The sequence below is a fragment of the Podarcis filfolensis genome (assembly GCF_964270895.1).
Source record: "Podarcis filfolensis genome assembly, contig: HAP1_SCAFFOLD_106, whole genome shotgun sequence".
NCBI lineage: Eukaryota > Metazoa > Chordata > Lepidosauria > Squamata > Lacertidae > Podarcis > Podarcis filfolensis.
This window is the reverse complement of record NW_028149466.1, coordinates 825-69616: the sequence shown is the minus strand read 5'-3', so window position 1 is coordinate 69616 and position 68792 is coordinate 825. Positions and strand designations below refer to the sequence as shown.

Below are 68792 nucleotides of genomic sequence, written 5' to 3'. Positions count from 1 at the left end.
ACTGCCGCAGGTGCCTCCGCTGCCAGAGCCTCTACCGCCTGGGCCCTTGCCACTGGTGCTTCCGGCGCCAGAGTCTCTACTGCCTGGGCCTCTGCTGCTGCCATTGGTGCCTCCACAGCCCGAGCCTCTACCGCCTGGGCCTCTGCTACTGCCGCTGGTGCTTCAGCCGCCAAAATCTCTAACGCCTGGGCCCTCTGCTGCCAACGTGTGTGCCTCTGCCGGTGCCGCTCGTGCCTCTGCCACTTGTGTCTCTGCCGCTGCCGCTGGTGCCTCCAAAGCCTGAGACTCTACCGCCATGGCCACTACCGGTGCTGCTGGTGCCTCCGCCGCCAGAGCCTCTGCCACCTGGGAATATGTAGCTGCTGCTTTTGCCTCCGCCGTCAGAGCCCCTACCACATGGTCCTCTGGCACTGGTGCCTCCACTTACAGAGTCTCTATCGCCTGGGCCTCTATCGCCTCAGACAATGCCGCCTGCGACACTGCTGTTGCCGCTGGTGCCTCCGTTGCCCGAATCTGTACCATCTGAGCTTCTGCCGTTGCCGCTGGTGCCTCTGCCACCTGAGCCTCTTCCGTCTGGACGTCTGCTGCTGCCGCTGGTGCCTCCGCCGCCTAAGCCTCCTCCGCCTGGGCCTCTGCTGCTGCCGCTGGTGCCTCCGCTGCCAGAGCCTCTACTGCTTGGGCCCTTGCCGCTGCCACAGGTACTTCCGCCAGAGCCTCTACCGCCTGGGCCTTTGCTGCTGTCGCTGTTGCCTCCGCCTCCAGAGCCTCTGCCACCTGTGCCTCTGCCGTTGTTGCCTCCGCCGCCAGAGCCTCTGCCACCTGGGTCTCTGTCGCTGCTGCTGGTGCCGCCCCCGCCTGAGGCTCTACCTCCTGGGCCTCTGTTGCTGCCACTGGTGCCTCGGCAGCCTGAGCCTCTTATCTCCTGGGCCTATGCCGCCCTTGCTGGTTCGGCCGCCGTACAGGCTGCATCGCCTGGACCTCTGCAGCTGCCGGTGGTGCCGCCTCCACTGCCGGTGGTGCCTCCGCCGCCAGAGCCTCTACCGCCTGGGCCTCTGCCACTGCCGCTGGTGCCTCCGCTGCCAGAGCCTCTACCGGCTGGGCCTTTGCTGGTGCCCCCTGAGACTCTTCCGTCTGGACCTCTGCTGCTGCCACTGGTGCCTCCGTCGCCTGAGCCTCTTCCGCTTGTGCCTTTGCTGCTGCGGCTGTTGCCTCCGCCGACAGAGCCTCTGCCACCTGGGTCTCTGTCGCTGCTGCTGGTCCCGCCGCCGTCAGAGCCTCTACCGCCTGGTCCTCTGCTGCTGCGGCTGGTGCTTCCACCACCAGAGCATCTACTGCCTTGGCCTCTGCTGCTGCCGCTGGTGCCTCCGCTGCCAGAGCCTCTACCGGCTGGGCCTTTACTGGTGCCCCCTGAGACTCTTCCGTCTGGACCTCTGCTGCTGCCACTGGTGCCTCCACAGCCTGAGCCTCTACCGCCTGGCCTTTGCTGCTGGTGTTGTTGCCTCCGCCGCCAAAGCCTCCGCCACCTGGGTCTCTGTCGCTGCTGCTGGTCCCGCCGCCGTCAGAGCCTCTACCGCCTGGTCCTCTGCTGCTGCGGCTGGTGCTTCCACCACCAGAGCCTCTACTGCCTGGGCCTCTGCCGCTGCCGTTGCTGCTTCCGCCGCCAGAACCAATACTGCCTGGGTCTCAGCCGCTGCCGCTCGTGCTTCTGCAGCCCGAGCCTCTAACGCCTGGGCCGTTGCTGCTGCCGCTGCTGCTTCCGCCGCCAGAACCAATACTGCCTGGGTCTCTGCTGGTGCCGCTCGTGCCTCTGCCGCCCGAGCCTCTACCGCTTGGGCCATTGCTGCTGCCGCTGGTGCTTCCGCAGCCATAGCCTCTAACGCTTGGGCCTCTGCCGGTGCCGCTGGTGCCTCCGCAGCCTGAGCCGCTACCGCCTGGACCTCTGCCGGTGCCCCTGGTGCCTCCACAGCCGCCAGAGCCTCTACCGCCTGGGCCCTGGCCGCTGCCGCTGGTGCGTCCGCCGCCAGACGCTATAGTGTCTTGGCCTCTGCTGCTTCCGCTGGTGCCTCCGCAGCCCGAGCCTCTACTGCCTGGGCCTTTGCTGCTGCCGCTGGTGCCTCCGCATCCCGAGCCACTACCGCCTGGGCCTCTTCCGCCTCAGCCAACGCTGCCTGCGCCACTGCTGCCGCCGCTGGTGCCTCCGTTGCCCGAATCTGTACCACCTGAGCTTCTACCGGTGCCGCTGGTGCCTCCGCAGCCTGAGCCTCTACCGCCTGGGCCGTTGCTGCTTCCGCTGGTGCTTCCAACGCCAGAGCCTCTACCACCTGGGCCTCTGCCGGTGCCGCTGGTGCCTCCGCAGCCTGAGCCTCTACCGCCTAAGCCTCTGCCACTAACGCTGGTGCCTCTGACGTCACAGCCTCTACCGCCTGGGCACTTGCCGCTGCCGCTGGTGCTTCCGCCGCCAGACCCTATACTGCCTGGGCCTCTGCTGCTGCCACTGGTTCCTCCACAGCCTCAGCTTCTACTGCCTGGGCCTATGCCGCTGCCGCAGGAGCTTCCGCCGCCAGAGCCTCTACCGCCTGTTCCCTTACCGCTGCCACTGGTGCCTCTGCCGCCTGAGCCTCTTCCACCTGGGCCTCTGCTGGTGCCACTGGTGCCTCCGCCGCCAGAGCCTCTACCTACTGGGCGTCTGCCGCTGGTGCCTCAGCCTCCAGAGCCTCTACCGCCTGGGCCCTTGCCTCTGCCGCTGGTGCTTCGGCCGCCAGAACCAATACCGCCTGGGACTCTGCCGCTGCCACTCGTGACTCTGCAGCCTGAGCCTCTACTGCCTGGGCGTTTGCCGCTGCCGTTGTTGCCTCCACAGCCCGAGCCTCTACCGCCTGGGCCTCTGCCACGGCCGCTGGTGCCTCCGCCACCAGAACCTCTGCCACTGGGGTCTCTGTAGCTGCTGCTGGTGCCTCCGACGTCAAAGCCTCTACCGCCTGGGCCTCTACCACCTTAGCCAATGCGGCCTGCGCCACTACTGCTTCCACTTGTGCCTCCGTTGTCCGAATCTGTACCACCTCAGCTTCTGCCAATTCCGCTGATGCCTCCGCAGCCTGAGACTCTACCGCCTGGTCCTCTGCCCCTACCGGTGGTGCCTCCGCAGCCCGAGCCTCTACCGCCTGGGCCCTTGACACTGCCGCTTCTGCCGCCAGAGCCTCTACCGCCTGGGCCTCTGCCGCCCCAGCCAACGCTGCCTGCGCCGCTGCTGCTGCTGCTGGTGCCTCCGTTGCCCGAATCTGTACCACCTGAGCTTCTGCCGGTGCCGCTTGTGCCTCCGCAGCCAGCGCCTCTACCACCTGAGCCTCTGCCGGTGCTGCTGGTGCCTCCGCCGCCAGAGCCTCTGCCACCTGGGTCTCTGTAGCTGCTGCTTTTGCCTCCGCCGTCAGAGCCTCTACCGCCTGGTCCTCTGGCGCTGGTGCCTCCACTTACAGAGTCTCTGCCGCCTGGGCCTCTACCGCGTCAGACAATGCCGCCTGCGACACTGCTGTTGCCGCTGGTGCCTCCGTTGCCCGAATCTGTACCACCTGAGCTTCTGCCGCTGCCGCTGGGGCCTCTGCCACCTGAGCCTCTTCCGTCTGGACCTCTGCTGCTGCCACTGGTGCCTCCGCCGCCTGAGCCTCCTCCGCCTGGGCCTCTGCTGCTGCTGCTGCTGCCTCCGCTGCCAGAGCCTCTACCGCCTGAGCCTTTGCTGCTGCCTCTGTTGCCTCCGCCGCCAGAGCTTCTGCCACCTGGGTCTCTGTCGCTGCTGCTGGTGCCGCCGCCGCCAGAGGCTCTGGGCCTCTGTTGCTGCCACTGGCGCCTCGGCAGCCTCAGCCTCTACAGCCTGGGCCAATGCCGCCCTTGCTGGTTCTGCCGCCATACAGGCTGCATCGCCTGGAGCTCTGCAGCTGTCGGTGGTGCCTCCGCCGCTGGCGGTGGTGCCTCCGCCGCCAGAGCCTCTACCACCTGGGCCTCTGCCACTGCCGCTGCTGCCTCCACAACCAAAGCGTCTACCACCTGGGCCCTTGCCTCTGCCACTGGTGCTTCTGCCTCCAGAGCCTCTACTGTCTGGGCCTCTGCCGGTGCCGCTGGTGCTTCGCTGCCAGAGCCTCTACTGCCTGGGCCTCTGCCTGTCCCGCTGGTGCCTACGCAGCCCGAGCCTCTACCGCCTGTGTCTCTGGCCCTGGTGCCTCAACTTCCAGAGTCTCTACCCCCTGGGCCTCTGCCGCCTCAAACAATGCCGCCAGCGCCAATGCTGCTGCCGCTGGTGCCTCCGTTGCCCGAATCTGTACCACCTGAGCTTCTGCCGCTGCCGCTGGTGCCTCCGCCACCTGAGCCTCTTCCGTCTGGACCTCGGCCGCTGCCACTGGTGCCTCCGTCGCCTTAGCCTCTTCCGTTTGAGCCTTTGCTGCTGCGGCTGTTGCCTCTGCCGCCAGAGCCTATGCCACCTGGGTCTCAGTCGCTGCTGCTGGTGCCGCCGCCGTCAGAGCCTCTACCGCCTGTTCCCTTGCCGCTGCCGCTGGTGCCTCCGCAGCCCGAGCCTCTACCGCCTGGGCTCTGCCACTGCCGCTGGTGACTACGCCCCACAGCCTCTTCGGCCCAGACCTCTGCCGCTGGTGCCTCTGCTTCCAGAGTCTCTACCGCCTGGGCCTGTCCCACCTCAGCCAAAGGCGTCTGCCACACTGCCGCTGCCGCTGGTGCCTCCGCCATCTGAGCCCCTTCCGTCTAGATCTCTGCCGCTGCCGCTGGTGCTTCGGCCGCCAGAGCCTCAAGTGCCTGGGCCTCTGCCGCTGGCGCTGGTGCTTCCGCCGCCAGAGCCTCTGCCACCTGGGTCTCTGTCTCTGCTGCTGCTGCCTCTGCCGTCAGAGCCTCTACCGCCTGGGCCTCTGCCGCTGCCGCTGTTGCCTCCGCCACCAGAGCCTCTGCCACGTGGGTGTCTGTCGCTGCCGCAGGCGCCTCCGCCGCCTGAGCCTCTTTCCCCTGGGCCTCTGCCGCTGCCACTGGTGCCTCCGCCGCCTGAGCCTCTTCCGCCTGGGCCTATGCCACTGCCACTGGTTTTCCACAGCCTGAGTCTCTACCGCCTGGGCCTCTGCCACTGCCGCTACTGCCTATGCCACCAGAGCCTCTACCGCCTGGGCCTCTGGCACTGCCGCTGCTGCCTCTGCCGCCAGAGCCTCTACCGCCTGGGCCTCTGCCACTGCCGCTGCTGCCTCCAAAGCCTGAGACTCTACCGCCTGGGCCTCTGCCGCAGCCGCTGCTGCCTCCGCAGCCTGAGCCTCTACCGCCTGGGCCTCCGCCGCTGCCGCTGGTGCTTTCACCGCCATAGCCTCTACCGCCTGGGCCTCTGCCGCTGTCGCTGGTGCCTCCGCAGCCTGAGCCTCTCACGACTGGTCCATTGCCGCTGCCGCTGCTGCCTCCACCGCCAGAGCCTCTACCACCTGGGCCTCTGCCGCTGCCGCAGCTGCCTCCGCCGCCAGAGCCTCTACTGCCTGGGCCTCTGCCACTGCCACCTCCGCCGCCAGAGCCTCTACCGCCTGGGACTCTGCCGCTCCCGCCTCCGCAGCCTGAGGCTCTACCGCCTTGGCTTCTACCGGTGCCGCTTGTGCCTCTGCAGCCAGTGCCTCTACCGCCTGGGCCTCTGCCGCTGCTGCTGGTGCCTCCACCTCCAGAGCCTCTGCCATGTGGGTTTCTGTAGCTGCTGATTTTGCCTCCGCCGTCAGAGCCTCTACCGCCTGTTCCTTTGGCGCTGGTGCCTCCACTTCCAGAGACTCTACCGCCTGGGCCACTACCACCTCAGCCAATGCCGCCTGCGACACTGCTGTCGCCGCTGGTGCCTCCGTTGCCCGAATCTGTATCACCTGAGCTTCTGCCGCTGACGCTGGTGCCTCTGCCACCTGAGCCTCTTCCGTCTGGACCTCTGCTGCTGCCGCTGGTGCCTCCGCCGCCTGAGCCTCTTCCACCTGGGCCTCTCCTGCTGCCGCTGCTGCCTCCGCCGCCAGAGCCTCTACTGCCTTGGCCCGTGCCGCTGCCACTGGTACTTCCACCGCCAGAGCCTGTACCGCCTGGGCCTTTGCTGCTGCCGCTGTTGCCTCTGCCGCCACAGCCTATGCCACCAGGGTCTCTGCCACTGCCGCTGGTGCCTCCTTAGCCCGAGCCTCTACCGCCTGTGCCTCTGCCGCTGCCGCCTCCGCAACCTGAGCCTCTACCGCCTGGGCCTCCGCCGCTGGTGCTTTCAAAGCCATAGCCTCTATTTTTTTTTTAATGATATTTTATTGGATTTTAACAAAACAGAAAAAAACAGAGCCTCTACCACCTGGGCCACTGCCGCTGCTGCCTCCGCCGCCAGAGCCTCTACCGCCTGGACCTCTGCCACTGCTGCCTCCGCAGCCAGCGCCTCTACCGCCTAGGCCTCTGCCGCTGCTGCTGGTGCCTCTGCAACCTGAGCCTCTACCGCCTGGGCCTCTGCCACTGCCGCTGGTGCCTCAGCCGCCAGAGCCTCTAACGCCTAGGCCCTCTACCGCCAACGCGGGTCCCTCCGCCGGTGCCGCTGGTGCCTCCCCAGCCTCTACTGCCTGGGCCTCTGCCACTGCCACCTCCGCCGCCAGAGCCTCTACCGCCTGAGACTCTGCCGCTCCCGCCTCCGCAGCCTGAGGCTCTACCGCCTTGGCTTCTACCGGTGCCGCTTGTGCCTCCACAGCCCGAGCCTCTACCGCCTGGGCCTCTGGCACTGCCGCTGGTGCCTCAGCCGCCAAAATCTCAACCGCTTGGGCCCTCTGCTGCCAATGCGGTTGCCTCTGCCGGTGCCGCTGGTGCCTCCGCAGCCTGAGCCTCTACTGCCTGTGCCGCTGCCACTGCTGCCTCCGCAGCCCGAGCCTCTACCGCGTGGGCCTCTACCGGTGCTGCTTGTGCCTCCACAGCCTGAGCCTCTACCGCCTGGGCCTCTGCCACTGCTGCCTCCGCAGCCTGAGCCTCTACCGCCTGGGCCTCTGTCGTTGCCGCTGGTGCCTCCGCACACTGAGCCTCTACCACCTGGGCCTCTGCCACTGCGGCTGGTGCCTCTGCCACCAGAGCCTCTGCCGCCTGAGTCTCTGTAGCTGCTACTGGTGCCTCCGTCAAAGCCTCTACCGTCTGGTCCTCTGGTGCCACTACTGCTTCCGCTGATGCCTCCGTCGTCCGAATCTGCTTTTGCCTCCGCTGTCAGAGTCTCTACTGCCTGGGCCTCTACCGCCTCAGCCGATGCCGCCTGCGACACTGCTGTTGCCGCTGGTGCCTCCATTGCCCGAATCTGTAGCACCTGAGCTTCTGCCGCTGCCGCTGGTGCCTCCGCCACCTGAGCCTCTTCACTCTGGACCTCTGCTGCTGCCGCTGGTGCCTCCGCCGCCTGAGCCTCTACTGCCTGGGCCTCTGCCGCTGGTGCCTCCGCCGCCAGAGCCTCTAATGCCTGGGCTCTTGCCGCTGCCACTGGTACTTCCACCGCCAGAGCCTCTACCGCCTAGGCCTTTGCTGCTGCCGCTGTTGCCTCCGTTGCCCGAATCTGTACCACCTGAGCTTCTGCCGCTGCCGCTGGTGCTTCTGCCACATTAGCCTCTACAGTCTGGGCCTCTGACACTGCCGCTGGTGCCTCCGCTGCCAGAGCCTCTACCGCCTGGGCCTCTGCCACTGCCGCTGGTGCCTCAGCCGCCAAAATCTCAACCGCCTGGGCCCTCTGCTGCCAACGCGGGTGCCTCTGCCGGTGCCGCTGGTGCCTCTGCCACTTGGGTCTCTGCCGCTGGTGCCTCGGCAGCCTGAAACTCTACAGCCTGGGCCTCTGCCGCTGCCGATCGTGCCTCCACAGCCCGAGCCTCTACCGCCTGGGCCTCTGGCACTGCCGCTGGTGCCTCAGCCGCCAAAATCTCAACCGCTTGGGCCCTCTGCTGCCAATGCGGTTGCCTCTGCCGGTGCCGCTGGTGCCTCCGCAGCCTGAGCCTCTACTGCCTGTGCCGCTGCCACTGCTGCCTCCGCAGCCCGAGCCTCTACCGCGTGGGCCTCTACCGGTGCTGCTTGTGCCTCCGCAGCCTGAGCCTCTACCGCCTGGGCCTCTGCCGGTGCTGCTGGTGCCTCCGCAGCCCGAGCCTCCACCGCCTGGGCGTCTGCCACTGCCGCTGGTACCTCAGATTTCAGAGCCTCTACCGCCTGGGCCCTTGCGGGTGCCGCTGGTGCCGGCACCACCAGAGCTTCTACTGCCTGGGCCCTTGCCACTGCCACTGGTACTTCCACCACCAGAGCCTCTACCGCCTGGGCCTTTCCTGCTGCTGCTTTGCCCTTCGCCGCCAAAGCCTCTGCCACCTGGGCCTCTGCCGCTGCTGCTGGTGCTTCCGCCGTCAGAGCCTCTACGGCCTGGGCCTCTGCCGCTGCCGCTGGTAACTCCGCAGCCTGAAACTCTACCGCCTGGGCCTCTGCCGGTGCCCCAATGCCTCCGCAGCCTGAGCCTCTACCGCCTGGGCCTCTGCCATTGCCACTGGTAACTACGCTGCCAGAGCCTCTACCGCCAGGGCCCTTGCCACTGCCGCTGGTGCTTCCGCCGCCAGAGTCTCTGCCACCGAGGTCTCTGTAGCTGCTGGTGGTGCCTCCGACGTCAAAGCCACTACCACCTGGTCCTCTGGTGCCTCAGCCAATGCCGCCTGCGCCACTGCTGCTGCCGCTGGTGCCTCCGTTGCCCGAATCTGTACCACCTGAGCTTCTGCCGGTGCCGCTGGTGCCTACGCCGCCAGAGCCTCTACCGACTGCACGTCTGCCGCTGGTGCCTCCAAAGCCTGAGACTCTTCCGCCTGGGCCTCTGCAACTTCCTTTGGTACCTCCGCTGCCAGAGCCTCTACCGCCTGGACCCTTGCCGCTGCCGCTGCCGCTTCTATCGCCAGACCCTATACTGCCTAGGTCTCTACCGCTGCCGCTGCCTCCGCAGCCCGAGCCTCTACCGCCTGGGTCTCTGACGGTTCCACTGGTGCCTTCACAGCCTGAGCCTCTACCGCCAGGGCCTCTGCCACTGCCACTGCTGCCTCTGCCACCAGAGCCTCTACCGCCTGGGCCCTTGCCGCTGCCGCTTTCACTACCGGAGCCTCTACCGCCTGGGCCTCTGCCGGTGCCTCCGCAGCCTGAGCCTCTACCGCATGGGCCTCTGCCACTACCGCTGGTACCTCTGCCGCCACAGCCTCTACCGTCTGGGCACTTGCCGCTGCCGCTTCCGCCGACAGACCCTATACTGCCTGGGTCTCTGCCGGTGCCGCTGGTGCCTCCACAGCCCCAGCTTCTACTGCCTGGGCCTCTGCCGCTGCCGCTGGTGCTTCCGCCGCCAGAGCCTCTACCGCCTGTTCCCTTGCCGCTGCCACTGGTGCCTCCGCAGCCTGAGTCTCTACGCCAGGGTCTCTGCCACTGCCGCTGGTTTTCCGCCGCCAGAGCCTCTACCGCCTTGTCCTCTGCCGCCTCCACCAATGCCGTCTCCGCCACTGCTGCTGCCGCTGGTGCCTCCGTTGCCCGAATCTGTAACACCTGAGCTTCTGTCACTGCCGCTGCTGCTTCCCCCGCCAGAAGCAATACTGCCTGGGCCTCTGCCGCTGCCGCTCATGCCTCTGCAGCCCGAACCTTTACCGCCTGGGCCGTTGCTGCTACGCCTGGTGCCTCCGCAGCCTGAGCCACTACCGCCTGGGCCTCTGCCGCTGATGCCTCCGCCGCCAGAGCCTTTACCACCTGGGCCTCTGCCGCCTCAGCGAATGCCGCCTGCGTCACTGAAGCTTCCGCTGGTGCCTCCGTTACCGGAATCTGTACCACCTGAGCTTCTGCCGCTGCCGCTGGTGCCTCCGCCGCCTGGTCCTCTGGCGCTGGTGCCTCTACTTCCAGAGTCTCTACTGCCTGGGCCTCTACCGCCTCAGCCAATGCCGCCTGCAACACTGCTGCCGCCGCTGGTGCCTCCATTGCCCGAATCTGTATCACCTGAGCTTCTGCCGCTGCCGCTGCCGCTGGTGCCTCCGGCACCTGAGCTTCTTCCGTCTGGACCTCTGCCGCTGCAGCTGGTGCCTCCGCCGCCTGAGCCTCTTCTGCCTGGGCCTCTGCCGCTGATGCCTCCGCAGCCAGAGCCTCTACCGCCTGGGCCTTTGCTGCTGTCGCTGTTGCCTCCGCCTCCAGAGCCTCTGCCACCTGTGCCTCTGCCGTTGTTGCCTCCGCCGTCACAGCCTCTGCCACCTGGATCTCTGTCGCTGCTGCTGGTGCCTCCGCCGTCAGAGCCTCTACCGTCTGGGCCTCTGCCGCTGCCGCTGGTGCCTCCGCCGTCAGAGCCTCTACTGCCTGGGCTTCTACCGGTGCCACTAGTGCCTCCGCAGCCGGAGTCTCTACCGCCTGGGTAGACCTCTGCCGCTGCCGATGGTGCCTCCGCCGCCTGAGCCACTTCTGCCTGGGCCTCTGCCACTGGTGCCTCCGCAACCAGAGCCTCTGTCACGTGTGCTTCTGCCGCTGCCGCTGTTGCCTCCGACCTCACAGCCTCTGCCACCTGGGTCTCTGTCGCTGCTGCTGGTGCCTCCGCCATCAGAGCCTCTATTGCCTGGGCCTCCGCCGGTGCCGCTGGTGCCTCCACAGCCTGAGCCCCCACCGACTGGGCCCTTGTCGCTGCCGCTTATACTGCCTGAGCCTCTACCACCTGGGCCTCTACCACTGCCGCTGGTGCCTCTGCTGCCAGAGCCTCTTTCGCTTGGGCCTCTGCCGCTGCCGCTGCCGCCTCTGCCGCCAGACCCTCTACCGCCTGGGCCTTTGCTGCTGCCGCTGTTGCCTCCGCCACCAGACCCTCTGCCACCTGAGTCTCTGTCGCTGCCGCTGCTGCCTCGGCAGCCTGAGCCTCTACTGACTGGGCCTCTGCCACCCTTGAGGGTTCCACCGCCGCCCAGGCTGCATCGCCTGGACTTCTACAGCTGGCGGTGGTGCCTCCGCCGCCAGAGCCTCTACCAGCTGGGTCTTTGCCACTGCAGCTGCTGCCTCCGCAGCCCAAGCCTCTACCGCCCGGGCCTCTGCTTGTGCCGCTGGTGCTTCCGCCGCCAGAGCCTCTGCCACCTGGCTCTCTGTAGCTGCTACTTGTGCCTCCGCCGTCAGAGCCTCTACCGCCTGGTCCTTTGGTGCTGGTGCCTCCACTTCCAGAGCCTCTACTGCCTGGGCCTCTACCGCCTCAGCCAATGCCGCCTGCAACACTGCTGCTGCCGCTGGTGCCTCCATTGCCCGAATCTGTATCACCTGAGCTTCTGCCGCTGCCGCTGGTGCCTCCGCCACCTGAGCCTCTTCTGCCTGGGCCTCTGCCGCTGATGCCTCCGCAGCCAGAGCCTCTACCGCCTGGGCCTTTGCTGCTGTCGCTGTTGCCTCCCCCTCCAGAGCCTCTGCCACCTGTGCCTCTGCCGTTGTTGCCTCCGCCGCCAGAGCCTCTGCCACCTGGTTCTCTGTCACTGCTGCTGGTGCCTCCGCCGTCAGAGCCTCTACCGTTTGGGCCTCTGCCGCTGCCGCTGGTGCCTTCGCCACCAGAGCCTCTACGGCGTGGGCACTTGCCGCTGGTACTTCCGCCGCCACAGCCTCTACCGCATGGGCCTCGGCCAGTGCCGCTGGTGCCTCTGCACCCTGAGCCTCCACCGCCTCGGTCCTTGCGGCTTCCGCTGGTGCTTCCGCCGCCAGAGCCTCTACTGCCTGGGCCTCTGCCGCTGGTGCCTCCGCTGCCAGAGCCTCTACCGCCTGGGCCTTTGCTGCTGTCGCTGCTGCCTCCGCCGCCAGAGCCTCTACCACCTGTTCCCTTGCCACTGCCGCTGGTGCTTCCGCCACCAGAGCCTCTACCGCCTGGGCCTCTGCCGGTGTCACTGGTGCCTCTGCAGCCTGAGCCTCTATCGCCTGGGCTTCAGCGGGTGCCGCTGGAGTGTCCACAGCCTGAGCCTCTACCGCCTGGGCCTCTGTCACTGCCACTGGTGCTTCCGCCGCCAGAGCCTCTGCCACCTGGCTCTCAGAAGCTGTTGCTGGTGCCTCCGCCGTCAGAGTCTCTACCGCCTGGTCCTGTGGCGCTGCTGCCTCCACTTCCAGAGTCTCTACGGCCTGGGCCACCTGAGCTTATGCCGGTGCCTCTGCAGCCTGAGTCTCTACTACCTGCGCCTCTGCCAGTGACGCTGGTGCCTCCCCAGCCTGAGCCTCTACCGACTGGGCCTCTACCGGTGCCTGGGCCTCTGCCGTTGCCGCTCGTGCCTCCACCAGAGCCTCTGCCACCGGGGTCTCTATAGCTGCTGCTGGTGCCTCAGCCGCCAGAGCCTCTACCGCCTGGGCCTTTGCCGCTGCTGCTTCTGTCGCCAAAACCAATACTGCCTGGGCCTCTGCCGCTGCCGCTGGTGCTTCGGCCGTCAGAGCCTCTGCCGCCTGGGCCTCTGCCGCTGGTGCTTCCGCCGCCAGAACCTCTACTGCGTGGGCCTCTGCCGCTGCCGCAGTTGCCTCCGCAGCCCGAGCCTCTACCGCCTGGGCCTCTGACGGTGAGCCTGGTGCCTCCGCAGCCTGAGCCTCTACCGCCTGGGACTCTGCCACTGCCTTTGGTGCCTCCGCAGCCTGAGCCTCAACCGCCTGGGCCTATGCAAGTGCCGCTGGTGCCTCCGCAGATTGAGCCTCTACCGCCTGGGCCTCTGCCGTCAGGTGCCTCCTCCGTCAGAGCCTCTACTGCCTGGTGCTCTGGCGCCTCAGCAATGCCGCCTGCGCCACTGCTGCAGCCGCTGGTGCCTCCGTTGCCCGAATCTGTACAACCTGAGCTTCTGCCGCTGCCGCTGGTGCCTCCGCAGAATGAGCCTCTTCCGTCTGGACATCTGCTGCCGGTGCCTCGGCCTTTGCCGGTGCCCCTGCTGCCTCCGCCACGAGAGCCTCTACCGCCTTTTCCTCTGCCGCCTCCACCAATGCCGCCTCCGCCACTGCTGCTGCCGTTGGTGCCTCCGTTGCCCGAATCTGTACCACCTGAGCTTCTGCCACTGCCGCTGCTGCTTCCGCCTCTATAACCAATACTGCCTGGGCCTCTGCTGCTGCCGCTCGTGCCTCTGCAGCCCGAGCCTTTACCGCCTGGGCCTTGCTGCTGCGGCTGGTGCCTCTGCCGCCAGAGCCTCTACTACCTGGGCCCTTGCCGCAGCCGCTGGTGCTTCCACCGCCAGAACCTCTACCACATGGGCATCTGCAGGGGCCACTGGTACCTCCGCAGCCTTATCCTATACCGACTGGGCGTCTGCCACTGGTGCCTCAGCCGTCAGAGCCTCTACCGCCTGGCCCCTTGCTGCAGCCACTGCTGCTTCCACCGCCAGAACCATTACTGCCTGGGTCTCTGCCGCTGCAGCTCGTGCCTCCGCAGCCCAAACCTCTACCGTCTGGGCTCTTGCTGCTGCCGCTGGTCCTTCAGCAGCAATAGTCTCTACTGCCTGGGCCTCTGCCGCTGCCGCTGCGGCCTCCGCAGCCTGAGCCTCTAACGCCTGGGCCTCTGCCTCTGCGGCTGGTGCCTCCGCCACCAGAGCCTCCGCCACCTGGGGCTCCTTAGCTGCTGCTGGTGCATCCGATGTCAAAGCCTCTACCGCCTGGTCCTCTGGTGCCTCAGCCAATGCCACCTGCGCCACTACTGCTACCGCTGGTGCCTCCGTTGTCCGAATCTGTACCACCTGGGCTTCTGCCGGTGCCGCTGGTGCCTCCGCAGCCTGAGACTCTACCGCCTGGTCCTCTGCCGCTGCCGCTGGTGCCTACGCAGCCCGAGCCTCTCCCGCCTGGGCCCTTGCCACTGCCGCTGGTGCTTCCGCCGCCAAAGCCTCTACCGCCTGTTCCCTTTCCGCTGCCAGTGGTGCCTCCGCAGCCTGAGCGTCTACACCTGGGTCTCTGCCACAGCCGCTGGTTTTCCGCCGCCAGAGCCTCTACCGCCTGGGCCTCTACTGCCTCAGCCAATGCCGCCTGCGCCACTGGACCCTCTGTTGCCCGAATCTGTATCACCTGAGCATCTCCCGCTGCTGCTGGTTCCTCTGCCGCCTGAACCAATGCCGCCTGGGCCACTGCTGCTGCCCTGGTGCCTCCGTTGCCCGAATCTGTATCACCTGAGCTTTTCCTGCTGCCGCTGTTGCCTCCGCAGCCCGAGCCACTACCGCCTGGGCCGTTGCTGCTTCCGCTGGTGCTTCCACCGCCAGAACCTCTACCACATGGGCATCTGCAGGTGCCTCTGGTCCCTCCGCATCCTGATCCTATACCGACTGGGAGTCTGCCGCTGCCGCTGGTGCCTCAGCCGCCAGTGCCACTACCGCCGGGGCCTCTGCCGCCTAAGCTAACGCTGCCTGCGCCACTACGGCTGCCGCTGGTGACTCCATTGCCCGAATCTGTATCACCTGAGCTTTTACAGGTGCCGCTGGTGCCTCCGCAGCCTGAGCCTCTACCGCCTGGGCCGTTGCTGCTTCCGCTGGTGCTTCCACCGCCAGAACCTCTACCACATGGGCATCTGCAGGTGCCTCTGGTCCCTCCGCATCCTGATCCTATACCGACTGGGAGTCTGCCGCTGCCGCTGGTGCCTCAGCCGCCAGTGCCACTACCGCCGGGGCCTCTGCCGCCTAAGCTAACGCTGCCTGCGCCACTACGGCTGCCGCTGGTGACTCCATTGCCCGAATCTGTACCACCTGAGCTTCTACCGGTGCCGCTGGTGCCTCTGCAGCCCGAGCCTCTACCGCCGGGGCCGTTGCCGATGCCGCTGGTGCCTCCACAGCCTGAGCCTCTACCGCCTGGGCCTCTGCCATTTCCGCTGGTGCCTCCGCAGCCCAAGCTTCTACGGCCTGGGCCTCTGCTGGTGCTTCTGGTGCCTCCGCAGCCTGAGCCTCTACCACCTGGACCTCTGCCACTGCTGCTGGTGCCTCCGCCGCCAGAGCCTCTGCCACCTGGGCCCTTGCCGCTGCTGCTTCTGCCGCCCGAGCCTCTACCGCCTGGGCCTCTGCCGGTGCCGCTGGTGCCTCCGCAGCCTGAGCCTCTACCGCATGGGCCTCAGCCACTACCGCTGGTACCTCTGCCGCCACAGCCTCTACCGTCTGGGCACTTGCTGCTGCCGCTTCCGCCGCCAGACCCTATACTGCCTGGGTCTCTGCCGGTGCCGCTGGTGCCTCCACAGCCTCAGCTTCTACTGCCTGGGCCTCTGCCGCTGCCGCTGGTGCTTCCGCCGCCAGAGCCTCTACCGCCTGTTCCCTTGCCGCTGCCACTGGTGCCTCCGCAGCCTGAGTCTCTACGCCAGGGTCTCTGCCACTGCCGCTGGTTTTCCGCCGCCAGAGCCTCTACCGCCTTGTCCTCTGCCGCCTCCACCAATGCCGCCTCCGCCACTGCTGCTGCCGCTGGTGCCTCCGTTGCCCGGATCTGTAACACCTGAGCTTCTGTCACTGCCGCTGCTGCTTCCCCCGCCAGAAGCAATACTGCCTGGGCCTCTGCCGCTGCCGCTCATGCCTCTGCAGCCCGAACCTTTACCGCCTGGGCCTCTGCCGCTGCCGCTGGTGCTTTCGCCGCCAGAGCCTCTGCCGCCTGTTCCTTTCCCAATTCACTGGTGTCTCTGCAGCCTGAGCCTCTACGCCTGGGTTTCTGCCACTGCCGCTGGTTTTCCGCCGCCAGAGCCTCTACCACCTGGGGCTCTGCCGCCTCAGCCAATGCCGCCTGCGCCACTGCTGCTGCCGCAGGTGCCCCCGTTGCCCGAATCTGTATCACCTGAGCTTCTCCCGCTGCCGCTGGTGCCTCGGCCGCCTGAGCCAATGCCGCCTGCGCCACTGCTGCTGCCGCTGCTGCCTCCGTTGCCCGAATCTGTATCACCTGAGCTTCTCCCGCTGCAGCTGGTGCCTCCGCCGCCTGAGCCTCTTCCACCTGGGCCTCTGCCGGTGCCACTGGTGCCTCCGCTGCCTGAGCCTCAACCGACTGGGCCTCTGCCGGTTTCGCTGGTGCCTACGCAGCCTGGGCCTCTACCGCCTGGGCCTTTGCCACTACCGCTGGTGCCTCAACCGTCACAGCCTCTACCGCCTGGGCACTTGCCGCTGCCGCTGCTGCTTCCGTCGCCAGACCCTATACTACCTGCGCCTCTGCTGCTGCCACTGGTTGCTCCACAGCCTGAGACCTTACCGCCTGGGACTCTGCCGGTGCCGCTGGTGCCTCCACAGCCTCAGCTTCTACTGCCTGGGCCTCTGCCGCTGCCGCTGGTGCTTCCGCCGCCAGAGCCTCTACCGCCTGTTCCCTAGCCGCTGCCACTGGTGCATCCGCCGCCAGAGCCTCTATTGCCTGGGCCTCTGCGGCCTTAGCCAAGGCCGCCATTGCCACTGCTGCTGCCGCTGGTGCCTTCGTTGCCCGAATCTGTATCACCTGAGCTTCTCCCGCTGCCGCTGGTGCCTCCGCCGCCTGAGCCTCTACCACTTGGGCCTCTGCCACTGCGGCTGGTGCCTTCACCACCAGAGCCTCTGCCACCGGGGTCTCTGTAGCTGCTGCTTTTGCCTCCGCTGTCAGAGCCTCTACCGCCTGGTCCTCTGGCGCTGGTGCCTCCACTTCCAAAGTCTCTACTGCCTTGGCCTCTACCGCCTCAGCCAATGCCGCCTGGGCCTCTGCTGTTGCCGCTGGTGCCTCCGTTGCCCGAATCTGTACCACCTGAGCTTCTGCCGCTGATGTCTCTGCCACCTGAGCCTCTTCCGTCTGGACCTCTGCTGGACCTCTGCTGCCGCTGGTGTCTCTGCCGCCTAAGCCTCTTCCACCTGGGCCTCTGCTGCTACCGCTAGTGCGTCCGCCGCCAGAGCCTCTACTGCCTGGGCCCATGCCGCTGCCACTTGGACTTCCACAGCCAGGGCCTCTACCGCCTGGGCCTTTGCTGCTGCCGCTGTTGCCTCTGCCGCCAGAGCCTCTGCCACCTGGGTCTCTGTTGCTGCTGCTGGTGCCTCCGCCGTCAGAGCCTCTACCTCCTGGGCCTCTGTTGCTGCCACTGGTGCCTCGGAAGCCTGAGCGTCTACAGCCTGGGCCTCTGGCACCCTTGCTGGTTCGGCCGCCGTACAGGCTGCATCGCCTGGACCTCTGCAGCGGCCGGTGGTTCCTCCGCCGCTGCCGGTGCTGCCTCCGCCGCCAGAGCCTCTACCGCCTGTGTCTCTGCCGCTGGTGCCTCCACAGCCTGAGCCTCTCCCGACTGGTCCCTTGCCGGTGCCGCTGCTGCCTCCGCCGCTAGAGCCTCTACCACCTGGGCCTCTGCCGCTGCCGTGGGTGTCTCCGCAGCCCGAGCCTCTACCGCCTAGGCCCTTGCCGCTGCCGCTGGTGCTTCCACCGCCAGAGCCTCTACCGCCTGGGCCTCTGCCACTGCGCCTGGTGCCTCCGCCACCAGAGGCTCAGCCAGCTGGGTATCTGTAGCTGCTGCTGGTGCATCCGATGTCAAAGCCTCTACCACCAGATCCTCTGGTGCCTCAGCCAATGCCGCCTGCGCCACTGCTGCTACCGCTGGTGCCTCCGTTGTGTGAATCTGTAACACCTGAACTTCTGCCGGTGCCGCTGGTGCCTCCGCAGCCTGAAACTCTACCGCATGGGCCTCTGCCGGTGCCACTGGTGCCTCCGCAGCATGAGCCTCTACCGTCTGGGACTCTGCCACTACCTCTGGTGCCTCCGCAGCCCGAGCCTCTACCGCCTGGGCCTCTGACGCCTCAGCCAACGCCGCCTGTGCCACTGCTGCTGCCGCCGGTGCCTCCGTTGCCCAAATCTGCACCACCTGAGCTTCTACCGGTGCCGCTGGTGCCTCCGCAGCCTGAGCCTCTACCGCCTGGGCCTCTACCACTTCCGCTGGTGCCTCCGCAGCCCGAACCTCTACAGCCTGGGCCTCTGCCGGTGCTTCTGGTGCCTCCGCAGCCTGAGCCTCTACCGCCTGGGCCTCTGCCACTGCTGCTGGTGCCTCCGCCGCCAGAGCCTCTGCCACCTGGGTCTCTGTAGCTGCTGCTGGTGCTTCCGCAACCCGAGCCTCTACTGCCTGGGCCTCTGCCGTCAGGTGCCTCCTCCGTCAGAGCCTCTACTGCCTGGTCCTCTGGCGCCTCAGCCAATGCCGCCTGCGTCACTGCTGCAGCCGCTGGTGCCTCCGTTGCCCGAATCTGTACAACCTGAGCTTCTGCCGCTGCCGCTGGTGCCTCCGCAGCCTGAGCCTCTTCCGTCTGGACATCTGCCGCTGGTGCCACCTCCGCCAGAGCCTCTACCGCCTGAGCCTTTGCCGGTGCCCATGGTGCCTCCGCCGCCAGAGCCTCTACCGCCTTTTCCTCTACCGCCTCCGCCAGTGCTGCCTACACCACTGCTTCTGCCGCTGGTGCGTCCGTTGCCCGAATCTGTAGCACCTGAGCTTCTGCCACTGCCGCTGCTGCTTCCGCCGCCAGAACCAATACTGCCTGGGCCTCTGCCGCTCGTGGCTCTGCAGCCCGAGCCTCTAACGCCTGGGCCGTTGCTGCTGCGGCTGGTGCCTCTGCTGCCAGAGCCTCTACTACCTGGGCCCTTGCCGCAGCCGCTGGTGATTCCACCGCCAGAACCTTTACCACATGGGCATCTGCAGGTGCCGCTGGTCCCTCCGCAACCTGATCCTCCGTTGTCCGAATCTGTACCACCTGAGCTTCTGCCACTGTCGCTTACGCCGCTAGAACCAATACTGCCTTGGCCTCTGCCGCTGCCGCTGGTGCTTCCACCGCCAGAGCCTCTACCGCCTGTTCCCTTGCCGCTGCCGCTGGTGCCTCCGCAGCCCGAGCCACTACCGCCTGGGCCTCTGCCGCCACAGCCAACGCTGCCTGCGCCACTGCTGCTGCAGCTGGTGCCTCCGTTGCCCGAATCTGTACCACCTGAGCTTTTACAGGTGCCGCTGGTGCCTCCGCAGCCTGAGCCTCTACCGCCTGGGCCGTTGCTGCTTCCGCTGGTGCTTCCACCGCCAGAACATCTACCACATGGGCATCTGCAAGTGCCGCTGGTCCCTCCGCATCCTGATCCTATTCCGACTGGGAGTCTGCCGCTGCCGCTGGTGCCTCAGCCGCCAGTGCCACTACCGCCGGGGCCTCTGCCGCCTAAGCTAAGGCTGCCTGCGCCACTACGGCTGCCGCTGGTGACTCCGTTGCCCAAATCTGTACCACCTGAGCTTCTACCGGTGCCGCTGGTGCCTCTGCAGCCCGAGCCTCTACCGCCGGGGCCTTTGCCGATGCCGCTGGTGCCTCCACAGCCTGAGCCTCTACCGCCTGGGCCCTTGCTGCTGCCGCTGGTGCTTCCGCCGCCAGAGCCTCTGCTGCCTGTTCCTTTCCCAATTCACTGGTGTCTCCGCAGCCTGAGCCTCTACGCCTGGGTTTCTGCCACTGCCGCTGGTTTTCCGCCGCCAGAGCCTCTACTGCCTGGGGCTCTGCCGCCTCAGCCAATGCCACTGCTGCTGCCGCAGGTGCCCCCCGTTGCCCGTATCTGTATCAGCTGAGCTTCTCCCGCTGCCGCTGGTGCCTCCGCCGCCTGAGCCAATGCCGCCTGCGCCACTGCTGCTGCCGCTGCTGCCTCCGTTGCCCGAATCTGTATCACCTGAGCTTCTCCCGCTGAGGCTGGTGCCTCCGCCGCCTGAGCCTCTTCCACCTGGGCCTCTGCCGGTGCCGCTGGTGCATCCGCTGCCTGAGCCTCAACCGACTGGGCCTCTGCCGGTTCCGCTGGTGCCTACGCAGCCTGAGCCTCTACCGCCTGGGCCTTTGCCACTACCGCTGGTGCCTCTACCGTCACAGCCTCTACCGCCTGGGCACTTGCCGCTGCCGCTGCTACTTCCGTCGCCAGACCCTATACTACCTGCGCCTCTGCTGCTGCCACTGGTTGCTCCACAGCCTGAGACTTTACCGCCTGGGACTCTGCCGGTGCCGCTGGTGCCTCCACAGCCTCAGCTTCTACTGCCTGGGCCTCTGCCGCTGCTGCTGGTGCTTCCGCCGTCAGAGCCTCTACCGCCTGTTCCCTTGCCGCTGCTACTGGTGCCTCCGCCGCCAGAGCCTCTATTGCCTGGGCCTCTGCGGCCTTAGCCAATGCCGCCATTGCCAGTGCTGCTGCCGCTGGTGCCTTTGTTGCCTGAATCTGTATCACCTGAGCTTCTGGTGCCTCCGCCGCCTGAGCCTCTTTCACCTAGGCCTCTGCCAGTGCCGCTGGTGCCTCCGCCGCCTGAGTCTCTACTCACTGGTCCTCTGCCACTGGTGCCTCCACAGCCCAAGCTTCTACCGCCTGGGCCTCTGCCCCTGCCCCTGGTGCCTCCGCAGCCTGAGCCTCTACCACTTGGGCCTCTGCCACTGCGGCTGGTGCCTTCGCCATCAGAGCCTCTGCCACCGGGGTCTCTGTAGCTGCTGCTTTTGCCTACGCCGTCAGAGCCTCTACCGCCTGGTCCTCTGGCGCTGGTGCCTCCACTTCCAAAGTTTCTACCGCCTTGGCCTCTACCGCCTCAGCCAATGCTGCCTGGGCCTCTGCTGTTGCGGCTGGTGCCTCCGTTGCCCGAATCTGTACCACCTGAGCTTCTGCCGCTGCCGCTAGTGCCTCTGCCACCTGAGCCTCTTCCGTCTGGACCTCTGCTGCTACCGCTGGTGCGTCCACCGCCAGAGCCTCTACTGCCTGGGCCCATGCCGCTGCCACTTGGACTTCCACAGCCAGAGCCTCTACCGCCTGGGCCTTTGCTGCTGCCGCTGTTGCCTCTGCCGCCAGAGCCTCTGCCACCTGGGTCTCTGTTGCTGCTGCTGGTGCCTCCGCCGTCAGAGCCTCTACCGCCTGGGCCTTTGCCAGTGCCGCTGGTGCCTCCGCAGCCTGAGCCTCTACCGCCTGGGCCCTTGCCGCTGGTGCTTCTACCGCCAGAGCCTGTACCTCCTGGGCCTCTGTTGCTGCCACTGGTGCCTCGACAGCCTGAGCGTCTACAGCCTGGGCCTCTGGCACCCTTGCTGGTTCGGCCGCCGTACAGGCTGCATCGCCTGGACCTCTGCAGCTGCCGGTGGTTCCTCCACCGCTACCGGTGCTGCCTCCGCCGCCAGAGCCTCTACCGCCTGTGCCTCTGCCGCTGGTGCCTGCGCAGCCTGAGCCTCTACCGCCTGGGCCTCCACCGCTGCCGCTGCTGCTTTCACCGCCATAGCCTCGACCGCCTGGGCCTCTGCCGCTGGTGCCTCCACAGCCTGAGCCTCTCCCGACTGGTCCCTTGCCGGTGCGGCTGCTGCCTCCGCCGCCAGAGCCTCTACCGCCTGGGCCCTTGCCTCTTCCGCTGGTACTTCCACTGTCAGAGCCTCTGCCACCTGGGTCTCTGTCGCTGTGCTGGTGCTGCTTCCGACGCCAGAGTCTCTACTGCCTGGGCCTCTGCTGCTGCCATTGGTGCCTCCACAGCCCGAGCCTCTACCGCCTGGGCCTCTGCCACTGCCGCTGGTGCTTCAGCCGCCAAAATCTCTAACGCCTGGGCCCTCTGCTGCCAACGTAGGTGCCTCTGCCGGTGCCGCTGGTGCCTCTGTCACTTGGGTCTCTGTCGCTGCTGGTGGTGCCTCCGCCGTCAGAGCCTCTACCGCCTGGGCCTCTGCCGGTGCCGCTGGTGCCTCCGCAGCCTGAGCCTCTGCCGCCTGGGCCTCTGCCGGTGCCGCTGGTGCCTCCAAAGCCTGAGACTCTACCGCCATGGCCACTACCGGTGCTGCTGGTGCCTCCGCCGCCAGAGCCTCTGCCACCTGGGAATATGTAGCTGCTGCTTTTGCCTCCGCCGTCAGAGCCCCTACCACATGGTCCTCTGGCACTGGTGCCTCCACTTACAGAGTCTCTACCGCCTGGGCCTCTATCACCTCAGACAATGCCGCCTGCGACACTGCTGTTGCCGCTGGTGCCTCCGTTGCCAGAATCTGTAGCACCTGAGCTTCTGCCGTTGCCGCTGGTGCCTCTGCCACCTGAGCCTCTTCCGTCTGGACCTCTGCTGCTGCCGCTGGTGCCTCCGCCGCCTAAGCCTCTACCGCCTGCGCCCTTGCCGCTTCCGCTGGTGCTTCCACTGCCAGAGGCTCTGCCACCTGGGTCTCTGTCGCTGTGCTGGTGCCTACGCAGCCTGAGCCTCTACCGCCTGGGCCTCTGCCGCTGCTGCCTCCGCCGCCAGAGCCTCTACCGCCTGGGCCTCTGCCGCTGCCGCTGGTGCCTACACAGCCTGAGCCTCTACCGACTTGGCCTCTACCGGTGCCCCTTGTGCCTCCACAGACAGCGCCTCTACCGCCTGGGCCTCTGCCACTGCTGCTGGTGCCTCCGCCGCCAAAGCCTCTGCCATCTGGGTCTCTTTAGCTGCTGCTTTTGCCTCCGCCGTCAGAGCCTCTACAGCCTGGTCCTCTACCGCTGGTGCCTCCACTTCCAGAGACTCTACCACCTGGGCCTCTGCCGCTGGTGCGTACGCAGCCCGAGCCTCTACCGCCTGGGCCTCTGCCACTTCCGCTGGTGCCTCAGCCGCCAAAATCTCTAACGCCTAGGCCCTCTGCCGCCAACGCGGGTCCCTCTGCCGGTGCCGCTGGTGCCTCCGCAGCCTGAGCCTCTACCGCCTGGACCTCTGCCACTGCGGATGGTGCCTCTGCCACCAGAGCCTCTGCCACCTGGGTCTCTGTAGCTGCTGCTGGTGCCTCCGCCGTCAAAGCCTCTACCGCCTGGTCCTCTGGTGCCTCAGCCAATCCCGCCTGCGCAACTACTGCTACTGCTGGTGCCTCCGTCGTCCGAATCTGCTTTTACCTTCGCCGTCAGAGTCTCTACCGCCTGGGCCTCTACCACCTCAGCCAATGCCGCCTGCGACACTGCTGTTGCCGCTGGTGCCTCCGTTGCCCGAATCTGTAGCATCTGAGTTTCTGCCGCTGCCGCTGATGCCTCTGCCACCTGAGCTTCTTCAGTCTGGACCTCTGCTGCTGCCGCTGGTGCCTCCGCCGGCAGAGCCTCTACTGCCTGGGCTCTTGCCGCTGCCACTGGTGCTTCCACCGCCAGAGCCTTTACTGCCTAGGCCTTTGCTGCTGCCGCTGGTGCCTCCGTTGCCCGCATCTGCACCACCTGAGCTTCTGCCGCTGCCGCTGGTGCCTCTGCCACCTGAGCCTCTACCGCCTGGGCCTCTGCCACTGCCGCAGGTGCCTCCGCTGCCAGAGCCTCTACCGCCTGGGCCCTTGCCACTGGTGCTTCTGGCGCCAGAGTCTCTACTGCCTGGGCCTCTGCTGCTGCCATTGGTGCCTCCACAGCCCGAGCCTCTACCGCCTGGGCCTCTGCTACTGCCGCTGGTGCTTCAGCCGCCAAAATCTCTAACGCCTGGGCCCTCTGCTGCCAACGTGTGTGCCTCTGCCGGTGCCGCTCGTGCCTCTGCCACTTGTGTCTCTGCCGCTGCCGCTGGTGCCTCCAAAGCCTGAGACTCTACCGCCATGGCCACTACCGGTGCTGCTGGTGCCTCCGCCGCCAGAGCCTCTGCCACCTGGGAATATGTAGCTGCTGCTTTTGCCTCCGCCGTCAGAGCCCCTACCACATGGTCCTCTGGCACTGGTGCCTCCACTTACAGAGTCTCTATCGCCTGGGCCTCTATCGCCTCAGACAATGCCGCCTGCGACACTGCTGTTGCCGCTGGTGCCTCCGTTGCCCGAATCTGTACCATCTGAGCTTCTGCCGTTGCCGCTGGTGCCTCTGCCACCTGAGCCTCTTCCGTCTGGACGTCTGCTGCTGCCGCTGGTGCCTCCGCCGCCTAAGCCTCCTCCGCCTGGGCCTCTGCTGCTGCCGCTGGTGCCTCCGCTGCCAGAGCCTCTACTGCTTGGGCCCTTGCCGCTGCCACAGGTACTTCCGCCAGAGCCTCTACCGCCTGGGCCTTTGCTGCTGTCGCTGTTGCCTCCGCCTCCAGAGCCTCTGCCACCTGTGCCTCTGCCGTTGTTGCCTCCGCCGCCAGAGCCTCTGCCACCTGGGTCTCTGTCGCTGCTGCTGGTGCCGCCCCCGCCTGAGGCTCTACCTCCTGGGCCTCTGTTGCTGCCACTGGTGCCTCGGCAGCCTGAGCCTCTTATCTCCTGGGCCTATGCCGCCCTTGCTGGTTCGGCCGCCGTACAGGCTGCATCGCCTGGACCTCTGCAGCTGCCGGTGGTGCCGCCTCCACTGCCGGTGGTGCCTCCGCCGCCAGAGCCTCTACCGCCTGGGCCTCTGCCACTGCCGCTGGTGCCTCCGCTGCCAGAGCCTCTACCGGCTGGGCCTTTGCTGGTGCCCCCTGAGACTCTTCCGTCTGGACCTCTGCTGCTGCCACTGGTGCCTCCGTCGCCTGAGCCTCTTCCGCTTGTGCCTTTGCTGCTGCGGCTGTTGCCTCCGCCGACAGAGCCTCTGCCACCTGGGTCTCTGTCGCTGCTGCTGGTCCCGCCGCCGTCAGAGCCTCTACCGCCTGGTCCTCTGCTGCTGCGGCTGGTGCTTCCACCACCAGAGCATCTACTGCCTTGGCCTCTGCTGCTGCCGCTGGTGCCTCCGCTGCCAGAGCCTCTACCGGCTGGGCCTTTACTGGTGCCCCCTGAGACTCTTCCGTCTGGACCTCTGCTGCTGCCACTGGTGCCTCCACAGCCTGAGCCTCTACCGCCTGGCCTTTGCTGCTGGTGTTGTTGCCTCCGCCGCCAAAGCCTCCGCCACCTGGGTCTCTGTCGCTGCTGCTGGTCCCGCCGCCGTCAGAGCCTCTACCGCCTGGTCCTCTGCTGCTGCGGCTGGTGCTTCCACCACCAGAGCATCTACTGCCTTGGCCTCTGCTGCTGCCGCTGGTGCCTCCGCTGCCAGAGCCTCTACCGGCTGGGCCTTTACTGGTGCCCCCTGAGACTCTTCCGTCTGGACCTCTGCTGCTGCCACTGGTGCCTCCACAGCCTGAGCCTCTACCGCCTGGCCTTTGCTGCTGGTGTTGCTGCTTCCGCCGACAGAGCCTCTGCCACCTGGGTCTCTGTCGCTGCTGCTGGTCCCGCCGCCGTCAGAGCCTCTACCGCCTGGTCCTCTGCTGCTGCGGCTGGTGCTTCCACCACCAGAGCCTCTACTGCCTGGGCCTCTGCCGCTGCCGTTGCTGCTTCCGCCGCCAGAACCAATACTGCCTGGGTCTCAGCCGCTGCCGCTCGTGCTTCTGCAGCCCGAGCCTCTAACGCCTGGGCCGTTGCTGCTGCCGCTGCTGCTTCCGCCGCCAGAACCAATACTGCCTGGGTCTCTGCTGGTGCCGCTCGTGCCTCTGCCGCCCGAGCCTCTACCGCTTGGGCCATTGCTGCTGCCGCTGGTGCTTCCGCAGCCATAGCCTCTACCGCTTGGGCCTCTGCCGGTGCCGCTGGTGCCTCTGCAGCCTGAGCCGCTACCGCCTGGACCTCTGCCGGTGCCCCTGGTGCCTCCACAGCCGCCAGAGCCTCTACCGCCTGGGCCCTGGCCGCTGCCGCTGGTGCGTCCGCCGCCAGACGCTATAGTGTCTTGGCCTCTGCTGCTTCCGCTGGTGCCTCCGCAGCCCGAGCCTCTACTGCCTGGGCCTTTGCTGCTGCCGCTGGTGCCTCCGCATCCCGAGCCACTACCGCCTGGGCCTCTTCCGCCTCAGCCAACGCTGCCTGCGCCACTGCTGCCGCCGCTGGTGCCTCCGTTGCCCGAATCTGTACCACCTGAGCTTCTACCGGTGCCGCTGGTGCCTCCGCAGCCTGAGCCTCTACCGCCTGGGCCGTTGCTGCTTCCGCTGGTGCTTCCAACGCCAGAGCCTCTACCACCTGGGCCTCTGCCGGTGCCGCTGGTGCCTCCGCAGCCTGAGCCTCTACCGCCTAAGCCTCTGCCACTAACGCTGGTGCCTCTGACGTCACAGCCTCTACCGCCTGGGCACTTGCCGCTGCCGCTGGTGCTTCCGCCGCCAGACCCTATACTGCCTGGGCCTCTGCTGCTGCCACTGGTTCCTCCACAGCCTCAGCTTCTACTGCCTGGGCCTATGCCGCTGCCGCAGGAGCTTCCGCCGCCAGAGCCTCTACCGCCTGTTCCCTTACCGCTGCCACTGGTGCCTCTGCCGCCTGAGCCTCTTCCACCTGGGCCTCTGCTGGTGCCACTGGTGCCTCCGCCGCCAGAGCCTCTACCTACTGGGCGTCTGCCGCTGGTGCCTCAGCCTCCAGAGCCTCTACCGCCTGGGCCCTTGCCTCTGCCGCTGGTGCTTCGGCCGCCAGAACCAATACCGCCTGGGACTCTGCCGCTGCCACTCGTGACTCTGCAGCCTGAGCCTCTACCGCCTGGGCCGTTGATGCTGCCACTGGTGCTTCCGCAGCCATAGCCTTTACCGCTTGGGCCTCTGACGGTGCCGCTGGTGCCTCCGCCGCCTGAGCCTCTACCGACTGGGCGTCTGCCACTGCCACTGGTGCCTCAGACGCCAGAGCCTCTACAGCCTGGGCCTCTGCCGGTGCCGCTGGTGAAACCGCAGCCTGAGCCTCTACCGCCTGGGCCTCTGCCACTGCGGCTGGTGCCTCCGCCACCAGAGCCTCTGCCACCTGGGTCTCTGTAGCTGCTGCTGGTGCCTCCGCCGTCAAAGCCTCTACCGCCTGGTCCTCTGGTGCCTCAGACAATGCCGCCTGCGCCACTACTGCTACCGCTGGTGCCTCCGTTGTCCGAATCTGTACCACCTGAGCTTCTGCCGGTGCTGCTGTTGCCTCCGCCGCCGGACCCTATACTGCCTTGGCCTCCGACGCTTCCGCTGGTGCCTCCGCAGCCCAAACCTCTACCGCCTAGGCACTCGCCGCTGCCGCTGGTGCTTCCGCCGCCAGAGCCTCTACCGCCTGGGCCTCTGCCGCCTCAGCCAACGCCGCCTGCGCCACTGCTGCTGCCGCTGGTGCCTCTGTTGCCCGAATCTGTACCACCTGAGCTTCTGCCGGTGCCACTGGTGCCTCCGCAGCCTGAGCCTCTATTGCCTGTGCCTATGCCGGTGCCGCTGGTGCCTCCGGAGCCTGAGCCTCTACCACCTGGGCCTCTGTTGGTGACGCTGGTGCCTCCGCAGCCTGAGCCTCTACCGGTGCCGGTGGTGCCTCCGCCACCCTCTTTCACTGGGGTCTTTGTAGCTGCTGCTGGTGCCTACGCCGTCAAAGCCTCTAACGCCTGGTCCTCTGCCGCTGCCGTTGGTGCCTCCGTTGCCCGAATCTGCACCACCTGAGCTTCTGCCGGTGCCGCTGGTGCCTCTGCAGCCCAAGCCTCTACCGCCTGGGCCTCTGCCATTTCCGCTGGTGACTCCGCAGCCCGAGCCTCTACGGCCTGCGCCTCTGCCGGTGTTTCTGGTGCCTCCGCAGCCCGAGCCACTGCCGCCTGGGCTTCTACCGGTGCCGCTGGTGAATCCGCAGCCTGAGAAACTACTGCCTGGGCCTCTGCCGGTGCCCCTGGTGAATCCTCAGCCAAAGCCTCTACTGCCTGGACCTCTGCTGCTGCCACTGGTACCTCCGTAGCCCAAGCCACTACCGCCTGGGCCCCTGCCGGTGCTGCTGGTGAATCCGCAGCCTGAGCCTCTACCCCCTGGGCCTCTGCCGCTGGTGACTCCTTAGCCTCAACCTCTATTGCCTGGGCCTCTGCCACTGCCTCTGGTGCCTCTGCAGCCCAAACCCCTACCGCCTGAGCCTCTGCCGCTGCCGCTGTTGACTCCTCACCCTCAGCCTCTACTGCCTGGGCCTCTGCCGCTGGTGCCTCCGCAGCCCGAATTTCTACCGCCTGGACCTCTGCCACTGCCGCTGGTGCCTCCGCAGCCTGAGCCTCTACCGCCTGGGCCTCCGCCGGGGAAGCTGGTGCCTCCGCAGCCTGAGCCTCTACCGCCTGGGTCTCTGCTGGTGCAGCTGGTGCTTCCGCAGCCCAAGCCTCTACCGTTCGGGCCTCTGTTGGTGCCGCTGGTGCCTCCGCAGACTGAGCCTCTACCGCCTTGTCCTCTGCCACCTCAGCCAATGCCGCCTACGCCACTGCTGCTGCCGCTGGTGCCTCCGTTGCCCGAATCTGTACCACCTGAGCTTTTGCCACTGCCACTGCTGCTTCCGCCGCCAGAACCAATACTGCCTGGCCCTCTGCCGGTGCCGCTGGTGAATCCGCAGCCTGAGCTTCTACCGCCTGGGCCTCTGCCGCTGCTGCTGCTGCCTCAGCAGCCCGCGCCACTACCGCCTGGGCCTCTGCCGGTGCCGCTGGTGAATCCGCAGCCAGAGCCTCTACTGCCTGGGCCTCTGCCACTGCTGCTGATGCCTCCGCAGCCAGAGCCACTACCGCCTGGGCCTCTGCTGGTGCTGCTGGTGAATCCGCAGTCAGAGCCTCTACTGCCTGGGCCTCTGCCGCTGCCGCTGGTGCCTCCGCCGCCTGAGCCACTGCCGACTAGGTGTCTGCCGCTGCCGCTGGTGCCTCAGCTGCCAGAGCCTCTACCGCCTGGGCGCTTGCCGCTGCCACTTCCGCCGCCAGAACCAATACTGCCTGGGCCTCTGCCGCTGCCGCTGGTGCTTCCACCGCCAGAGCCTCTATCGCCTGGGCCTCTGCCGGTGCCGCTGGTGCCTCCGCAGCCTGAGCCTCTACTGCCTAAGCCTCTGCCACTACCGCTGGTGCCTCTGCCGTCACAGCCTCTACTGCCTGGGCATTTGCCGCTGCCGCTGGTGCTTCCGACGCCAGACCCTATACTGCCTGGGCCTCTGCTGCTGCCACTGGTTCCTCCACAGCCCGAGCCTTTACCGCCTGGGACTCTGCCGTTGCAAATGGTGCCCGAATTTGTATCAGCTGAGCTTTTCCCGCTGCCGCTGGTGCCTCCGCCGCCTGAGCCTCTTCCACCTGGGCCTCTGCCGGTGCCGCTGGTGCCTCCGCTGCCTGAGCCTCTACTGACTGGGCGTCTACCACTGCCGCTGGTGCCTCAGCCGCCAGAGCCTCTACCGCCTGGGCCCTTGCCTCTGCCGCTGCTGCTTCCGCCGCCAGAACCAATACTACCTGGGTCTCTGCTGCTGCCGCTCGTGCTTCTGCAGCCCGAGCCTCTAACGCCTGGGCCGTTGCTGCTGCCGCTGCTGCTTCCGCCGCCAGAACCAATACTGCCTGGGTCTCTGCTGGTGCCGCTCGTGCCTCTGCCGCCCGAGCCTCTACCGCTTGGGCAATTGCTGCTGCTGCTGGTGCCTCCGCAACCTGAGCCTCTACCGCCTGGGCATCTGCAGATGCCGCTGGTGCCTCCGCAACCTCATCCTATACTGACTGGGAGTCTGCCACTTCAGCTTGTGCCTCTGCCGCCAGAGCCTCTGCCACCTGGGTCTCTGTAGCTGCTGCTGGTGCCTCCGCAGCCCGAGCCTCTACCTCGTGGGCCGTTGCTGCTGCCGCTGGTCCTTCAGCAGCCATAGCATCTACTGCCTAGGCCTCTGCCGCTGTGGCCTCTGCAGCCCGAGCCACTGCCGACTGGGCTTCTACCGGTGCCGCTGGTAAATCCGCAGCCTGAGAAACTACCGCCTGGGCCTCTGCCAGTGCCCCGGGTGAATCCTCAGCCAAAGCCAGTGCCGCTGCCACTGGTGCTTCCACCGCCAGAGCCTCTACCGCCTAGGCCCTTGCTACTGTCGCTGGTGCCTCCGTTGCCTGAATCTGTACCACCTGAGCTTCTGCCGCTGCCGCTGCTGCCACCTGAGCCTCTACCGCCTGGGCCTCTGCCACTACCGCTGGTGCCTCCACTGCCAGAGCCTCTACCACCTGGGCCCTTGCCGCTGCCGCTGGTGCTTCCATCGCCAGAATCTGTACTGCCAGGGCCTCTGCCGCTGCCGTTCGTGCCTCCACAGCCCGAGCATCTACTGCCTGGGCCTGTGCCACTGCCGCTGGTGCCTCAGCCGCCAAAAATCTCTAACGCCTAGGCCCTCTGCCTCCAACGCGGGTCCCTCTGCCGGTGCCGCTGGTGCCTCCCCAGCCTGAGCCTCTACTGCCTGGGCCTCTGCCACTGCTGCCTCCGCAGCCCGAGCCTCTACCGCCTGGGCCTCTGCCGGTGCCGCTGGTGCCTGCACAGCCTGAGCCTCTACCGCCTGGGCCTCTGCCACTGCGGCTGGTGCCTCTGCCACCAGAGCCTCTGCCACCTGGGTCTCTGTAGCTGCTGCTGGTGCCTCCGCCGTCAAAGCCTTTACCGCCTGGTCCTCTGGTGCCTCAGACAATCCCGCCTGCGACACTGCTGTTGCCGCTGGTGCCTCCGTTGCCCAAATCTGTAGCACCTGAGCTTCTGCCGCTGCCGCTGGTGCCTCCGCCGCCTGGGCCCTTGCCGCTGCCGCTGGTGCCTCCGCCACCTGAGCCTCTTCAGTCTGGACCTCTGCTGATGCTGCTGGTGCCTCCGCTGTCTGAGCCTCTACTGCCTGGGCCCTTGCCGCTGCCAATGGTACTTCCGCCAGAGCCTCTACCGCCTGGGCCTTTGCTGCTGCCGCTGTTGCCTCCTCCGCCAGAGCCTTTGCCACCTGGGTCTCTGTCACTGCTGCTGGTGCTGCCGCCACCAGAGGCTGTACCTCCTGGGCCTCTGTTGCTGCCACTGCTGCCTCGGCAGCCTGAGCCTCTACTGCCTGGGCGTTTGCCGCTGCCGTTGTTGCCTCCACAGCCCGAGCCTCTACCGCCTGGGCCTCTGCCACGGCCGCTGGTGCCTCCGCCACCAGAACCTCTGCCACTGGGGTCTCTGTAGCTGCTGCTGGTGCCTCCGACGTCAAAGCCTCTACCGCCTGGGCCTCCACCACCTTAGCCAATGCGGCCTGCGCCACTACTGCTTCCACTTGTGCCTCCGTTGTCCGAATCTGTACCACCTCAGCTTCTGCCAATTCCGCTGATGCCTCCGCAGCCTGAGACTCTACCGCCTGGTCCTCTGCCCCTACCGGTGGTGCCTCCGCAGCCCGAGCCTCTACCGCCTGGGCCCTTGACACTGCCGCTTCTGCCGCCAGAGCCTCTACCGCCTGGGCCTCTGCCGCCCCAGCCAACGCTGCCTGCGCCGCTGCTGCTGCTGCTGGTGCCTCCGTTGCCCGAATCTGTACCACCTGAGCTTCTGCCGGTGCCGCTTGTGCCTCCGCAGCCAGCGCCTCTACCACCTGAGCCTCTGCCGGTGCTGCTGGTGCCTCCGCCGCCAGAGCCTCTGCCACCTGGGTCTCTGTAGCTGCTGCTTTTGCCTCCGCCGTCAGAGCCTCTACCGCCTGGTCCTCTGGCGCTGGTGCCTCCACTTACAGAGTCTCTGCCGCCTGGGCCTCTACCGCGTCAGACAATGCCGCCTGCGACACTGCTGTTGCCGCTGGTGCCTCGGTTGCCCGAATCTGTACCACCTGAGCTTCTGCCGCTGCCGCTGGGGCCTCTGCCACCTGAGCCTCTTCCGTCTGGACCTCTGCTGCTGCCACTGGTGCCTCCGCCGCCTGAGCCTCCTCCGCCTGGGCCTCTGCTGCTGCTGCTGCTGCCTCCGCTGCCAGAGCCTCTACCGCCTGAGCCTTTGCTGCTGCCTCTGTTGCCTCCGCCGCCAGAGCTTCTGCCACCTGGGTCTCTGTCGCTGCTGCTGGTGCCGCCGCCGCCAGAGGCTCTGGGCCTCTGTTGCTGCCACTGGCGCCTCGGCAGCCTCAGCCTCTACAGCCTGGGCCAATGCCGCCCTTGCTGGTTCTGCCGCCATACAGGCTGCATCGCCTGGAGCTCTGCAGCTGTCGGTGGTGCCTCCGCCGCTGGCGGTGGTGCCTCCGCCGCCAGAGCCTCTACCACCTGGGCCTCTGCCACTGCCGCTGCTGCCTCCACAACCAAAGCGTCTACCACCTGGGCCCTTGCCTCTGCCACTGGTGCTTCTGCCTCCAGAGCCTCTACTGTCTGGGCCTCTGCCGGTGCCGCTGGTGCTTCGCTGCCAGAGCCTCTACTGCCTGGGCCTCTGCCTGTCCCGCTGGTGCCTACGCAGCCCGAGCCTCTACCGCCTGTGTCTCTGGCCCTGGTGCCTCAACTTCCAGAGTCTCTACCCCCTGGGCCTCTGCCGCCTCAAACAATGCCGCCAGCGCCAATGCTGCTGCCGCTGGTGCCTCCGTTGCCCGAATCTGTACCACCTGAGCTTCTGCCGCTGCCGCTGGTGCCTCCGCCACCTGAGCCTCTTCCGTCTGGACCTCGGCCGCTGCCACTGGTGCCTCCGTCGCCTTAGCCTCTTCCGTTTGAGCCTTTGCTGCTGCGGCTGTTGCCTCTGCCGCCAGAGCCTATGCCACCTGGGTCTCAGTCGCTGCTGCTGGTGCCGCCGCCGTCAGAGCCTCTACCGCCTGTTCCCTTGCCGCTGCCGCTGGTGCCTCCGCAGCCCGAGCCTCTACCGCCTGGGCTCTGCCACTGCCGCTGGTGACTACGCCCCACAGCCTCTTCGGCCCAGACCTCTGCCGCTGGTGCCTCTGCTTCCAGAGTCTCTACCGCCTGGGCCTGTCCCACCTCAGCCAAAGGCGTCTGCCACACTGCCGCTGCCGCTGGTGCCTCCGCCATCTGAGCCCCTTCCGTCTAGATCTCTGCCGCTGCCGCTGGTGCTTCGGCCGCCAGAGCCTCAAGTGCCTGGGCCTCTGCCGCTGGCGCTGGTGCTTCCGCCGCCAGAGCCTCTGCCACCTGGGTCTCTGTCTCTGCTGCTGCTGCCTCTGCCGTCAGAGCCTCTACCGCCTGGGCCTCTGCCGCTGCCGCTGTTGCCTCCGCCACCAGAGCCTCTGCCACGTGGGTGTCTGTCGCTGCCGCAGGCGCCTCCGCCGCCTGAGCCTCTTTCCCCTGGGCCTCTGCCGCTGCCACTGGTGCCTCCGCCGCCTGAGCCTCTTCCGCCTGGGCCTATGCCACTGCCACTGGTTTTCCACAGCCTGAGTCTCTACCGCCTGGGCCTCTGCCACTGCCGCTACTGCCTATGCCACCAGAGCCTCTACCGCCTGGGCCTCTGGCACTGCCGCTGCTGCCTCTGCCGCCAGAGCCTCTACCGCCTGGGCCTCTGCCACTGCCGCTGCTGCCTCCAAAGCCTGAGACTCTACCGCCTGGGCCTCTGCCGCAGCCGCTGCTGCCTCCGCAGCCTGAGCCTCTACCGCCTGGGCCTCCGCCGCTGCCGCTGGTGCTTTCACCGCCATAGCCTCTACCGCCTGGGCCTCTGCCGCTGTCGCTGGTGCCTCCGCAGCCTGAGCCTCTCACGACTGGTCCATTGCCGCTGCCGCTGCTGCCTCCACCGCCAGAGCCTCTACCACCTGGGCCTCTGCCGCTGCCGCAGCTGCCTCCGCCGCCAGAGCCTCTACTGCCTGGGCCTCTGCCACTGCCACCTCCGCCGCCAGAGCCTCTACCGCCTGGGACTCTGCCGCTCCCGCCTCCGCAGCCTGAGGCTCTACCGCCTTGGCTTCTACCGGTGCCGCTTGTGCCTCTGCAGCCAGTGCCTCTACCGCCTGGGCCTCTGCCGCTGCTGCTGGTGCCTCCACCTCCAGAGCCTCTGCCATGTGGGTTTCTGTAGCTGCTGATTTTGCCTCCGCCGTCAGAGCCTCTACCGCCTGTTCCTTTGGCGCTGGTGCCTCCACTTCCAGAGACTCTACCGCCTGGGCCACTACCGCCTCAGCCAATGCCGCCTGCGACACTGCTGTCGCCGCTGGTGCCTCCGTTGCCCGAATCTGTATCACCTGAGCTTCTGCCGCTGACGCTGGTGCCTCTGCCACCTGAGCCTCTTCCGTCTGGACCTCTGCTGCTGCCGCTGGTGCCTCCGCCGCCTGAGCCTCTTCCACCTGGGCCTCTCCTGCTGCCGCTGCTGCCTCCGCCGCCAGAGCCTCTACTGCCTTGGCCCGTGCCGCTGCCACTGGTACTTCCACCGCCAGAGCCTGTACCGCCTGGGCCTTTGCTGCTGCCGCTGTTGCCTCTGCCGCCAGAGCCTATGCCACCAGGGTCTCTGCCACTGCCGCTGGTGCCTCCTTAGCCCGAGCCTCTACCGCCTGTGCCTCTGCCGCTGCCGCCTCCGCAACCTGAGCCTCTACCGCCTGGGCCTCCGCCGCTGGTGCTTTCAAAGCCATAGCCTCTATTTTTTTTTTAATGATATTTTATTGGATTTTAACAAAACAGAAAAAAACAGAGCCTCTACCACCTGGGCCACTGCCGCTGCTGCCTCCGCCGCCAGAGCCTCTACCGCCTGGACCTCTGCCGCTGCTGCCTCCGCAGCCAGCGCCTCTACCGCCTGGGCCTCTGCCGCTGCTATTGGTGCCTCTGCAACCTGAGCCTCTACCGCCTGGGCCTCTGCCACTGCCGCTGGTGCCTCAGCCGCCAGAGCCTCTAACGCCTAGGCCCTCTACCGCCAACGCGGGTCCCTCCGCCGGTGCCGCTGGTGCCTCCCCAGCCTCTACTGCCTGGGCCTCTGCCACTGCCACCTCCGCCGCCAGAGCCTCTACCGCCTGGGACTCTGCCGCTCCCGCCTCCGCAGCCTGAGGCTCTACCGCCTTGGCTTCTACCGGTGCCGCTTGTGCCTCCACAGCCCGAGCCTCTACCGCCTGGGCCTCTGGCACTGCCGCTGGTGCCTCAGCCGCCAAAATCTCAACCGCTTGGGCCCTCTGCTGCCAATGCGGTTGCCTCTGCCGGTGCCGCTGGTGCCTCCGCAGCCTGAGCCTCTACTGCCTGTGCCGCTGCCACTGCTGCCTCCGCAGCCCGAGCCTCTACCGCGTGGGCCTCTACCGGTGCTGCTTGTGCCTCCGCAGCCTGAGCCTCTACCGCCTGGGCCTCTGCCACTGCTGCCTCCGCAGCCTGAGCCTCTACCGCCTGGGCCTCTGTCGTTGCCGCTGGTGCCTCCGCACACTGAGCCTCTACCACCTGGGCCTCTGCCACTGCTGCTGGTGCCTCTGCCACCAGAGCCTCTGCCGCCTGAGTCTCTGTAGCTGCTACTGGTGCCTCCGTCAAAGCCTCTACCGTCTGGTCCTCTGGTGCCACTACTGCTTCCGCTGATGCCTCCGTCGTCCGAATCTGCTTTTGCCTCCGCTGTCAGAGTCTCTACTGCCTGGGCCTCTACCGCCTCAGCCGATGCCGCCTGCGACACTGCTGTTGCCGCTGGTGCCTCCATTGCCCGAATCTGTAGCACCTGAGCTTCTGCCGCTGCCGCTGGTGCCTCCGCCACCTGAGCCTCTTCACTCTGGACCTCTGCTGCTGCCGCTGGTGCCTCCGCCGCCTGAGCCTCTACTGCCTGGGCCTCTGCCGCTGGTGCCTCCGCCGCCAGAGCCTCTAATGCCTGGGCTCTTGCCGCTGCCACTGGTACTTCCACCGCCAGAGCCTCTACCGCCTAGGCCTTTGCTGCTGCCGCTGTTGCCTCCGTTGCCCGAATCTGTACCACCTGAGCTTCTGCCGCTGCCGCTGGTGCTTCTGCCACATTAGCCTCTACAGTCTGGGCCTCTGACACTGCCGCTGGTGCCTCCGCTGCCAGAGCCTCTACCGCCTGGGCCTCTGCCACTGCCGCTGGTGCCTCAGCCGCCAAAATCTCAACCGCCTGGGCCCTCTGCTGCCAACGCGGGTGCCTCTGCCGGTGCCGCTGGTGCCTCTGCCACTTGGGTCTCTGCCGCTGGTGCCTCGGCAGCCTGAAACTCTACAGCCTGGGCCTCTGCCGCTGCCGATCGTGCCTCCACAGCCCGAGCCTCTACCGCCTGGGCCTCTGGCACTGCCGCTGGTGCCTCAGCCGCCAAAATCTCAACCGCCTGGGCCCTCTGCTGCCAACGCGGGTGCCTCTGCCGGTGCCGCTGGTGCCTCTGCCACTTGGGTCTCTGCCGCTGGTGCCTCGGCAGCCTGAAACTCTACAGCCTGGGCCTCTGCCGCTGCCGATCGTGCCTCCACAGCCCGAGCCTCTACCGCCTGGGCCTCTGGCACTGCCGCTGGTGCCTCAGCCGCCAAAATCTCAACCGCCTGGGCCCTCTGCTGCCAACGCGGGTGCCTCTGCCGGTGCCGCTGGTGCCTCTGCCACTTGGGTCTCTGCCGCTGGTGCCTCGGCAGCCTGAAACTCTACAGCCTGGGCCTCTGCCGCTGCCGATCGTGCCTCCACAGCCCGAGCCTCTACCGCCTGGGCCTCTGGCACTGCCGCTGGTGCCTCAGCCGCCAAAATCTCAACCGCTTGGGCCCTCTGCTGCCAATGCGGTTGCCTCTGCCGGTGCCGCTGGTGCCTCCGCAGCCCGAGCCTCTACCGCGTGGGCCTCTACCGGTGCTGCTTGTGCCTCCGCAGCCTGAGCCTCTACCGCCTGGGCCTCTGCCGGTGCTGCTGGTGCCTCCGCAGCCCGAGCCTCCACCGCCTGGGCGTCTGCCACTGCCGCTGGTACCTCAGATTTCAGAGCCTCTACCGCCTGGGCCCTTGCGGGTGCCGCTGGTGCCGGCACCACCAGAGCTTCTACTGCCTGGGCCCTTGCCGCTGCCACTGGTACTTCCACCACCAGAGCCTCTACCGCCTGGGCCTTTCCTGCTGCTGCTTTGCCCTTCGCCGCCAAAGCCTCTGCCACATGGGCCTCTGCCGCTGCTGCTGGTGCTTCCGCCGTCAGAGCCTCTACGGCCTGGGCCTCTGCCGCTGCCGCTGGTAACTCCGCAGCCTGAAACTCTACCGCCTGGGCCTCTGCCGGTGCCCCAATGCCTCCGCAGCCTGAGCCTCTACCGCCTGGGCCTCTGCCATTGCCACTGGTAACTACGCTGCCAGAGCCTCTACTGCCAGGGCCCTTGCCACTGCCGCTGGTGCTTCCGCCGCCAGAGTCTCTGCCACCGAGGTCTCTGTAGCTGCTGGTGGTGCCTCCGACGTCAAAGCCACTACCACCTGGTCCTCTGGTGCCTCAGCCAATGCCGCCTGCGCCACTGCTGCTGCCGCTGGTGCCTCCGTTGCCCGAATCTGTACCACCTGAGCTTCTGCCGGTGCCGCTGGTGCCTACGCCGCCAGAGCCTCTACCGACTGCACGTCTGCCGCTGGTGCCTCCAAAGCCTGAGACTCTTCCGCCTGGGCCTCTGCAACTTCCTTTGGTACCTCCGCTGCCAGAGCCTCTACCGCCTGGACCCTTGCCGCTGCCGCTGCCGCTTCTATCGCCAGACCCTATACTGCCTAGGTCTCTACCGCTGCCGCTGCCTCCGCAGCCCGAGCCTCTACCGCCTGGGTCTCTGACGGTTCCACTGGTGCCTTCACAGCCTGAGCCTCTACCGCCAGGGCCTCTGCCACTGCCACTGCTGCCTCTGCCACCAGAGCCTCTACCGCCTGGGCCCTTGCCGCTGCCGCTTTCACTACCGGAGCCTCTACCGCCTGGGCCTCTGCCGGTGCCTCCGCAGCCTGAGCCTCTACTGCATGGGCCTCTGCCACTACCGCTGGTACCTCTGCCGCCACAGCCTCTACCGTCTGGGCACTTGCCGCTGCCGCTTCCGCCGACAGACCCTATACTGCCTGGGCCTCTGCCGGTGCCGCTGGTGCCTCCACAGCCTCAGCTTCTACTGCCTAGGCCTCTGCCACTGCCGCTGGTTTTCCGCCGCCAGAGCCTCTACCGCCTGGGCCTCTGCCGCCTCCGCCAATGCTGCCTGTGCCACTGCTGCTGCCGCTGGTGCATCCGTTGCCCGAATCAGTATCACCTAAGCTTCTCCCGCTGCCGCTGGTGCCTCCGCCGCCTGAGCCTCTACCGACTGCGCGTCTGCCACTGCCGCTGGGGCCTCAGGTAGTAGAGGTTCTGGCGGCGGAGGCACTACCGGCAGCGGCGAGGCCCAGGCGGAAGAGGCTCTGGCGGCGGAGGCACCAGCGGCAGCAGCAGAAGATCGGGTGGTACAGATTCGGGTAACGGAGGCACGAGCGGAAGCTTCAGTGACGCAGGCGGCGTTCGCTGAGACGGCAGAGGCCCAGGTGGTAAAGGCTCTGGCGGCGGAGGCACCAGCGGCCCCGGCAGAGGCCCAGGCGGTAGTGGCTCGGGCTGCAGAGGCACCAGGCGTAGCAGCAACGGCCCAGGCGGTAAAGGCTCGGGCTGCAGAGGCATGAGCGGCAGAGGCCCAGGCAGTATTGGTTCTGGCGGCGGAAGCAGCAGCGGCAGTGGCAGAAGCTTAGGTGGTACAGATTCGGGCAACGGAGGCACCAGCGGCAGCAGCAGTAGCGGAGGCGGCATTGGTGGAGGCGGCAGAGGACAAGGCGGTAGAGGCTCTGGCGGCGGAGGTACCAGGGGCACCGGCAAAGGCCCAGGTGGTAGAGGCTCTGGCGGAGGAGGCACCAGCGGCAGCGGCAGAGGCCCAGGCGGAAGAGCTTCAGGCGGCGGAGGCACCACCGGCAGCGGCAGATGTCCAGACGGAAGAAGCTCAGGTGGCGGAGGCACCAGCGGCAGCGGCAGAAGCTCTAATTGTCCAGATTCGGGCAACGGAGGCACCAGCGGCAGCAGCAGTGGCGCAGTCGGCATTGGCTGAGGCGGCAGAAGTGCCTCCGCCATCAGAGCCTCTACCGCCTGGTCTCTGTCGATGCCTGGTCCTCTGGCGCTGGTGCCTCCACTTCCAGAGTCTGCTGCTGCTGCCTCCGCCATCAGAGCCTCTACCGCCTGGGCCTCTGCTGCTGCCGCTGTTGCCTCCGCCACCTGAGCCTCTTCCGTCTGGATCTCTGCCGCTGCCGCTGTTGCCTCCGCCACCTGAGCCTCTTCCGTCTGGACCTCTGCCGCTGCCGCTGTTGCCTCCGCCACCTGAGCCTCTTCCGTCTGGACCTTTGCCGCTGCCGCTGTTGCCTCCGCCGCCAGAGCCTCTGCCTCCTGGGTCTCTATCGCTGCTGCTGGTGCCGCCAGAGCCTCTACCGCCTGGGCCTCTGCCACTGCCACTCGTGCCTCCGCCGCGAGAGCCTCTGCCTCTGGGTCTCTATCGCTGCTGCTGGTGCCGCAAGAGCCTCTACCGCCTGGGCCTCTGCCACTGCCACTAGTGCCTCCACCGCCAGAGCCTCTACCGCCTGGGCCCTTGCCGCTGCCGCTGGTGCCTCCGCAGCCCGAGCGTCTACTGCCTGGGCCTCTACCGGTGCCGCTGGTTCCTACGCAGCCGGAGCCTCTACCGCCTGGCCGTCTGCCACTGCTGCCTCCACCGCCAGAGCATCTACCGCCTGGGCCCTTGCCGCTGTCGCTGGTGCTTTCGCCGCCAGAGCCTCTGCCACCTGGTTCTGTCGCTGCTGCTGGTGCCTCCACCGTCCGAGCCTCAACCTCTTGGGCCTCTGCCACTGTTGCCTCTGCCGCCAGACCCTCTGCCACCTGGGTCTGTCGCTGCCGCTGGTGCCTCCACAGCTGAACCTCTATCGACTGGGCCCTTGCCGCTGCCGCTGCCGCTTCCGCCGCCACAGCCTCTAGTGCCTGGGCCTCTGCCGCTGCCGCCTCTGCCGCCAGAGCCTCTACCGCCTGTTCCCTTGCCGCTGCCTCTGTCGCTGCTGCAGTTGTAAGAAGGAATAAGAAAGCATTATTATTATTACTTTTATTATTATTAAGAAAAAAGCAATAATAACAAAGCAATAATAATAACAATGCTTTCTTCTTATTGTTCCTTTCTTCTCCTTCTTCGTACTGTACTGCTTTCTTATTCCTTCCTTCTTAACAATAAGAAAGCAATAATCCACCATGATGGGCAGAGGTGGGACCCAAGGTTCATCCATCCCAACCCGCTGAAATGCAGGAACTGCAGCATAGAATAGGCAGAATCAGCTAGCCAGGAGAAATGCCCTGGAAATGCCACTTATATTTCGGATTCGGTCTCGGGTTCGGAGCAAGGAGTCCCTCCAAAAGGCATTGGCGGTTGTCACTTGATATTCCTCTCCCTTTAAGGGCCACCCCCAGAGCTGTCACTTGATATTCAGCTCCCCTGTGACTCAACAGGCCTTTTTGTTGGCTGCTAATAATTGCATTTTGACCAACTGCGGGAGGCAGTGGAAGACAGGAGTGCCTGGCGTGTTCTGGTCCATGGGGTCACGAAGAGTCGGACACGACAAAACAACAACAAATAATTGCATTCGTTATTGTAAAAACTGTAACCGTTATTTGCGATAATAGCTGCAACAATTATTGCAATAATAACTGCATTTGTTGTTGCAATAACCGTAATAGTTACTGTATAATAACTGCAATTATTGCAATAATGGCAACCATCATTGTAGTACTAATGGCGATCATTACTGCGATAATAAAGGCAATCGTTATTGTATGCAATTATTTTTGTAATAATACCTGCCACCATTATTGTAATAACTGCGACCGTTATTGTAATAATTGAAATTATTATTCGAAGGGCCAAGTAGGAGCCGGCCCCAAATGTTTCCAGGCAGCAATAAGAATAAAGCCACTCAAAAGAAGAGGAGCCCCAGAGCCACATTGCAAGATGCTTTTATTGGCGAAAAATAATTCTGCTTTCCTCATTCCTCCGCGCACGTCTTCATCCGCTGCTCTGTTTGGCCGCCAGCCGCTCGTCTTGCTCCTCGGCGATGGTGAGGCGGATGCATTTCCTGCGAGGCAGCAAGATCCACGGCTTGTTGCCCTGGAAGGAGCGATAAGAGGCACCTAATATTATTATTATTATTATTATTATTATTATTATTATTATTATTATTATTATTATTATTATTATATTGATTAGCCCAATCTTTTTCAACTTGCACTCTCATTGAAACAAACTGGGTGCAATTTAAACCAAATCCAAATTTCACGCCCCAAAGGGACTTGAGCTCGGTGCACTCTTAACGTGCTCAGGAGAACCCCAAACCTGATGAAATAGTAGTTACAGGTAGGTAGCCGTGTTGGTCTGCCGTAGTCAAAATAAAATTCAAAAAATTCCCTCCAGTAACTTAGTTGGTCTCTAAGGTGCTACTGGAAGGAATTTTTTTATTTTGATGAAGTTGGTTCTCCTTGGTGTCGCATCACATTCCCCCTGTTAATATCAGGTCATGCCTCACAAATATCCTTGCATTACAGTATACTTGCTTAAAAACAAACAAACAAAGAATTACATGCAAAAGCAGAAATGGCATTGAACTGAATCAATTGGGTGGTGATTTATTTGGAATAGCTGTGGAAACAAATCCTTGAAAAATAAAAACAACAGGAGAATAATAAAAGTAAGAATATTTAAAAATGGAAATAATTTTTAATAAAAAAATGCAAAGAGGAGATAATGAATTAAAATAATTTCAAAAATGGAAATGATCTTTAAAAATGCAAATGATAAAAACCATACTGCCCAGCGCCCACCTTGCCAATGACGAAGATGTTGGAGAGTCTGGTGGTGAAGCTGTTGCCATTGGTGTCCTTGACGTGGACCACGTCAAAGGAACCAGGGTGCCTCTCGCGGTTGGTGATCATCCTGATGCGCCCCAAGTTGGCGCCCCCCGTCACCATGCAGAGGTTGCCTGTTGGGGAGAAGAGGGAGGGAAATGGTCAGAAGGTGCCTGGGCAACAATGGACCTGCAAGGCGGAATTGGGACTGGCAGGGTGGACAGATATATATATACACACACACATTTACATATATATGGAAATAATAAAATAAAACTGCTTCAAAATATATGGGTGCTCTGGAAGGGAGCCTCCAGGGCCAGAGGCAGTCTCCCCATCTCCCCCCATTGGGGAAGGATTCCGGCACACTCGACGGGCTCAGAGGAACCGCCACCTGTGTCAAACTTGATGAAGTCGGTGATCTTGCCCGTCTGCAGGTCGACCTGGACGGTGTCGTTGACCTTGACCACGGGCGTCCGGGTAGCGGATGGTGCAGGCGTCATGCGTCACCAAGTGGGGGTGCCCTTAGTGCCCACCAGGATGCGGCGCACCTTGCACAGCTTGTACTGCCGGGAGGAATGGGAGAAATCATTCTTTTGTCAATATTAAGAACAGGCTCCCTCAACTTTGCCACTCCAGATGTTTTGAGACTACAAGTCCCATCACCCCTGACCACTGGTCCTGCTAGCTAGTGATCCTGGGAGTTGTAGGCCAAAAACATCTGGAGGGCCGAAGTTGAGGAAGCCTGATTAAGAGGATGCCAGAAAGGTGAGTCTTTCTGTAAAAATGGGATTTGAATCTGGTCTAACTCATGAAGGATTAAAATCACAAAAGCACTCCGAGCACTGATCATTCCTTCCTCTGGTTGTCCATCTTAAGATGCCAGCAAGGCTGAGTCTTTCGGTAAGAAAAGGATTCAAATCGAATCCCCCAATTCTCACCTTGGCCTCCTCGGGGCTGATGTGGTGCACGGTAAAAAGCGCCCCTTGGTCATACACCAGGCGGAAGTGCTCGCCTGTCTTCTCGATGCTGATCACGTCTGCGGGAAAAGAGGGCGGACGTTACAGTGGGATGCCAGTGTGATGCAACCGTCACGTAAACCCAGTTTTCCGCCCTGCAGAATGTCCCACCGCTGGAAATTGGGCATTTCAAACCCCTCTACTAGAAACCTAGGACCTCACCCATGAAGCCCGCCGGGTAAGTGACGTCGGTGCGAACCTTGCCATCAATCTTGACAAAGCGCTGCATGCAGATCTTCTTGACCTCGTCGCCCGTCAGGGCATATTTGAGCCGGTTGCGGAGGAAAATCACGAGCGGGAGGCACTCGTGCAACTTGTGGGGTCCCGCTGACGGGCGCGGTGCCTAGAACCCCAAAAAGAAATGGGAAGGTTACAGGGTGGCAAACCTAGAACGCCTGAAACTGCAATTCCCAGAATCCGGTTGGCCTTGTTGCTATTATTATTATGATGCAACCTTGAGAAAATATCTGAAGACAGCCATCTCTAGGGAAACTTTTTCATGTGTATTATTTCAAAAAAAAATTATTTATAAAATATAGACAGATTTCCACTGGGCATGGAAACTCAATAATCTAAGTATTTATTTATTTAATGTTTTATTCATGCATCTTCCCAGATGTTATTTTACATCCCTTCATTGTTTTGTCAGAATGTTCGACCGACTCACCAACTTATCCTTCCCCAAGATCCTTTATTTTTCTACATATTGTTATTTTGATCTATAATATTGTGTTACGAAGAAGCCCAGGTGCAAACTAAAGCCTGAAGTGCAAGGCTCCCCTTTTAAAAAGGCTTGTAAAAGGTAATTACAAAAAGATACTTGCAAAGACTCCCATCAGCTTGTCCAGCATCCAGTGTTTGGGGGCTGCCACCCGTTACAGGTGCTTCTTGGGTCCTCGAGCCTGAGGGGGGGAAAGCAGGCAAAGGGTGTGGGTTCGAATCTGCCCGGATGTTTAAGCAGATCATTCTCGCAAGGCAGCGGGCTGCACTAGATGACCCTCGGGCCCCTTCCAGGCGCCCTCTGCTCTTCAGTAATCGCCATTTTAATTTATTCCCATTTAGTTTCTAGTTGAGCATCCTTGGGCTCCCTTCTCCCTTAGGGAGCCAGTGGCAGGCAGTTCCCCTGGCCCCTTCCCAAGCAATCGCTTTCCCCAGATGTTGTTGGACTAGGCTGCACTAGATGACCCTCGGGCCCCTTCCAGGCACCCCCAGTTCTTCAGTAATCGCCATTTTAATTTATTCCCATTTAGTTTCTAGTTGAGCATCCTTGGGCTCCCTTCTCCCTTAGGGAGCCAGTGGCAGGCAGTTCCCCTGGCCCCTTCCCAAGCGATCGCTTTCCCCAGATGTTGTTGGACTACGACTCCCATCATCCCTGAGCTCTGGCCTTGATGGGAGTTGTAATCCAACAACATCTGGGGACTCACAGGTTGAGAAAGACTGGTTTAGAGGGCATGTCTGGCCGGCAGCCTGGTTCCCTGCAGCCCGCACTGCGCATGCTTACACCCCCCCAAGACTGAGAGAGCCCCGCCGTGGCGCCTCCGCGCCCCCATTTCCCCACCCCACAGAGGAGCGGCGTCTCCCACGCCCCTGAAAGGGCCGCGCTTGGCGGAGCCACCGCCTCGGAGGGCGACGGATCGCTCCAACAACCCATACCCTACACACTCACCATGGCTGTGGGTTCTCAACGCAAAAGGAGAGCACTTCCGCCGGCTGGGGGTTATATATCCGGGTCAGGAAGGGTGGGGCGATGAAGCGTAGTGCCACTGCAGCGACGCCTGGTGGATGGGAGTGGCATCGCACAGCGCGGGGGCTTCGCAGCCAATGAAATGGGGAAATGGGATCCCGAGAGGCATCTATTAGGATCCCCTGAAATGGAAAAATGGGATCCCCAGGGGCATCTAGTCTGACCGCCTAAAACACAGAAATGGGACGCCAAGAGGCATCTAGTCTGACCCCTGAAATGCAGGAATCTCCACCAAAATGATAGGGAGCGAGGCAGCCGGTACCCACCTTCAGGCCTGTTGGTGGTGTCGTCGCGGGTGGGGCAGGCTGGGGACGGTGACGCCTGGGAGCTGCAGTTCCTCGCCCAGGTGAGGTTCTGGTTGGCATCTGCTGACTACCCACACCAGCCCTCCTTGAAGGGGCTCATGTGGAAGGCCTCTGGAGGGAGAAAGGCAGATGAGAGGGGGTACCAGGGTGCCTTTTCCACCCTCCCCCGCTTCCGGTGGTGACCACGTCCCCCCGGCCCCCAATGCCCCCCAACTGCTCAACACAACCCTGTTCGTCGCCACAGTCCTCGGTGCCATCACAATGACGGACAGGGGCCACACAGGCGCTTGGCAGGCAAGGGTGCTTGCCTGGGGTACAGCTCCGGGGACCTGGAAACGTTGGGGTGGTGAATGGGGAGCCTCCAAGCCCAGAGGCGGAAAAGAAAGGTTTACTTTGGGGGCCACAGAACCTGAACTGCACATCATCCAGCACCACGCTCGCCACTAAGGAGAAGGTCACCTGTGGAGGGGGAGGCAGCGCTCTTGACATGCTCCGGAGAAGGAGCTGGCCAGGGAGAGCGAGGAGCCCAAGACCCACCTGGAAAGGGCCGCGGACTCTTCCGGTGTAGGCCAGTAGGGGGCACCAGGCACCAGAGGACAAGGCGGGGCTTCGCCACAGGGGGCCGTGCATCAGCTCCAATGAGAAGCTCCCAGTGAGTCTTGCATGGGAAGGGCGGAGGGGTGAGGGATCCGGGGGTCATCTAGTCTGACCCCACTGAGGATTGCGAATTGTCATCTGGTCTCAGCCTCTCTCGTTTTTATCAGTCTCCAACGGGGGATGGGAAGCAGGGCATCAGTAAATGATAAGAATGGTCAGGATGGTATTTCTTTTCCCTACCAGGCGGGTCAGTAGTCTGGAAATCAATAAATAATAATTATCTGATACGATACGTCCTACAGTTTAGAAACATATTAGATAGTATTGATATGGAATTATGAGAACCGGGCCAGTCGGTATTTCCCCCACCACACCGGGGAAAAGGCCGAGCGGGTGGCTCTGCGCCTGTTGGATTTCCGGCCACCAGCGCCCCAAGCTGACCTGTCTCGGCCGTGCTGTACCAGGCGCAGAGCTCACATGCTGAGGCCGCGTCGCTCAGGGTGGGGGAGTGGAGTCGGGCGGGGGCAGCAGGCGGCTTGGCTCGTTGCTCCGAGGTGCTCATGTACCAGCCTGAGGGGAGGTCGGGGGCACCAGGTCAAAGGGGTGCTCTAACTGCAAAGCAATACTTCGCCTCCCTTCAAATGAAGCACCTTTACCCTGGTTGGTGCCCAGCGTGTGGTCGAAGGGGGGGTCGGCGGCGCACACCCAGCCTCCGCCTTGCCCTGGGCGCCACCGGTACCCAGACGTGTGCTGATGTCCTCCCAGCCGCAGGTGGTGCCTTCAAAGTTGAGGGCCAAGGCGGCGCCCGGCGGTGCTAACCCGTTCCGGTAGCCTGGAAGGAGAAGGAACCAGGCGCCCTGAGCAAGCTACAGTTCCCAGCATTCTGGGCACCAAGTGCCCTTAGGAGACCCCTGTTCCCCCCATGAGCTACAGTTCCCAGAGTTCTCTAAGAAGAGAAATGGGCTTGGGAACTATAGTTCTGTCAAGGGAATCGCAACCCTCAATGCCCAGAGCAAGCAATCATTTCCAGGGTGCTTTGGGGGACATGGTGGGAACTGTAGTTTGTTCAGTTTCCCAAGGAGACCCTCTCAGAGCAATAACTCCCAGCGTTCCATTGGAAAGGCTGTGCTGAATATTCTCCTCCCGTAGGAAACTACAGTTCCCAGGGTGCTTTGAGGGATGCTAAGATGGGTTAAATCACTCTCTAGGAGGGGAATCGAGGCACGTCTCCCGATTCCTTTGGCGACGCCAAAACTTACTGCAATGGCTCTCGTCAGAGCAATCCCAGCGGTTGCAGGCAAAGTTGCAGGCGCTGGCACTTGCGTTCCCATAGGCGCCCCAGCTAGGAAATGGAGGCCCAGCTGGGGGGGGCGGGGGCGGAGGGGAAAGTGCCATTAAAAAGAGAGGAAGAGTGAGAGAGACAGGGAGCATCCTAGAATGGGAGAGATGGAAGGGCCTCAAGGGTCATCTAGTCCAACCCACTGCAAGGAAGCTCGGAGCTATAATTCCCAGGACTTTGGGAATTGAGAGAGGGAAGAGAGAGAGGGACAGGATTCGCAGCCCCCGTCTCCCTTTGCCCCCCGGCTCACCCCAGCCCCGCTAAAGCAACATGGCGGCGATTCTGAGTCTTCTGCCCTTTCTTCCCCCAGCAACAATAAAAAGCAACCCCAGCAACAATAAAAATCTCGGATTCGCAGCCCCTATCTCCCTTTGCCCCTCGGCTCACCCCAGCCCCGCTCAAGCAACATGGCGGCGATGGTGAGTCTTCTGCCCTTTCTTCCCCCAGCAACAATAAAAAGCAGGCCCAGCAACAATAAAAATCTCGGCAGCAATAGCTTGGCCTTTTGGCCAATCACAGGCCGGGCTGTGGGCGGAGCCAGCCATTTGCCGCTTTTTCTCTACACCTGTTTTCTCCTCAGTGTTTCTCACACGCGAAGGAAGCTGGTAAGTTTGGTCGTGTTTTTAATACTGTATTCTGTTGGCTGGGGAATAGTAATAAATTATGATTATCTTTACTTTTTTAATTATTATTTTTTAGTTATTATAATAAAAGGCTTAGTGGAGTTTGTAATATATATTGTTTTGTCGCGTTTTTAATATTCTGTTGGGAGCAGCCCACAGTGGCTGGGGAAGGATAATAAATTATGATTATCATTGATTTTTAAATTGTTATCATTATTATAATTGTTATTCTTATAAAAGGGTTAGGGAAGTTTGTAGTATATCATGTTTTATCGCTTTTTTAAATATTCTGTTGGTGGCTGGGAAATAGTAATAAATTATTATTATCATTAAATGTTAAATTATTATTATTATTATAAATCACACCCACCCAAGTGGGACATGGCCTCTTCCCCCCTAAGCCTTAACAGTATAGTATTTTTATTTATTTGAATTGGGGCGGGGAAGCTCCCCTTGGCTACAGCAACTCCAGAATAACTGGCTGTGAGTTCAGATCTCCATTGCTTTCCCCCTCAGGCCACCTTTGTGAGCCTAACCAAGGGTGACCAAGCAGTGTATTGAAAACTGTATCTGAAACAATATATTGAAAAAACTGTATCTGAAACAAAGTATTGTTCAGATGAACCACTTCTTTAAGCAGTGGTTTTGTAACCAGGCACCATATTTTTCGCTCCATAAGACGCACCTGACCATAAAGACACACCTAGTTTTCAGAGGGGGAATACAAGAAAAACATATTCTTTAAAGGGAGCGCTGAGCAGAGCCTGTATGCATCCCAGGCTCTGCTCAGCGCTCGCTTTAAAGAGCCACGCGGAGCGTGTGTGCGGCGCTTGCAGGCTTTTCCCCGAGGAGGGAGAACGGCAGCCCGTCACTGACAGATGAACCACTTTTTTAAGCAGTGGTTTTGTAACCAGGCACCATATTTTTCGCTCCCTAAGACGCACCTGACCATCATACGACTAACTGGAAGAAATGTGTTTTTCCCCAGGAGCACGGCTCTTGGAGGCTTTTCTGGTAGGTGGGGGAAGGGACTGATGGGCTGCCCTCTGTCCCTTCCCCCACCTCCCGGAAAAGCCAGCAAGAGCCACACGCTCTTTAAAGAGCCACGCAGAGTGTGTGTGCGGCTCTTGGGGAAAAACACATTTCTTCCCGTTAGTCGTATGATGGCTCCTTTCCCCCTTTATTATTTCTTCCACTGCTATCTGTGCTTGACATATTATATGTCTGCTTTTACGTGGACCCCCTCTTTCCCTTCTTGTGAAAATAATCGACCCTACTGATATTTCCTATGTCTGTATGGGCTCTGTTGAATTCCTGCTCTGAAAAGGAGGAGGAGGAAGCTTCGCCTGATGAAGGGAGAAGAGGAGGTAGAGGAAAAGTCAGCTGCAGGCATGAAGGTAAAAGAGAAAAAATAGAAATAGAAATTGACATATAACACTTAAGAACATTTTTAAACAACCCCAGTCCTGATATAACACCGGCCCCCCTAACCAGCACAGTACAGTACGGTAAAAATACAGTAAAGTATTTTTATTTATTTGATTGGGGTAGGGCAGCACCTTCTGGCTTCACCCACGTTAGTGAGGTTTGTCTCCTTTTTCCTTTTCTTGTTAGGCTATCTAAAGGTGACAAAGCAATGTGTTGAAAACTTAATTTCTTCCGCTGAACCATTGCCTTAACCAAGTAATTACTCAAGACACCAATTCTTTCACCTATCGATTTATCCACATAATCCAAGCGGAGATGAATTAGCATCCAAAAGTGGTACACTTGCACGTTACATCTTAAGATAAATGTTTTGGAAAAGGCATAAATTTTAAAAAGATAATGAATTTGCAAGCAAATAATTGAATGTCCGGTGAATTAGATAGGCAGTGAGCTGGCTGATTTGTCTAATGGAGCATCCCAAAACCCAGTTTGGATCTAGAAGACCCAGTTTGCTCCCTCCCCCCAGCCTTAATGGCAACCCGCCATTGCTTTCTGTTTGATTTTTTTAACAGATACTCTGAATTGAACACCACAAGAATAAATGGGGATCAGCCCCTGCTGTAGTGGCCAGCACTAAAAGCCATTTGAGTAATTCAGATTAATAAAGTAGGAAGAATTAATATTTACAAACCAGCAACTTCACAGCAGTTTTGGACACTTGCAGCAGCTTGCAATGTTAAGAGAGGTGCTCTAAATAAAAGCACTTTCTACATTTATGAGCCTTCAGAGTAGGCTCATGTTTTTTCCTTTGCCTGGAGGTATAAATGTTATTAGCGTATGTGCAATCACCCCAAGAACTTTAGGCAGCACTTCCTCTGCTCTCAGTCAGCAAAAGGGGATGGCAAGGGGTGCTTCATGGCGTAACTTAACTTGCAGCTGCAGGAGAAGTGTGGATCCCTCCGCCATACCTACATAGCCTTCAAAGTGCCATTTCAGAGTGCAGCATCCAGCTGTGCTGTGGACACAAAGGTTGTGAGGTTGATCCCCGTAAGGGACACCTGCAAATTCCTGCCTTGTAGCAGGTTGGACTAGATGGCCCTTGGGGTCCCTTCCCAATATATACTCACCCGCTCACCCACCATCTTTGGAAAGTGCTTCAGAAAGAAGAGAAATAGCATTCCTTTAAGTTAGTTGTAGTTGTCGGCATGCAGAGGGTCGCAAGGCCAGCTGGGTAGCCCCAGTTGGGTCGTCTCCTTCCAGCCGTCCCGCTGCGAAGACCCATCTGCCTTTGCTCCGATGCGCTTCAATAACATGATGAAGATTTCAGGAAAAAATACACCAGCACTCAAAAGATTTTATAAATGCCTAAAAAAATGTATCAATGTAGTTTTTTTGGAGGAAAAACTAGGTTTAGGAAACCTACATTTTCAGCGTTAGGGCATGATGCAGTCAAAAGTTTTCGATGGTGAAAATTATTGCAAAGAAATGTTCTTTCTCAATCAAGAATAAAATTTATGGGTCTCTTATGTAGTGTAACAACAACACTACAAATGTCGTGTTATTTGGACATCGTGCTGGGTACAACTTTCCTACAATCCATAGCTGTAAAAGAAAAAAATTAATGAAACAAAGTTCATCTTAAAATCTAAAATAATATTGGTTATTACGGGGTTGTTGTTTTTCAAAAGTGCACACTTGTTTTTCAGTTTGGGGCATCTGAAACTATGAAAATTGGCTTATATAGTTTGAGTTTCTGACACTGCTCAACTGCATACTTAATAAAATGTTGATGCAAAACAAATGAACTTAGCGGTTAACACTGAAGCCTATCTCTTTTTCTAGAATGCGTATGATTGGCGTTTGCACTGCCTCGCTTGGTTCTCTTGGCCTGGTGCATTTTTTTGGCTTGGCCTGGTCATGGAGTATTGCAGTTGCTCTGGGCATTTACATTGGCATTGGTGGCTGGCCGTTGCTCCGGATCATCTTTAAAACAGCCTTGAGCGATCTCCTGTAAGTACCACCTCCTCTTGCATTGTAATGTGCTAGTTGGTTGTTTACATCAATCAGGGGTGGCCACTTTGTGGCCCAGATCTGGCCCCTCATGCCTTGAGAAGTGGCTCACCAGCCCTGAGCAGCTTGATTTCCTGATCTGATCAGGAAATAAAACAAAAGCGCACATAGAGGGTTGGGTTGGGTTGGGGTTGGAGTTGGAGTTTCCTTGTTAAAGGAAGCTTACGCGGGAGTAAATTTACCTGGCACAGAAGTAAGAAGGGGAAAAAACAAAGCGACTGAAAGGAGGGAGGGCATTTAAAACTGGACTCAGATAATTGCTGGCTATGGAAGCTTCTACCTTTAATGACATTTTTCTTAGAAGGAACACCATATTCTCATAGTCATATAGTCATAATACTTCCAAGGATTCCTCGGAACAACAACACTTTTCTCTGAGAAGGAGACCTACCTAAGGCTTAATGAAATACAGGGAGACTCTACAGACATTGGCTCATCTCCAATGAGAAGGGCGGAGGGGTGAGGGATCCGGGGGTCATCTAGTCTGACCCCGCTGAGGATTGCGAATTGTCATCTGGTCTCAGCCTCTCTCGTTTTTATCAGTCTCCAACGGGGGATGGGAAGCAGGGCATCAGTAAATGATAAGAATGGTCAGGATGGTATTTCTTTTCCCTACCAGGCGGGTCAGTAGTCTGGAAATCAATAAATAATAATTATCTGATACGATACGTCCTACAGTTTAGAAACATATTAGATAATATTGATATGGAATTATGAGAACCGGGCCAGGCGGCATTTCCCCCACCACACCGGGGAAAAGGCCGAGCGGGTGGCTCTGCGCCTGTTGGATTTCCGGCCACCAGCGCCCCAAGCTGACCTGTCTCGGCCGTGCTGTACCAGGCGCAGAGCTCACATGCTGAGGCCGCGTCGCTCAGGGTGGGGGAGTGGAGTCGGGCGGGGGCAGCAGGCGGCTTGGCTCGTTGCTCCGAGGTGCTCATGTACCAGCCTGAGGGGAGGTCGGGGGCACCAGGTCAAAGGGGTGCTCTAACTGCAAAGCAATACTTCGCCTCCCTTCAAATGAAGCACCTTTACCCTGGTTGGTGCCCAGCGTGTGGTCGAAGGGGGGGTCGGCGGCGCACACCCAGCCTCCGCCCTGCCCTGGGCGCCACCGGTACCCAGACGTGTGCTGATGTCCTCCCAGCCGCAAGCCGCAGGTGGTGCCTTCAAAGTTGAGGGCCAAGGCGGCGCCCGGCGGTGCCAACCCGTTCCGGTAGCCTGGAAGGAGAAGGAACCAGGCGCCCTGAGCAAGCTACAGTTCCCAGCATTCTGGGCACCAAGTGCCCTTAGGAGACCCCTGTTCCCCCCATGAGCTACAGTTCCCAGAGTTCTCTAAGAAGAGAAATGGGCTTGGGAACTGTAGTTCTGTCAAGGGAATCGCAACCCTCAATGCCCAGAGCAAGCAATCATTTCCAGGGTGCTTTGGGGGACATGGTGGGAACTGTAGTTTGTTCAGTTTCCCAAGGAGACCCTGTCAGAGCAATAACTCCCAGCGTTCCATTGGAAAGGCTGTGCTGAATATTCTCCTCCCGTAGGAAACTACAGTTCCCAGGGTGCTTTGAGGGATGCTAAGATGGGTTAAATCACTCTCTAGGAGGGGAATCGAGGCACGTCTCCCGATTCCTTTGGCGATGCCAAAACTTACTGCAATGGCTCTCGTCAGAGCAATCCCAGCGGTTGCAGGCAAAGTTGCAGGCGCTGGCACTTGCGTTCCCATAGGCGCCCCAGCTAGGAAATGGAGGCCCAGCTTGGGGGGGGGCGGGGGCGGAGGGGAAAGTGCCATTAAAAAGAGAGGAAGAGTGAGAGAGACAGGGAGCATCCTAGAATGGGAGAGATGGAAGGGCCTCAAGGGTCATCTAGTCCAACCCACTGCAAGGAAGCTCGGAGCTATAATTCCCAGGACTTTGGGAATTGAGAGAGGGAAGAGAGAGAGGGACAGGATTCGCAGCCCCCGTCTCCCTTTGCCCCCCGGCTCACCCCAGCCCAGCAAGGCACCCCACAGCACCCACAGGCACGCCATCCTGCCAGCAGCGCCCAGTAGGACTTTGCCCCCAACTTACCTGCGCGCCGGCAGGGTGAGGCGGGCCAAAAGCCGGTGGGGCGGAGGCAGAAACCAGGACTTTGGCCCCTGCACCCCAAAAGACGTGGGGCTCCCCTGGCATCCCAGGCACCTCTTCTGCTCTGGCGGAGCCTCCTGGGCCAGAGGCAGTCTACCTGGGCTGCTCCTGAGGGAGCTTGGAAGCAGCGCTGAGGGAAACGCTGCGAGGAGGAGGAGGAGAATAAGGAGAAGGCGAATAAGGAGGATAATCATTAATAATAATAATAAGGCGAAACCAGGCCCCTCAGGCACTGTTGGGGATTGGGGGGGGCCTCCGGCCTTCCTTCTCCGCAGGGCCCCCCAACAATGCGCCCACCTAACGAGGGAGACCAGCGCCGGTGAATTAGATAGGCAGTGAGCTGGCTGATTTGTCTAATGGAGCATCCCAAAACCCAGTTTGGGTCTAGAAGACCCAGTTTGCTCCCTCCCCCCAGCCTTAATGGCAACCCGCCATTGCTTTCTGTTTGATTTTTTTAACAGATACTCTGAATTGAACACCACAAGAATAAATGGGGATCAGCCCCTGTTGTAGTGGCCAGCACTAAAAGCCATTTGAGTAATTCAGATTAATAAAGTAGGAAGAATTAATATTTACAAACCAGCAACTTCACAGCAGTTTTGGACACTTGCAGCAGCTTGCAATGTTAAGAGAGGTGCTCTAAATAAAAGCACTTTCTACATTTATGAGCCTTCAGAGTAGGCTCATGTTTTTTCCTTTGCCTGGAGGTATAAATGTTATTAGCGTATGTGCAATCACCCCAAGAACTTTAGGCAGCACTTCCTCTGCTCTCAGTCAGCAAAAGGGGATGGCAAGGGGTGCTTCATGGCGTAACTTAACTTGCAGCTGCAGGAGAAGTGTGGATCCCTCAGCCATACCTACATAGCCTTCAAAGTGCCATTTAAGAGTGCAGCATCCAGCTGTGCTGTGGACACAAAGGTTGTGAGGTTGATCCCCGTAAGGGACACCTGCAAATTCCTGCCTTGTAGCAGGTTGGACTAGATGACCCTTGGGGTACCTTCCCAATATATACTCACCCGCTCACCCACCATCTTTGGAAAGTGCTTCAGAAAGAAGAGAAATAGCATTCCTTTAAGTTAGTTGTAGTTGTCGGCATGCAGAGGGTCGCAAGGCCAGCTGGGTAGCCCCAGTTGGGTCGTCTCCTTCCAGCCGTCCCGCTGCGAAGACCCATCTGCCTTTGCTCCGATGCGCTTCAATAACATGATGAAGATTTCAGGAAAAAATACACCAGCGCTCAAAAGATTTTATAAATGCCTAAAAAAATGTATCAATGTAGTTTTTTTGGTGGAAAAACTAGGTTTAGGAAACCTACATTTTCAGCGTTAGGGCATGATGCAGTCAAAAGTTTTCGATGGTGAAAATTATTGCAAAGAAATGTTCTTTCTCAATCAAGAATAAAATTTATGGGTCTCTTATGTAGTGTAACAACAACACTACAAATGTCGTGTTTTTTGGACATCGTGCTGGGTACAACTTTCCTACAATCCATAGCTGTAAAAGAAAAAAATTAATGAAACAAAGTTCATCTTAAAATCTAAAATAATATTGGTTATTACGGGGTTGTTGTTTTTCAAAAGTGCACACTTGTTTTTCAGTTTGGGGCATCTGAAACTATGAAAATTGGCTTATATAGTTTGAGTTTCTGACACTGCTCAACTGCATACTTAATAAAATGTTGATGCAAAACAAATGAACTTAGCGGTTAACACTGAAGCCTATCTCTTTTTCTAGAATGCGTATGATTGGCGTTTGCACTGCCTCGCTTGGTTCTCTTGGCCTGGTGCATTTTTTTGGCTTGGCCTGGTCATGGAGTATTGCAGTTGCTCTGGACATTTACATTGGCATTGGTGGCTGGCCGTTGCTCCGGATCATCTTTAAAACAGCCTTGAGCGATCTCCTGTAAGTACCACCTCCTCTTGCATTGTAATGTGCTAGTTGGTTGTTTACATCAATCAGGGGTGGCCACTTTGTGGCCCAGATCTGGCCCCTCATGCCTTGAGAAGTGGCTCACCAGCCCTGAGCAGCTTTATTTCCTGATCTGATCAGGAAATAAAACAAAAGCGCACATAGAGGGTTGGGTTGGGTTGGGGTTGGAGTTTCCTTGTTAAAGGAAGCTTACGCGGGAGTAAATTTACCTGGCACAGAAGTAAGAAGGGGAAAAAACAAAGCGACGGAAAGTCTCCCTTTGCCCCCCGGCTCACCCCAGCCCCGCTCAAGCAACATGGCGGCGATGGTGAGTCTTCTGCCCTTTCTTCCCCCAGCAACAATAAAAAGCAGGCCCAGCAACAATAAAAATCTCGGCAGCAATAGGTTGGCCTTTTGGCCAATCACAGGCCGGGCTGTGGGCGGAGCCAGCCATTTGCCGCTTTTTCTCTACACCTGTTTTCTCCTCAGTGTTTCTCACACGCGAAGGAAGCTGGTAAGTTTGGTCGTGTTTTTAATACTGTATTCTGTTGGCTGGGGAATAGTAATAAATTATGATTATCATTACTTTTTTAATTATTATTTTTTAGTTATTATAATAAAAGGCTTAGTGGAGTTTGTAATATATATTGTTTTGTCGCGTTTTTAATATTCTGTTGGGAGCAGCCCACAGTGGCTGGGGAAGGATAATAAATTATGATTATCATTGATTTTTAAATTGTTATCATTATTATAATTGTTATTCTTATAAAAGGGTTAGGGAAGTTTGTAGTATATCATGTTTTATCGCTTTTTTAAATATTCTGTTGGTGGCTGGGAAATAGTAATAAATTATTATTATCATTAAATGTTAAATTATTATTATTATTATAAATCACACCCACCCAAGTGGGACATGGCCTCTTCCCCCCTAAGCCTTAACAGTATAGTATTTTTATTTATTTGAATTGGGGCGGGGAAGCTCCCCTTGGCTACAGCAACTCCAGAGTAACTGGCTGTGAGTTCAGATCTCCATTGCTTTCCCCCTCAGGCCACCTTTGTGAGCCTAACCAAGGGTGACCAAGCAGTGTATTGAAAACTGTATCTGAAACAATATATTGAAAAAACTGTATCTGAAACAAAGTATTGTTCAGATGAACCACTTCTTTAAGCAGTGGTTTTGTAACCAGGCACCATATTTTTCGCTCCATAAGACGCACCTGACCATAAAGACACACCTAGTTTTCAGAGGGGGAATACAAGAAAAACATATTCTTTAAAGGGAGCGCTGAGCAGAGCCTGTATGCATCCCAGGCTCTGCTCAGCGCTCGCTTTAAAGAGCCACGCGGAGCGTGTGTGCGGCGCTTGCAGGCTTTTCCCCGAGGAGGGAGAACGGCAGCCCGTCACTGACAGATGAACCACTTTTTTAAGCAGTGGTTTTGTAACCAGGCACCATATTTTTCGCTCCCTAAGACGCACCTGACCATCATACGACTAACTGGAAGAAATGTGTTTTTCCCCAGGAGCACGGCTCTTGGGGGCTTTTCTGGTAGGTGGGGGAAGGGACTGATGGGCTGCCCTCTGTCCCTTCCCCCACCTCCCGGAAAAGCCAGCAAGAGCCACACGCTCTTTAAAGAGCCACGCAGAGTGTGTGTGCGGCTCTTGGGGAAAAACACATTTCTTCCCGTTAGTCTATGATGGCTCCTTTCCCCCTTTATTATTTCTTCCACTGCTATCTGTGCTTGACATATTATATGTCTGCTTTTACGTGGACCCCCTCTTTCCCTTCTTGTGAAAATAATCGACCCTACTGATATTTCCTATGTCTGTATGGGCTCTGTTGAATTCCTGCTCTGAAAAGGAGGAGGAGGAGGAAGCTTCGCCTGATGAAGGGAGAAGAGGAGGTAGAGGAAAAGTCAGCTGCAGGCATGAAGGTAAAAGAGAAAAAATAGAAATAGATATTGACATATAACACTTAAGAACATTTTTAAACAACCCCAGTCCTGATATAACACCGGCCCCCCTAACCAGCACAGTACAGTACGGTAAAAATACAGTAAAGTATTTTTATTTATTTGATTGGGGTAGGGCAGCACCTTCTGGCTTCACCCACGTTAGTGAGGTTTGTCTCCTTTTTCCTTTTCTTGTTAGGCTATCTAAAGGTGACAAAGCAATGTGTTGAAAACTTAATTTCTTCCGCTGAACCATTGCCTTAACCAAGTAATTACTCAAGACACCAATTCTTTCACCTATCGATTTATCCACATAATCCAAGCGGAGATGAATTAGCATCCAAAAGTGGTACACTTCCACGTTACATCTTAAGATAAATGTTTTGGAAAAGGCATAAATTTTAAAAAGATAATGAATTTGCAAGCAAATAATTGAATGCCCGGTGAATTAGATAGGCAGTGAGCTGGCTGATTTGTCTAATGGAGCATCCCAAAACCCAGTTTGGGTCTAGAAGACCCAGTTTGCTCCCTCCCCCCAGCCTTAATGGCAACCCGCCATTGCTTTCTGTTTGATTTTTTTAACAGATACTCTGAATTGAACACCACAAGAATAAATGGGGATCAGCCCCTGCTGTAGTGGCCAGCACTAAAAGCCATTTGAGTAATTCAGATTAATAAAGTAGGAAGAATTAATATTTACAAACCAGCAACTTCACAGCAGTTTTGGACACTTGCAGCAGCTTGCAATGTTAAGAGAGGTGCTCTAAATAAAAGCACTTTCTACATTTATGAGCCTTCAGAGTAGGCTCATGTTTTTTCCTTTGCCTGGAGGTATAAATGTTATTAGCGTATGTGCAATCACCCCAAGAACTTTAGGCAGCACTTCCTCTGCTCTCAGTCAGCAAAAGGGGATGGCAAGGGGTGCTTCATGGCGTAACTTAACTTGCAGCTGCAGGAGAAGTGTGGATCCCTCCGCCATACCTACATAGCCTTCAAAGTGCCATTTAAGAGTGCAGCATCCAGCTGTGCTGTGGACACAAAGGTTGTGAGGTTGATCCCCGTAAGGGACACCTGCAAATTCCTGCCTTGTAGCAGGTTGGACTAGATGACCCTTGGGGTCCCTTCCCAATATATACTCACCCGCTCACCCACCATCTTTGGAAAGTGCTTCAGAAAGAAGAGAAATAGCATTCCTTTAAGTTAGTTGTAGTTGTCGGCATGCAGAGGGTCGCAAGGCCAGCTGGGTAGCCCCAGTTGGGTCGTCTCCTTCCAGCCGTCCCGCTGCGAAGACCCATCTGCCTTTGCTCCGATGCGCTTCAATAACATGATGAAGATTTCAGGAAAAAATACACCAGCACTCAAAAGATTTTATAAATGCCTAAAAAAATGTATCAATGTAGTTTTTTTGGAGGAAAAACTAGGTTTAGGAAACCTACATTTTCAGCGTTAGGGCATGATGCAGTCAAAAGTTTTCGATGGTGAAAATTATTGCAAAGAAATGTTCTTTCTCAATCAAGAATAAAATTTATGGGTCTCTTATGTAGTGTAACAACAACACTACAAATGTCGTGTTTTTTGGACATCGTGCTGGGTACAACTTTCCTACAATCCATAGCTGTAAAAGAAAAAAATTAATGAAACAAAGTTCATCTTAAAATCTAAAATAATATTGGTTATTACGGGGTTGTTGTTTTTCAAAAGTGCACACTTGTTTTTCAGTTTGGGGCATCTGAAACTATGAAAATTGGCTTATATAGTTTGAGTTTCTGACACTGCTCAACTGCATACTTAATAAAATGTTGATGCAAAACAAATGAACTTAGCGGTTAACACTGAAGCCTATCTCTTTTTCTAGAATGCGTATGATTGGCGTTTGCACTGCCTCGCTTGGTTCTCTTGGCCTGGTGCATTTTTTTGGCTTGGCCTGGTCATGGAGTATTGCAGTTGCTCTGGGCATTTACATTGGCATTGGTGGCTGGCCGTTGCTCCGGATCATCTTTAAAACAGCCTTGAGCGATCTCCTGTAAGTACCACCTCCTCTTGCATTGTAATGTGCTAGTTGGTTGTTTACATCAATCAGGGGTGGCCACTTTGTGGCCCAGATCTGGCCCCTCATGCCTTGAGAAGTGGCTCACCAGCCCTGAGCAGCTTGATTTCCTGATCTGATCAGGAAATAAAACAAAAGCGCACATAGAGGGTTGGGTTGGGTTGGGGTTGGAGTTGGAGTTTCCTTGTTAAAGGAAGCTTACGCGGGAGTAAATTTACCTGGCACAGAAGTAAGAAGGGGAAAAAACAAAGCGACTGAAAGGAGGGAGGGCATTTAAAACTGGACTCAGATAATTGCTGGCTATGGAAGCTTCTACCTTTAATGACATTTTTCTTAGAAGGAACACCATATTCTCATAGTCATATAGTCATAATACTTCCAAGGATTCCTCGGAACAACAACACTTTTCTCTGAGAAGGAGACCTACCTAAGGCTTAATGAAATACAGGGAGACTCTACAGACATTGGCTCATCTCCAATGAGAAGGGCGGAGGGGTGAGGGATCCGGGGGTCATCTAGTCTGACCCCGCTGAGGATTGCGAATTGTCATCTGGTCTCAGCCTCTCTCGTTTTTATCAGTCTCCAACGGGGGATGGGAAGCAGGGCATCAGTAAATGATAAGAATGGTCAGGATGGTATTTCTTTTCCCTACCAGGCGGGTCAGTAGTCTGGAAATCAATAAATAATAATTATCTGATACGATACGTCCTACAGTTTAGAAACATATTAGATAATATTGATATGGAATTATGAGAACCGGGCCAGGCGGCATTTCCCCCACCACACCGGGGAAAAGGCCGAGCGGGTGGCTCTGCGCCTGTTGGATTTCCGGCCACCAGCGCCCCAAGCTGACCTGTCTCGGCCGTGCTGTACCAGGCGCAGAGCTCACATGCTGAGGCCGCGTCGCTCAGGGTGGGGGAGTGGAGTCGGGCGGGGGCAGCAGGCGGCTTGGCTCGTTGCTCCGAGGTGCTCATGTACCAGCCTGAGGGGAGGTCGGGGGCACCAGGTCAAAGGGGTGCTCTAACTGCAAAGCAATACTTCGCCTCCCTTCAAATGAAGCACCTTTACCCTGGTTGGTGCCCAGCGTGTGGTCGAAGGGGGGGTCGGCGGCGCACACCCAGCCTCCGCCCTGCCCTGGGCGCCACCGGTACCCAGACGTGTGCTGATGTCCTCCCAGCCGCAAGCCGCAGGTGGTGCCTTCAAAGTTGAGGGCCAAGGCGGCGCCCGGCGGTGCCAACCCGTTCCGGTAGCCTGGAAGGAGAAGGAACCAGGCGCCCTGAGCAAGCTACAGTTCCCAGCATTCTGGGCACCAAGTGCCCTTAGGAGACCCCTGTTCCCCCCATGAGCTACAGTTCCCAGAGTTCTCTAAGAAGAGAAATGGGCTTGGGAACTGTAGTTCTGTCAAGGGAATCGCAACCCTCAATGCCCAGAGCAAGCAATCATTTCCAGGGTGCTTTGGGGGACATGGTGGGAACTGTAGTTTGTTCAGTTTCCCAAGGAGACCCTGTCAGAGCAATAACTCCCAGCGTTCCATTGGAAAGGCTGTGCTGAATATTCTCCTCCCGTAGGAAACTACAGTTCCCAGGGTGCTTTGAGGGATGCTAAGATGGGTTAAATCACTCTCCAGGAGGGGAATCGAGGCACGTCTCCCGATTCCTTTGGCGATGCCAAAACTTACTGCAATGGCTCTCGTCAGAGCAATCCCAGCGGTTGCAGGCAAAGTTGCAGGCGCTGGCACTTGCGTGCCCATAGGCGCCCCAGCTAGGAAATGGAGGCCCAGCTTGGGGGGGGGGCGGGGGCGGAGGGGAAAGTGCCATTAAAAAGAGAGGAAGAGTGAGAGAGACAGGGAGCATCCTAGAATGGGAGAGATGGAAGGGCCTCAAGGGTCATCTAGTCCAACCCACTGCAAGGAAGCTCGGAGCTATAATTCCCAGGACTTTGGGAATTGAGAGAGGGAAGAGAGAGAGGGACAGGATTCGCAGCCCCCGTCTCCCTTTGCCCCCCGGCTCACCCCAGCCCAGCAAGGCACCCCACAGCACCCACAGGCACGCCATCCTGCCAGCAGCGCCCAGTAGGACTTTGCCCCCAACTTACCTGCGCGCCGGCAGGGTGAGGCGGGCCAAAAGCCGGTGGGGCGGAGGCAGAAACCAGGACTTTGGCCCCTGCACCCCAAAAGACGTGGGGCTCCCCTGGCATCCCAGGCACCTCTTCTGCTCTGGCGGAGCCTCCTGGGCCAGAGGCAGTCTACCTGGGCTGCTCCTGAGGGAGCTTGGAAGCAGCGCTGAGGGAAACGCTGCGAGGAGGAGGAGGAGAATAAGGAGAAGGCGAATAAGGAGGATAATCATTAATAATAATAATAAGGCGAAACCAGGCCCCTCAGGCACTGTTGGGGATTGGGGGGGGGGCCTCCGGCCTTCCTTCTCCGCAGGGCCCCCCAACAATGCGCCCACCTAACGAGGGAGACCAGCGCCGGTGAATTAGATAGGCAGTGAGCTGGCTGATTTGTCTAATGGAGCATCCCAAAACCCAGTTTGGGTCTAGAAGACCCAGTTTGCTCCCTCCCCCCAGCCTTAATGGCAACCCGCCATTGCTTTCTGTTTGATTTTTTTAACAGATACTCTGAATTGAACACCACAAGAATAAATGGGGATCAGCCCCTGTTGTAGTGGCCAGCACTAAAAGCCATTTGAGTAATTCAGATTAATAAAGTAGGAAGAATTAATATTTACAAACCAGCAACTTCACAGCAGTTTTGGACACTTGCAGCAGCTTGCAATGTTAAGAGAGGTGCTCTAAATAAAAGCACTTTCTACATTTATGAGCCTTCAGAGTAGGCTCATGTTTTTTCCTTTGCCTGGAGGTATAAATGTTATTAGCGTATGTGCAATCACCCCAAGAACTTTAGGCAGCACTTCCTCTGCTCTCAGTCAGCAAAAGGGGATGGCAAGGGGTGCTTCATGGCGTAACTTAACTTGCAGCTGCAGGAGAAGTGTGGATCCCTCCGCCATACCTACATAGCCTTCAAAGTGCCATTTAAGAGTGCAGCATCCAGCTGTGCTGTGGACACAAAGGTTGTGAGGTTGATCCCCGTAAGGGACACCTGCAAATTCCTGCCTTGTAGCAGGTTGGACTAGATGACCCTTGGGGTCCCTTCCCAATATATACTCACCCGCTCACCCACCATCTTTGGAAAGTGCTTCAGAAAGAAGAGAAATAGCATTCCTTTAAGTTAGTGGTAGTTGTCGGCATGCAGAGGGTCGCAAGGCCAGCTGGGTAGCCCCAGTTGGGTCGTCTCCTTCCAGCCGTCCCGCTGCGAAGACCCATCTGCCTTTGCTCCGATGCGCTTCAATAACATGATGAAGATTTCAGGAAAAAATACACCAGCGCTCAAAAGATTTTATAAATGCCTAAAAAAATGTATCAATGTAGTTTTTTTGGTGGAAAAACTAGGTTTAGGAAACCTACATTTTCAGCGTTAGGGCATGATGCAGTCAAAAGTTTTCGATGGTGAAAATTATTGCAAAGAAATGTTCTTTCTCAATCAAGAATAAAATTTATGGGTCTCTTATGTAGTGTAACAACAACACTACAAATGTTGTGTTTTTTGGACATCGTGCTGGGTACAACTTTCCTACAATCCATAGCTGTAAAAGAAAAAAATTAATGAAACAAAGTTCATCTTAAAATCTAAAATAATATTGGTTATTACGGGGTTGTTGTTTTTCAAAAGTGCACACTTGTTTTTCAGTTTGGGGCATCTGAAACTATGAAAATTGGCTTATATAGTTTGAGTTTCTGACACTGCTCAACTGCATACTTAATAAAATGTTGATGCAAAACAAATGAACTTAGCGGTTAACACTGAAGCCTATCTCTTTTTCTAGAATGCGTATGATTGGCGTTTGCACTGCCTCGCTTGGTTCTCTTGGCCTGGTGCATTTTTTTGGCTTGGCCTGGTCATGGAGTATTGCAGTTGCTCTGGACATTTACATTGGCATTGGTGGCTGGCCGTTGCTCCGGATCATCTTTAAAACAGCCTTGAGAGATCTCCTGTAAGTACCACCTCCTCTTGCATTGTAATGTGCTAGTTGGTTGTTTACATCAATCAGGGGTGGCCACTTTGTGGCCCAGATCTGGCCCCTCATGCCTTGAGAAGTGGCTCACCAGCCCTGAGCAGCTTTATTTCCTGATCTGATCAGGAAATAAAACAAAAGCGCACATAGAGGGTTGGGTTGGGTTGGGGTTGGAGTTTCCTTGTTAAAGGAAGCTTACGCGGGAGTAAATTTACCTGGCACAGAAGTAAGAAGGGGAAAAAACAAAGCGACGGAAAGTCTCCCTTTGCCCCCCGGCTCACCCCAGCCCCGCTCAAGCAACATGGCGGCGATGGTGAGTCTTCTGCCCTTTCTTCCCCCAGCAACAATAAAAAGCAGGCCCAGCAACAATAAAAATCTCGGCAGCAATAGCTTGGCCTTTTGGCCAATCACAGGCCGGGCTGTGGGCGGAGCCAGCCATTTGCCGCTTTTTCTCTACACCTGTTTTCTCCTCAGTGTTTCTCACACGCGAAGGAAGCTGGTAAGTTTGGTCGTGTTTTTAATACTGTATTCTGTTGGCTGGGGAATAGTAATAAATTATGATTATCATTACTTTTTTAATTATTATTTTTTAGTTATTATAATAAAAGGCTTAGTGGAGTTTGTAATATATATTGTTTTGTCGCGTTTTTAATATTCTGTTGGGAGCAGCCCACAGTGGCTGGGGAAGGATAATAAATTATGATTATCATTGATTTTTAAATTGTTATCATTATTATAATTGTTATTCTTATAAAAGGGTTAGGGAAGTTTGTAGTATATCATGTTTTATCGCTTTTTTAAATATTCTGTTGGTGGCTGGGAAATAGTAATAAATTATTATTATCATTAAATGTTAAATTATTATTATTATTATAAATCACACCCACCCAAGTGGGACATGGCCTCTTCCCCCCTAAGCCTTAACAGTATAGTATTTTTATTTATTTGAATTGGGGCGGGGAAGCTCCCCTTGGCTACAGCAACTCCAGAGTAACTGGCTGTGAGTTCAGATCTCCATTGCTTTCCCCCTCAGGCCACCTTTGTGAGCCTAACCAAGGGTGACCAAGCAGTGTATTGAAAACTGTATCTGAAACAATATATTGAAAAAACTGTATCTGAAACAAAGTATTGTTCAGATGAACCACTTCTTTAAGCAGTGGTTTTGTAACCAGGCACCATATTTTTCGCTCCATAAGACGCACCTGACCATAAAGACACACCTAGTTTTCAGAGGGGGAATACAAGAAAAACATATTCTTTAAAGGGAGCGCTGAGCAGAGCCTGTATGCATCCCAGGCTCTGCTCAGCGCTCGCTTTAAAGAGCCACGCGGAGCGTGTGTGCGGCGCTTGCAGGCTTTTCCCCGAGGAGGGAGAACGGCAGCCCGTCACTGACAGATGAACCACTTTTTTAAGCAGTGGTTTTGTAACCAGGCACCATATTTTTCGCTCCCTAAGACGCACCTGACCATCATACGACTAACTGGAAGAAATGTGTTTTTCCCCAGGAGCACGGCTCTTGGGGGCTTTTCTGGTAGGTGGGGGAAGGGACTGATGGGCTGCCCTCTGTCCCTTCCCCCACCTCCCGGAAAAGCCAGCAAGAGCCACACGCTCTTTAAAGAGCCACGCAGAGTGTGTGTGCGGCTCTTGGGGAAAAACACATTTCTTCCCGTTAGTCTATGATGGCTCCTTTCCCCCTTTATTATTTCTTCCACTGCTATCTGTGCTTGACATATTATATGTCTGCTTTTACGTGGACCCCCTCTTTCCCTTCTTGTGAAAATAATCGACCCTACTGATATTTCCTATGTCTGTATGGGCTCTGTTGAATTCCTGCTCTGAAAAGGAGGAGGAGGAGGAAGCTTCGCCTGATGAAGGGAGAAGAGGAGGTAGAGGAAAAGTCAGCTGCAGGCATGAAGGTAAAAGAGAAAAAATAGAAATAGATATTGACATATAACACTTAAGAACATTTTTAAACAACCCCAGTCCTGATATAACACCGGCCCCCCTAACCAGCACAGTACAGTACGGTAAAAATACAGTAAAGTATTTTTATTTATTTGATTGGGGTAGGGCAGCACCTTCTGGCTTCACCCACGTTAGTGAGGTTTGTCTCCTTTTTCCTTTTCTTGTTAGGCTATCTAAAGGTGACAAAGCAATGTGTTGAAAACTTAATTTCTTCCGCTGAACCATTGCCTTAACCAAGTAATTACTCAAGACACCAATTCTTTCACCTATCGATTTATCCACATAATCCAAGCGGAGATGAATTAGCATCCAAAAGTGGTACACTTGCACGTTACATCTTAAGATAAATGTTTTGGAAAAGGCATAAATTTTAAAAAGATAATGAATTTGCAAGCAAATAATTGAATGCCCGGTGAATTAGATAGGCAGTGAGCTGGCTGATTTGTCTAATGGAGCATCCCAAAACCCAGTTTGGGTCTAGAAGACCCAGTTTGCTCCCTCCCCCCAGCCTTAATGGCAACCCGCCATTGCTTTCTGTTTGATTTTTTTAACAGATACTCTGAATTGAACACCACAAGAATAAATGGGGATCAGCCCCTGCTGTAGTGGCCAGCACTAAAAGCCATTTGAGTAATTCAGATTAATAAAGTAGGAAGAATTAATATTTACAAACCAGCAACTTCACAGCAGTTTTGGACACTTGCAGCAGCTTGCAATGTTAAGAGAGGTGCTCTAAATAAAAGCACTTTCTACATTTATGAGCCTTCGGAGTAGGCTCATGTTTTTTCCTTTGCCTGGAGGTATAAATGTTATTAGCGTATGTGCAATCACCCCAAGAACTTTAGGCAGCACTTCCTCTGCTCTCAGTCAGCAAAAGGGGTTGGCAAGGGGTGCTTCATGGCGTAACTTAACTTGCAGCTGCAGGAGAAGTGTGGATCCCTCAGCCATACCTACATAGCCTTCAAAGTGCCATTTAAGAGTGCAGCATCCAGCTGTGCTGTGGACACAAAGGTTGTGAGGTTGATCCCCGTAAGGGACACCTGCAAATTCCTGCCTTGTAGCAGGTTGGACTAGATGACCCTTGGGGTCCCTTCCCAATATATACTCACCCGCTCACCCACCATCTTTGGAAAGTGCTTCAGAAAGAAGAGAAATAGCATTCCTTTAAGTTAGTGGTAGTTGTCGGCATGCAGAGGGTCGCAAGGCCAGCTGGGTAGCCCCAGTTGGGTCGTCTCCTTCCAGCCGTCCCGCTGCGAAGACCCATCTGCCTTTGCTCCGATGCGCTTCAATAACATGATGAAGATTTCAGGAAAAAATACACCAGCGCTCAAAAGATTTTATAAATGCCTAAAAAAATGTATCAATGTAGTTTTTTTGGTGGAAAAACTAGGTTTAGGAAACCTACATTTTCAGCGTTAGGGCATGATGCAGTCAAAAGTTTTCGATGGTGAAAATTATTGCAAAGAAATGTTCTTTCTCAATCAAGAATAAAATTTATGGGTCTCTTATGTAGTGTAACAACAACACTACAAATGTTGTGTTTTTTGGACATCGTGCTGGGTACAACTTTCCTACAATCCATAGCTGTAAAAGAAAAAAATTAATGAAACAAAGTTCATCTTAAAATCTAAAATAATATTGGTTATTACGGGGTTGTTGTTTTTCAAAAGTGCACACTTGTTTTTCAGTTTGGGGCATCTGAAACTATGAAAATTGGCTTATATAGTTTGAGTTTCTGACACTGCTCAACTGCATACTTAATAAAATGTTGATGCAAAACAAATGAACTTAGCGGTTAACACTGAAGCCTATCTCTTTTTCTAGAATGCGTATGATTGGCGTTTGCACTGCCTCGCTTGGTTCTCTTGGCCTGGTGCATTTTTTTGGCTTGGCCTGGTCATGGAGTATTGCAGTTGCTCTGGACATTTACATTGGCATTGGTGGCTGGCCGTTGCTCCGGATCATCTTTAAAACAGCCTTGAGAGATCTCCTGTAAGTACCACCTCCTCTTGCATTGTAATGTGCTAGTTGGTTGTTTACATCAATCAGGGGTGGCCACTTTGTGGCCCAGATCTGGCCCCTCATGCCTTGAGAAGTGGCTCACCAGCCCTGAGCAGCTTTATTTCCTGATCTGATCAGGAAATAAAACAAAAGCGCACATAGAGGGTTGGGTTGGGTTGGGGTTGGAGTTTCCTTGTTAAAGGAAGCTTACGCGGGAGTAAATTTACCTGGCACAGAAGTAAGAAGGGGAAAAAACAAAGCGACGGAAAGTCTCCCTTTGCCCCCCGGCTCACCCCAGCCCCGCTCAAGCAACATGGCGGCGATGGTGAGTCTTCTGCCCTTTCTTCCCCCAGCAACAATAAAAAGCAGGCCCAGCAACAATAAAAATCTCGGCAGCAATAGCTTGGCCTTTTGGCCAATCACAGGCCGGGCTGTGGGCGGAGCCAGCCATTTGCCGCTTTTTCTCTACACCTGTTTTCTCCTCAGTGTTTCTCACACGCGAAGGAAGCTGGTAAGTTTGGTCGTGTTTTTAATACTGTATTCTGTTGGCTGGGGAATAGTAATAAATTATGATTATCATTACTTTTTTAATTATTATTTTTTAGTTATTATAATAAAAGGCTTAGTGGAGTTTGTAATATATATTGTTTTGTCGCGTTTTTAATATTCTGTTGGGAGCAGCCCACAGTGGCTGGGGAAGGATAATAAATTATGATTATCATTGATTTTTAAATTGTTATCATTATTATAATTGTTATTCTTATAAAAGGGTTAGGGAAGTTTGTAGTATATCATGTTTTATCGCTTTTTTAAATATTCTGTTGGTGGCTGGGAAATAGTAATAAATTATTATTATCATTAAATGTTAAATTATTATTATTATTATAAATCACACCCACCCAAGTGGGACATGGCCTCTTCCCCCCTAAGCCTTAACAGTATAGTATTTTTATTTATTTGAATTGGGGCGGGGAAGCTCCCCTTGGCTACAGCAACTCCAGAGTAACTGGCTGTGAGTTCAGATCTCCATTGCTTTCCCCCTCAGGCCACCTTTGTGAGCCTAACCAAGGGTGACCAAGCAGTGTATTGAAAACTGTATCTGAAACAATATATTGAAAAAACTGTATCTGAAACAAAGTATTGTTCAGATGAACCACTTCTTTAAGCAGTGGTTTTGTAACCAGGCACCATATTTTTCGCTCCATAAGACGCACCTGACCATAAAGACACACCTAGTTTTCAGAGGGGGAATACAAGAAAAACATATTCTTTAAAGGGAGCGCTGAGCAGAGCCTGTATGCATCCCAGGCTCTGCTCAGCGCTCGCTTTAAAGAGCCACGCGGAGCGTGTGTGCGGCGCTTGCAGGCTTTTCCCCGAGGAGGGAGAACGGCAGCCCGTCACTGACAGATGAACCACTTTTTTAAGCAGTGGTTTTGTAACCAGGCACCATATTTTTCGCTCCCTAAGACGCACCTGACCATCATACGACTAACTGGAAGAAATGTGTTTTTCCCCAGGAGCACGGCTCTTGGGGGCTTTTCTGGTAGGTGGGGGAAGGGACTGATGGGCTGCCCTCTGTCCCTTCCCCCACCTCCCGGAAAAGCCAGCAAGAGCCACACGCTCTTTAAAGAGCCACGCAGAGTGTGTGTGCGGCTCTTGGGGAAAAACACATTTCTTCCCGTTAGTCTATGATGGCTCCTTTCCCCCTTTATTATTTCTTCCACTGCTATCTGTGCTTGACATATTATATGTCTGCTTTTACGTGGACCCCCTCTTTCCCTTCTTGTGAAAATAATCGACCCTACTGATATTTCCTATGTCTGTATGGGCTCTGTTGAATTCCTGCTCTGAAAAGGAGGAGGAGGAGGAAGCTTCGCCTGATGAAGGGAGAAGAGGAGGTAGAGGAAAAGTCAGCTGCAGGCATGAAGGTAAAAGAGAAAAAATAGAAATAGATATTGACATATAACACTTAAGAACATTTTTAAACAACCCCAGTCCTGATATAACACCGGCCCCCCTAACCAGCACAGTACAGTACGGTAAAAATACAGTAAAGTATTTTTATTTATTTGATTGGGGTAGGGCAGCACCTTCTGGCTTCACCCACGTTAGTGAGGTTTGTCTCCTTTTTCCTTTTCTTGTTAGGCTATCTAAAGGTGACAAAGCAATGTGTTGAAAACTTAATTTCTTCCGCTGAACCATTGCCTTAACCAAGTAATTACTCAAGACACCAATTCTTTCACCTATCGATTTATCCACATAATCCAAGCGGAGATGAATTAGCATCCAAAAGTGGTACACTTCCACGTTACATCTTAAGATAAATGTTTTGGAAAAGGCATAAATTTTAAAAAGATAATGAATTTGCAAGCAAATAATTGAATGCCCGGTGAATTAGATAGGCAGTGAGCTGGCTGATTTGTCTAATGGAGCATCCCAAAACCCAGTTTGGGTCTAGAAGACCCAGTTTGCTCCCTCCCCCCAGCCTTA

General features: G+C 58.5%; 2 long non-coding RNA genes and 1 pseudogene across 3 annotated transcripts; 2 read left to right on the top strand and 1 right to left on the bottom strand.

The window, feature by feature from the left end:
* Nucleotides 1-40222: 40222 nt before the first annotated feature.
* Nucleotides 40223-42623, bottom strand: LOC310755048 (small ribosomal subunit protein eS4-like; annotated as a pseudogene). Its single transcript, XR_014552293.1, has 6 exons — nt 42597-42623; nt 42305-42485; nt 42065-42162; nt 41518-41689; nt 41100-41257; nt 40223-40389 (listed from the first exon to the last, which is right to left on the bottom strand). The product of XR_014552293.1 is annotated as a small ribosomal subunit protein eS4-like (transcript).
* A 5298-nt stretch (nt 42624-47921) lies between these two features.
* LOC310755050 lies at nt 47922-54209 on the top strand. The gene is made up of 3 exons (XR_014544136.1): nt 47922-48147; nt 50021-50188; nt 54094-54209. It is a non-coding gene; the product is annotated as an uncharacterized lncRNA (long non-coding RNA).
* A 1836-nt stretch (nt 54210-56045) lies between these two features.
* Nucleotides 56046-66272, top strand: LOC310755049. Its single transcript, XR_014544135.1, has 4 exons — nt 56046-56198; nt 58072-58239; nt 62148-62315; nt 66126-66272. It is a non-coding gene; the product is annotated as an uncharacterized lncRNA (long non-coding RNA).
* The last annotated feature ends 2520 nt before the right edge of the window (nt 66273-68792 follow it).